General features: G+C 43.5%; 1 protein-coding gene across 2 annotated transcripts; it reads right to left on the bottom strand.

The window, feature by feature from the left end:
- Nucleotides 1-18,849: 18,849 nt before the first annotated feature.
- JCAD (junctional cadherin 5 associated) lies at nucleotides 18,850-64,824 on the bottom strand. Of its 2 annotated transcripts, XM_081060526.1 has the most exons (7): nucleotides 64,688-64,772; nucleotides 63,321-63,376; nucleotides 62,902-62,996; nucleotides 61,716-61,782; nucleotides 49,831-50,160; nucleotides 29,971-33,734; nucleotides 18,850-23,713 (listed from the first exon to the last, which is right to left on the bottom strand). In XM_081060526.1, the coding sequence occupies exons 5-7, from the start codon at nucleotides 50,100-50,102 to the stop codon at nucleotides 23,679-23,681; spliced, it is 4,071 nt and encodes a 1,356-aa protein (XP_080916652.1). In that variant the 5' UTR covers nucleotides 50,103-50,160; nucleotides 61,716-61,782; nucleotides 62,902-62,996; nucleotides 63,321-63,376; nucleotides 64,688-64,772; the 3' UTR covers nucleotides 18,850-23,678. The 2 variants fall into 2 exon arrangements, with proteins under 2 accessions (XP_080916652.1, XP_080916651.1); XM_081060525.1 differs by lacking the exons at nucleotides 62,902-62,996; nucleotides 63,321-63,376 and having other exon boundaries at nucleotides 64,688-64,824.
- Between the last annotated feature and the right edge of the window lie 7,265 nt (nucleotides 64,825-72,089).

Raw genomic sequence — 72,089 nt, 5'->3', positions numbered from 1 at the left:
TGGATTGTCCTCTGTTTTTTTCTAATCACAGACCAGCTGGAGTTGGGGCTGGTGAACGTGGAGCTAGCGTGGAGTGTCTTCAGAAATGTGAGAGATACCCCATGGGTAAGGTAGACTGTATCCCAAAGCCAGGTAGACAACCCTTGGAGCTATTCCTTTACTTTACACAGCATGAATAATTGAGAGAAAGGCCTTTTAAAATGCACCATTAAAAATAATCACATCAATAAAACATATATATATGTATATATATATATATATATATATGTAGTGAAATATTAAATAGCTCCCCTTTAAATGTATCCACTCATAATTATGGGGATACATATCATTTTCTATTGTCTTGATTTTCATAAATGGGATCATACTGTATTTATAGCAACAGCTAACATTTTGAGGGTGTTTGTTTGGCACCGGTACTGTTGTAAATCTTTAACATGCAGTAACTCATTTTAGTCTCACAACAACCCTATGAAGCATTATTTGTATCCTCATACAGATAAGAAACTGAAGAACACAGAGGTTAAGTGATTTGTCCAAAGTCACGTCGCTGGGAAGTGCAAAGACAGAGTCGCAAAGTCAGACCATATTTCTCACTACAAAAGTAAGTTCTATAACTTATTTTTTTATTTTGTAATTCAAAAATGTCTTTCGTGGTATATATCTGTATTAGTTTATCTCATCCTTTTTAATGGCTGCATAATGCATAAAATTTCATGGTGTATATGCTCTGTATTTTATTTAATCATTTCCTGTTAACATTTAGATTGCTGATGTCTTTCCTCTTATGATTTTTAATAAGCATCCTCCATCCTTGTAAAGGGCTTGTGTGCACACACATACAGACTCCTAGAACTGTCATTGCTGGCAGAAGTTATGCAACTTAAAAGCTGTAATCAATAACCACCAAGTTGTCCTCCAATTAATGCTCTCACCAGCTGTGCACGACAATATCAATTTTCCCTCAGAAATAACTCTGGATGTGGTCAATTGTAGAATTTTTGATTAGCAGAGCAATTTTGAGTCATCACCAGCCTTTTCTCCCTTCTCTCAAGGAGGTAGTAGAGGAGGAGGTTGTGTGCATGTTTAAAGAAGACCATAGTGCTAGCTCCATACTGTCATCCCCCCACTTTACACCCCTGCACCCCACATGCCACTTGCAAAAGGAATAAATTAATGGAGCTTTTTTTTAATCCCATGAATTTCCTAATAGATTCATTCTTAAAATTGAGGGACTACATGCTTATAGTCAAGTATGTGAAGTGCCCTCTGCTTGAGCACAACTCCAAGTTTCTTACATATGTAATCGCTCTATAACCATCACCAGATCTAGACACAGGACATTGCCAGCACCCCAGAAGCCTTCCACACTTACTAGCTCTCTCCCCAAAGTAACCACCATTTTGATTTCTATCAGTGTGGATTAACTGCCTGTTTTTGAAATTTATGTAAATGGAATTGTAAAATATGTCCTCTTTGTGTCTGGCTTTTCTCACATATTATTGTTTGTGAGATTCATTTACTTGTATTTTGTCACAGGATGTAGATGCTTATTCTTTTTCATTGTTATGTATATTTCATTGCATGGATATACCTTAATTTAGCTATTCATTTGTATTGGTTTCAGTTTGGGGCTATTCTTGCTCATGTCTTTTATTGAATATATTGAGTAAAGACTAAAGATTGGAATTACTGGATCATAGGATTCAAGTATGTTCAGTTTTAATAGATACTTCAGCTAGTTTTTCAAAGTGATTGCACCAATTTCCACTACCACAGGCAGTGGAGATTGTTCCACTGCTCCCCATCTCACCAATGTTTCATATTGTCAGTTTTTTAAAAAATTTGAATCATTCTGGTATGTGTGCACATTATGGTTTTAATTTGCATTTCCTTAATGACGAATGAGATTGAACACTTTTTCATATGTTAATGGCCATTTGGATATTTTCTTCTACTACGGTTACAAGATTTTTTGTAGCATTTCTTTTGGGTTATCTGCTTTTGTTCTTATTGATTTGTAAAAATTCTTTATATATTTTAGACCTGGATCTTTTGGGGGGATTTGTATTGCAAACATCTTCTATCACATGTGGCTTGCCTTTTCATTTTCTTAGTGGTAACTTTTGATCAACAGAATTCTCAATTTTAATGTGGGCCAATTTATTTATTTTTAAGTGAGCTTTTTTTGTGTAGGATTAAGAATAATTGGCCTACCCAAATTCATGAAGATATTCTACTATATTAGCTCATAGAAGTTTATAAATTTCTATTACAATTATACCTAAAATCCAACTGGAATTAATTTTGTTAACAGTACAAAGGAGGGATAAAAGTTCACCTCTCACTCACATGAATTTCCAATACTCTCAGGCACCACTGATTGTAAAGAACATCTTTTCCCACTGCACCATCATAAATCAAGTAACAATTTATGCAGTGATCTGTTTCTGAATTTCCCATTCTTTTTCCTCTGGCCTATTTTTTGCCCTTGGGCCAATACCACATTTTCTTAATTACCTAGCATAGGTACCTATAAACCTTGATATTTTGTGCTGTATACCTCCCAGCTTTTTTATTCTTCAGGACTGTCTTTACTATTCTTGACCCTTTGCACTTCCATATAAAATTTACAATCAGCTAATTTCCACAAAAATGCCTGATGGTTTTTAAGGAATTCATTGAATCTACAGATTCAATATCGGGAGAATTTGTGGGAGAATTGAAATGTTTATGATATTTAATCTTCCAAAACATGAGCAGGAGCTACACCTCCATTTATTTAGGTTTTCTTGAATTTCTCTCAATATTTTGTAGTTGTCAAGGTAGAGATACTGAGCACTTTTAATTCTTAGATATGTGACTGCTTAATGCTATTCTAAATGGCATTTTAAATTTAATCTTCTAATTGTTTCTTTAAACAAAATCAAGTTTTTAAAAAACTGACCTTTGAAACCTTGAGCAATTCACTTATTTATTCTAATAGTTTAATCTCTAGGTTCAAAATCATAGCACCTGACAATAATAACAGCATCACTTCTTATCAATTTTATTATTTATTTATCAACTTATTTTTCTTCCCTTATTGCACAGGTTAGGACCACTAGTACCATAATAAATACAGGTTTATTTCTTCCTCATTTCAGAGGGAAAGGCTTCAATATTTGATCATTGAGTGGGATGTTTTCTGGAGGATTTTTTAGAGTTAATCCTTTAACATATTAAAAAAGTAAGCTCCTATTTCTAATTTTTATTTATCACAGATAGATGTTGAATAAAAGTACTATATATTTCACTTATTTGGTTTGTCTATTTTCTTCACTAGATCACAGCCCCTCTGAGAGCAGGAACATTTGTCTGTTTTGTTCTCTGTAGCTTCTCCAGTGCCTAGAATAGATACCTGGAGTAAGGCTCTTGAGGTTGTAGGGTTAAGTAAGATAATGTATGTAAAGCAGCAGCACAGTAACCCAAGCACAAGAGAACTTCAGGAATGGTAGCTTTTTTGTCATCATTGTTCTGACTGTGTGACGGTGGTAGGTGGCTTGTTTGTGGCTCACATTCTGTCCAGAGGCATGCCTGGTTTGTCCACCATCAAGGCACCCACAGAATTGTGAAATGAAATATCGATTTGCGCTCTCAGACACTAAAGCTCTCTGAAATCTTCCTTCTTGCCCCTATTCCATCTGCTGCCCAAAAACAGGGCCAGGAAGACGCCCCAGACAAACCAGGTGCTGTCCATTTACATCTGGCACATCTGGTTCCCAGGATGGTACAGGCTCACTGAAGAAGAACTATAGCTGACCTGCTGGTTTACAAGGTGAGGCTGGAGGGAAGATCATAAAGAACAGAAGTTGTCTCCAAGAGAGTAACTATTTAATGTGGTGTGATACTGGCGTGAGGTGGGTGTTTCTTGAAACACTCCAGGATAAAACTAAGAGAGAAACTTTGGAACTGGTTGTTGTAGGGTATCCCTGACAAAAAGCAGCAGGTCAGCAGATCTGTTTTTCAACATGAGAGTAGGCGCCTACGTCACTTAGAAAGCAAAAAATTAGGCTAGATAAAACACTGTTAATTATTATTGACGAAACTTCCTGAACCAGCCTGGGATTGACCCAAATAGGACATTTTTTGTCTCTATGACACTGGGATATAAAGGAATTTCTAAGGATCTTGCTGTCTGGCTCCAAGAAGAAGAAAGAGAGTATATTTAACTTAAACTAATATGAAAATAAACGTGTGCAAGTCAGCGAAGGAGCTGGGGAGTGTTCTGGAAGGTACATGTACAATTTGCCCTGACATTCCTCTCAATAACCCTATTCCTTAGAGCACAGTTTTTCAACCTCAGAACTATTCACATTTGGGGCTGGATGATTCTGTTGTGGGGACAGGTCTGTGTACTGTAGGAAGTTTAGTAGCTTTTCTGCCTCTCCCCATCAGATGCTAGTAGCCCCCTTTCTCAGTTTCAGCCACCACAAAAGTCTCCATATATTGCCAATGTCCCCCTGGGGGGGCACAGTCACCTCTGGTTGAGAACCAGAGCCCTAGAGTGAGCTGAACATGAGAACTTGCTCTTTGCTCTGTCCAGCTCAGAATCCAAGCCCTTCTCATGTTGTGAGCATTTTACCATACTGAACATGATTCTAAGGCATGTCTTCTATTAATACTTTGTGGCTTGTAAATGCAACCTAACCATTTTATCTGGGGTGGATGAAAAGCTGGCCATGTTGATGTACTGAGAGATGTTCTTACCATGGAGACATCCTAGAGGACTTTTCAAAGATCACTTTGACTCTGTAGGATTTTTACCTTACGTTCTAACTTTAGACCCAAAGCTCTAGGTAAAATGTTACTCCATTGTAATAAGCCTCTCCCGCTCCTGGAAATAGAAGAAAGGCTGATGGAAGTCAAAGTATTTTGAAAATAGAGTCATGCAAGTTGCCTTTCTTGAGACGATAGGAGTTAATGGTCTGAACTGAAACCATGACGTACAGGAGAAACTTATACTGTGAGCGAATGTATTTGGGGGAAGGCTAAGCTGCTGTAATAAATAGACCCCAAATCGGTGCCTTCAGAAAATTAGACATTTATTTCCCATGCATGTAACAGTCTCCACATTAGGGACTAGCTCTGCTACATCAGAGCTTTGACCCTGACTGGCCAGGACCCAGACTTCGGTCTTGTGACCCTGCCATCTCCTAGGGTGTTGCCCTTGGCTGCAAGGCTGAGGCTAGATCAAGAGACATCACTGAAAAGGAAAGAGAGAGAAAGCCCATGGCAGTAAATTCCTTCTTATGCAAGTGAGGCAGGAGGGGCACATGCCTTTCCTTTTCACTTTCCATCCAGCGAGAACTAGTTGTGTGGTCACACCCAGACACAAGGAAGGCTGTGAGGAAGACGTTAGCTGCAGGGTCTTGTACCCAGGAAGAGGGGAGGGCAGGTGGGCGGTGGGGATAAGGAGCGGGACCTAGTGTCTACCAACCGAGGAATTCAAGTTCAAGTTCTGAAGTGACTCTCCCTGCATAAAAAGACTAATGTGTTTTCTGTAACCTCTCTAGTTTCTTCTCCTCAAATTTTCCACATGTTACTTGAATTTTCATCACAGGCTGTTTAAAGACAGGTATCTACCTTTCCCAAAATGCATTCTGGACGGAAGAGACAGGAGGCCACTTGAAGGTATGCGTTGCTTGCGAGGAGTTGGGGAGCGTTTGTCCTTGTTGGTAGGCTTAAGGAACCCTGGGGACATTGCTGAAGTCACCATGGAGCTAGGGTAGCGGGAATGCTGACAATGGGCACACTGACATGTGTTCTACTTCCCTGAAGAATTTTTCTGCTGAGGGAATGGTCTCCCCAACCTATCTTCCATCTCTGACAGTTAGTCAGAGCTAACTGTGTGTAACTTGAAAATAATTTAAAAAACAAAAGGACCTTCCCTTGCCTTGGGTTTTTGCCCAGCTGGGCTGGAAAAGGGGACAGAAACAAGGCTCCCATAACTCACATGTTGGGCCACTGCAGGAAGGGGACTGTGAGGGGACAGAGAACAGATCAGAAGTGATGCAAACAGAGGGAGCAGAGTCTAGAAACGCAGAGTAACTGAAGCTACATGCCCCAGCCCTGAATCTTGTATTCCTATGGAGAGAGCTGGTCCCAGTTCAACCCACAGCCAAGACTCCCTAGCCCAGGGTAAGGTCAACCTGGGCATCATATCACAAAAACATCCCTTAGCCCCATCGCTTGCTGTTGGACGTGCCCAAGGACAGTAGAACGAAAGGTATGTTCTTCATGGGACAGACACAACCCTGGCAGAGCCAGCGCATCCCTGGGTCTGGAGATTTCGGTCTTTTGCTGTTTTTATCTGCAGAGAACCCAGTTCACGTGTGCAAATGACACGCAGAATTTCTCATGCCAACAGAGTTTGCCCAACAGAGTTTGTTCTAGGACAGGCTTTCATGTGTAGCAGCTCTGGCCACTCAGCAAAATCACCTGGGAGAGTTTGGGTAAAAATGTAATCACTAATCCAAACACCGAGAAAGTTTGGTATAATGGATCTGGATGGGAATGCAGGCAGCAGTGTTTCTAAATGTGCAACCAGGACTGAGAACCGCAGACATACAGGATCACAAGCAACCTTCTAAGTCATCCCATTGAGGAAAGTGGGACATGTTGTGGATTTAAAAAAAGTCTTGAAAGTGAGACAATTTGCTTAAGATCACCAGCAGATTAGTCATTGGATTCTTATCCAGAAACCACAATTTAATTGCCCCTTGGAGGAAAAAGAGAATGTTTTATAGAGTGGAGTCATAGATTGTTCCTGTCTGTGCGGTTTCTAGAGGTAATGCAATTTAAATTCACCGTTACAAAAGTGAATGAAGGAAAGCCATCTGAGTCCCGGGGCCCCACCTGCATTGTCCATGTTTCATACTCAGGTGAGCCTGCATGCTGGAGAGTAAGGACATTCAGTCACTGGTTTGCACGTGTTTCCAAGGTGTGAACGTTTGTACCACATGTTTTGGGGCTCTGCAGGAAGCTCAACCATTAGGCATTCACGTCACATTTCTTTCTTATCTGGCACAAGATGGGGGCCCCCCTCCACCATGGAAAATCCATCTCTCTGCCGGTGCCTTCAATCCTTTACTGTCACTTTCCCAAGAAATATCACCCCAAGGCCTGAAAACAAATATTTAGTACACAGAAGAGAACATCTGAACCACAAAATAGGCTTGAACTAGAATTTCCTACTTGAGATTTCTTGTGGCCCTCAGAATACACTGTGTTATGGAAATAATTTTGTGTTGAAGAAAGAAGGCCCAACACTGCAACAAGACCCCAATTTGTAAAAAATGGACTCTTCCCACAATTGCCTGAAGATGTTTAGACCCGACGACTGCTGGTACAGGGATGGGGAGAAAAGTAAGCTAAGAACTAAAGGACACTCGGCTATTGAATGGTAAAGCAAGAGCGTTGTGCACATGTGTCATCCCCCCTGACACACAAGCAAGACACACTCGCTCACAACACACACAATGCACATATGTAACGCACAGTGCATGCACTGGCAACACATGCTCATGTAACAGGCAGTATACATACATACACACGTGACACACGCACATGTAACACACTCATGCAACACACACACAACATGCACTCGAGTAGCTTCTGGGGGGCCTCATGGAGCACTTCCAATAAGCAGCCAGCAGACGACAGCCCTGCAGAGACTTTGGAGGATGTAGGTTTTGCTGCCAGAGGCAACAAGCAGAAAGGATGCGCTAACTTTACAACTTGCATCAAGTGCTTACTGTGTGCCAGGTGTTGTGCTGGGTGCTTCCGGGGCCAGCAACAAAGGAAACAGGAATGTCTCCTTGAAGACTCAGCTTCCTCCCAAACCTCTTACATGTGGGGCTTCATCCAGAGGCAGCGTGTGTTCCCTGACTCAGCAAGGTGTGGGGAGGGGAGTTGCCAACCCTGCCACTAACTAGGCCTGTGATGTTAGACAAGCCACTTAATCTCTGTCCCTTTTCTGGAATATGCAAGGGCTGAGAGAGTGGCATCGTGCAATAGAAGTATAATGTGAGCAGCAAATGCAAGCCACATTGGTGTCTAGATTCTCTAGTAGCACTCTTTTAAAAAAGTAAAAGAAACAGGTGAAGTTAATTTAATAAAGTGTTTTATTTAACCCAGTATATTAAAATACTATTTCAATGTGTAATGTAAAATACTGAGCTATTGTACATTCATTTTTTTCTATGAAATCTTCAAGTCTGGGGCATAGTTTACAGCATTTCTCAGTTTGGACCGGCCACATTCCAGCGGTTCGGTTGCCATATGGGCCAGCGGTCACAGAATGAGGCCTTGAGTATGTCAGAGTCAGCCGGGAGCTGTTAAAACATCACCTGTGCCTGAAACAAAAGACAAGCAACAAATACGGTACCCTGGCCCCACACTATTAATTTGAGTCTGTCGAAAGCCTAAGGTTTTCACCGTAATACCAAATGCCAGCTAGCCATTGCTTTGGCCTTTTTAGGCACCTCTATCCTTCTCTACACACACACACACACACACACACACACACACACACACACACACAAATACACACATGTACAGAAGTACACACAACTATACACGCACATACACAAATACATACACAATCACACACACACAAATGCTTGGAACCTGAAGTTAGAGTTTCCTCAGAGGTTCCTTCTACTGAAAAACACAAAACACACAGGGATGAAAGGGAGATCAGACTCACCTGCATTTCTTCATTGCTGGACTCTCACCCATGCTCTGTGGGTCCCCTGACTTTGCTAACGTCCCTCGGAAGCAGCTCCATCACGCTGTCCTCTCTGCTCCAGCAGAGGCCAAGGCCAGGGAGGGCCCCTCTGCTCCTCCTCTGCCTGCCTCTTCGCACTGCATTCCCGCCTGCGATGAGACTGCTGCACACCCGAGCAGCCTCAGCCCTGCGCTCTTGAGTAGCAGGGAGAGCTTGGCCTCTGCTCTCCCTTCCCCCACCCACAGGACTCAGGCCCTGCCAGGTGAGGTGTGATGAGGACTTCAGCGCTCCTTGCCTGCAGGTGTTTCTGTAGCAGGGAGTGTCCTGCTGATGGGCGCCAAGTAGAACTTTCCTGAGGGGACCTCTGGAGGCCACTGTTACCTGCTGGCACAGGTATCCAGCTACTTGGTGACTCGCCATGTCTAACACTGAGAAATCTAGACTCCAGGCTACTGGCAAAAGGATCTCTAACGTCACTCACGCTTCATTCATCCCCGCTATAATTACAAATTGAAACACCCAGGAACACTTAGCAATCACTGCCTCTAGAAACTTCTGAAGATTCTAATGCTGAGCACATTTGCAAACAGGTGATATGGGCGCTAAATAATTAGGCTTTGTTCCAGGTTGTCATAATGCTCCTAGGGGCTGCTCCGACCTGCCAACTTGGGTGTCAGAGGATGACCGGGGAGCTCACAGATGTCCAGGGGCAGTCAGGACCCTCAGAAGGTCTGCTGTTGGAAGCTTCCCGAGCAGGAGAATTCGGAGCTGCCTGGGAGGAAAGGATAAGCAGGACTATGGACACGGGTGATGATGGTCAGCCCACAGCCCTCACACGGGGTCTGCCTGTTGCTGCTCTGCTCTCCACAGGATCCGTACCTCAGGGCTTCTTTCTGTGCAACGAAAGAAGGTGCCCGGGCTCGAGAGGCCGTGTGGCCTGGGGACTGAGGTCTCTCTTGGTGCTTCGGCAAATGTTAATGAGGGGCTCTTGCTGTGCCCCTTTGGGGAGGGGGACGTTGTTCAGGAGCCACAGGGCCTGCACTGTCTCCACACAGGGCTCGTGCCCAGTGTAGGCCTGGTTTCCGGTCCACCAGTATGACTGCTGATTAACATTGATGTGAATGGGCATTTTGCTAAGCTCTTCATAGGCATTACCTTATTTTTAAGTGAAATCCTCAGAAGAACCATTTCTATAGTGACAGGCTTACGTTCACAGTAAGTGACAAAACTCCAATTCATCAAAGGCCCAACTTGCTCTGAGGCCCATGTATGCTTGCCTGTGAGTCACATTCACAAATAAAGTAGAGGTCCGTGAGCAGAATCCCTTAAAAGCCTTTCTTTCATGCCAATCTGTTGCAGCAAACTACCTCAACCTAGATCTTCAGATCAGCAGGTCTGTGGGTTCTGTCTGCAGGAAAAACTGCGAGCCTTGCTGCCACCAGGCAGGACCGGGTGCATTCTGGTCAACACTTTCCTTGGCATGAGCGTACACTGCCCTCTAATGTTCAAACACCAGCAGGACGCTCTTTTTCTCAGGATGCCACCCCTTCTTTTCCAGCGCAGACAGAACAGAGCCACATTTTCCCACTCTGAAGAATGGGCCACTTCCCAGGACTCTGGGCCACTCTCCCACACAGACCACAAGGGCCCTGCATGAAAATCCCCGTGTGGGGCTGCCGGCAACCTTTGGCAGGCTCCACCTTGTGAGAGGAGATTTTTTTTCTCTGACAGGGACGTTTGTACATTATTAGCTGTAGTCGTCATCCTGGAGCCATTTATCCCAATGGCTAATGGCAAGTGTTGATATTTGACTGGATTTTCCACTTGGATTTCACAAACCTCAAATATATTTCCTAGTCTCTCCTATGTCACCATCCCTTTTAGAAAACGGGCACATTTCCAAAGAAATGAATCTGTATGCTAAGGAACAAAACCACTCCTCAAATCAGGATTTTACAAAAATGTTGGAATGTGAAAAAAACTGGAGCCCTCCAATGATTCTTAGCCCTTGAAGAAGAACTGTAGAATAAAAAAATCTGAGTTCAACTTGACCCTCAGGTATAAAGCGGGGGCTGAGTGGGGAGACTCCCAGGACACCCACCAGGATCAAACTGGCACTCATGTTTTCTGGACAGAATCAGGGTCAGAGGGCAGAGAGACACTCTCCTGAGCACATACCCTTTCCAGGGGAATCTTGACATTCCTGAATGCTCTAACCTGAGGCATTTGCAAGGCATACCATTCATGGACACCTTAAGAGTGCACAATTCTCCCCCTAAGTACAATAGCAGATAAATTCTAAAAATGTAATTAGCCCGTGTCCTAGTCAACAGCTGCTATCAATGGGATGGTCTGTAAGAAGCAACCAGAAACATTTCAAGGATATAGAATTTTTTTTTTTTTTTCCTCACGTCTGTGGGTCACCCTAGGTGTTAAGCTACAGTTCTTCAGGTTGACTGAGGTGGCTCGCCTCTTAGGGTCTCGCACTTTTCCAGAATGAGGGGCTCCCTGGAGCATATTCTTTTGGTAATAGGAGAAGCACAAGAGGGAAAGCCCATCCACGTGAGCACATTTCAAGCCTTTGGTCAAATCACATCTACTAACATATCATTGGCCAACGCGAACCACATGGCCAAGCTCCAAATAGAAAAGCAGGGTGTGTGCCCTGGGGAGGAAAGAGTGGGGGGTCAGAGAATACACATTTTTCAACAGTAATCCAATCCCATCCCTCCAGCCCCCATTGTGCCTTTGACTACTCAATGGATGGGACACACAGCCATGCGGGGACAGATGCGGTGCTTACTCTTTGGTGAGCGACTTGTTGCTACACCCCAGCTTCAAACTGAAGGAGTTATGTGCATGCCTCAGAAAAAGGACCATTGCTACTTTTCATAAAAATGACTCAAGAACAGACAAGACTATGCAGGTCAGATTAGCAAAGGTTCAGGATGGTCCAGTTTCCTGGAGCTGAGAATTCTCCCAGCAGGGGGTTCCAGTGTTGTCACTGGGGGGCTGCCTGTGGGGATGGCAACTCTACGTATCCTCCTTGTGATCCCAGAGCTTGGGATCTTTGAAATGGGGGACGCAGCAGAGCTTTGACGATGCGCCACAATCATGACACACTGAAGCCCTGAGCAACCACCTTTTATTTTCGTAAGATGGTTTCTCTTTATTATGTGTAGTACCAGGATCTATGCAAAGGTTCTGTGACTTGAAACTTCTCTGGATTAAGAAAAAAGCAATACCCTTCACATCATCCATTGGAGGTACCAAAACTTAATAAAGACGAAACATTGTAAACAAAATAACAAATTCTACAAGCTTTAGCTTATTTTTCTTCATGGCACAGTCTTATGTATGTGCAATGGATCTAAACAGATATAATATATGAGTACAATTACAGCTCTAACAGGAAATCCTCTGCGAGTAATAGACCTTTATAATAGAGACAGTCATTTAAAAATAGTGGCATAAACTGCAGCATTGGCATGACTCAGACACCGTGTTCTGTCCAAGTTCATGCATGTAGGGCTCCCCAAATGTAGAAGTAACTCTCCTGGCACCTTCTGCTTGTTCTTCCAGAGTTGAAGACACAAGGCAGACCCTGTGGCAAAAGGATGAATCCTCCCAGCCCCCAGTCTTACATTTCTTACTCTTTTCCCAATAGCAATCACAGATTCCTTTTGCTTCCTAACTTCCTTTCTTAGGGTCAAGGTCAAACAGTCATTGTAAGTTTTCTATTTCTGCAAAACAAATCACCACCTTTAAAAGTAAAAAAAATATTTATCATTTCACCTCATTTCTGTCAGCATGAAGGAGCAGCTTAGCTGGAGCTAGAAGGTTCACTTCCAAGCTGGCTCACTCCCATGGCAGGCAAGCTGGTTGCTGGCTGTTGGTGAGAGACCTCAGCTCCCCACCACGTGGACCTCTCCACAGGGCTGCTTGAGAATCCTCCTGACATGGCTGTTGGCTTCCCTCAAAGGGAGGTATCCTAGAGAACAAGTTGGAAGCCACAGTGTTTTTTATGACTTAGCTTCAGAATTTACATGCTATAATTGTTGCAGTATGCTAGTTTGTTACAGAGTTTAGGCTTATTTAATATGGGAGGAGATTGCCTAGGTATGAACATATTAGCAAGGATTATTGGTCCATTTTGGAGGCTGGCCATCACACCTCCAGCTCACTTTCAGAGGACTTTTTAAAAAGAAACTCCTCTCTCCTATTAAACAGGAAATGCAGGTTCATTGAGTGGTTAGATTGCAGAGTGAATTTCAGTCAAGAGTCACATCAGATTTTATCCCTAGTTGTAGTAATAAAAGGCATTGTCCCATACTGAAAGAATGGTAGGCATGAGCCAAGAGGAATGGGGACCCCTGAATCCACTTCCTGCTGACTTACATAAGGTCCGATGTAGGGGTGAAACTGGACTGGACCTTATGAGAATGAGTAGGTTAGAAGAGGCTGTTTGTGCTTTGCGGGCTTCTTCCAGTGGTGGGGTCCTTCCTATGATCACTCCACAAGGGCCACATGTCAAGACCATGAGGGCTCAGCCCAGGCCGTGTACGGGAGGAGAGCCTCTGCAGACCCGTGATGCCAGAGGCGGTGGACCGCCCTCCTCCTGCCCATGCTTCTGGCCACCTTCCCTGAACACCGGATACTGGATTCTGTCTGCTTTGCTAAGATAACTCTGAGTCTCCCTCCCCACAAGACCCCTCTCCCAGGTAGAACCTCAATTACTTCATTTTAACGTATGCAACTCCTATCCCATCTACCACCTCAGTTCAATTCACCATCCATTTTTTCTCTCTCTTTTAATCTTCCCTTCTTCTTTTTTCTTGTCTTTGTGCGATAGCTGTTTCTCATAGAAAATACAGATAAACAGTACATACGTACCCATAATCCTAATTCCAGAGATAACAATTGTTAACAATTTGGTATAAACAGTTCCAAACTTACACATTTTTGTTGTACTATGGTGTTGATTTCCTGCTCTACCAAAGTAAAGGAGAGGACCTGATGGCCACTAATTCCTCCTTTTGTTTAACATCTGAACAGCTGTGCTCCTGCTTCAAAACAACATGTTTATTGATAACGTATGTCAGTATGTACCAGGCACTGTGTTAGGCCCAATGGATTCATAAGATAGACATAACCCTCAAGATGCTTGTTGCTTAGGAGGAGGGGACAGTGATAATCAACACTTAAAATATGCTTCATTACAGTCATTGTAGTGGCATGGAGAAGCACATCTCAGAGCTTCTTGATGTGTCTTAGTACATTTGGGTTGCTATAACAAAATACCACAGACTGAGTGGTTTATAAACCACAGAAATCGATTTCTCATAGTTCAGGAGACTGGAAGTCTGAGAGGTCAGAGTGCCAACATGGTGGGGTGAGGGCCCTTTTCTGGTTTGTAGACTTCTTGTTGTGTCCTCCCCTGGTGGAAGGGGCAAGGGAGCTCCCTGGGGTGTCTTTTATAAGGGCACTAATCTCATTCATGAATGCTCCACCTTTCTGATCTACTCACCTCCCAAAGGTGTCATCTCTTAATACCATCACCTTGAGCATTAAGTTTCAACATATGAATTTGGGGGGAAATCACATTCAGACCTCAGCTCCAGGCTCACCTGGGCAGGTGAGGGAAGCTGCTGCAGAACCTAAGGCTTAAACTGAGATGTGAACGTTGAATGGATGTTGTCAAGAAAAGAGAAAGCATAGTCCGGCCAGTGACAGACATGAGCATGGGCAGGCACTCCGAGCCAGGAAGGACTGAGAGAAACTCTGGTGTCTGGTCTATTGAACCACTTCTGAAGACTCCAGAGACTTTCTCCAAATGTCTATGGGACTCAGTGCATTAAAATCACATGATGTACTAGTTTAAGAAGATGTGTCTTAGTTCCCATGCCAGACATACTAAATCAGCCTCCTTTTCTCTTTTAACAAGTTCCAGGCATTGGGGTACACACCCAAATATGGAAGCCATCACGCTAAAATCCCACTGCCTGTGCAGATGGCTGGGAACTCCTGGATCACAGGTCCTCCAGTGTCATTCCAGAGCCAGCCAACCAGGTGTGCTGTAGAACCTGACAGACTGAGGAATAAAGGTTGGTTGCAATATGGGCGCAACTCTCTTCCATATTTTAGCATCTCTGAAATTGGATGCACTTGTAATCCAAAGCAAGAAATAATTCAATCAACAGCATTTTCTATCATTTTTAGGATGAAATAAATAGTGGTGTGTCTTCTAGGTTTGTTGAAATACGGTAGTTGTCTTTCCCCACTTTCCCCGGCCTCTCCTCCTTTGCTTAGCACAGCATGACCACCCAATCATGACAGAACTCTTCTGCTTCCTCTCAGAGAGAGACCTACCAGGGGGCATAGTCTATACCCTTCAGAATATCCAATGTCAAGCTAATTTATATTGCATGAACATTGCTGCCCACCACATTTTTTCCTGGCATCTTTAAATGTTTTCTGTTTCATTTTTGCCTTTAGTCATGAAGTCTGACCAAAAAAAAGTGTCTCTAGGCTCCATCTTCTGTATTAGAGAAACAAATAAAAATCTCAATAACCAGAGAAGAGGGTTCAGAAATTTTACTCTGCAACTATATGAACTGAAACAATTAGAAAAGCAGAATACAGTACTCATTCAGTGGTAAAACCTGCTGTCTGAACTGCTCAGAGTTAGTTCTGGTTCCCTTGGTAAACTGCAGGGTTTCCAAGGCTGAAGGGGTCCGTCTCAGACAAGAAGGCACTGGCATAGCCCTTCTTGGGTACTTTTCCAGCAAGGATGCTGCTCCATCCATCTCCAGGGCCACTGGCTCTACCCTCCTTCTGCCCCCGTCTCACCTACCAGTGGCCCTTTCCCCTTCCACCCTGGGGGCTTCTGAAGACTCTTGGGACCTTCAATGTAGACAGCCCAGAATCCACAGCCTCTGCCTCTGTAGGTGTGATGAGTGTCCACAGGGGAGTGGAGAGGCTGAACAAAGTCTGTTGTCCCCAAGATCCAGAAACTTGGCATCTAGACTCTTGCATTTGCCATCACCTCCCACTTTCCTGTTGTGAGTATCACGGGCATCGAGTTGGTAACATCATATCCTTCCCCTGAAGGTGCATCTCCCAGGAAAGCAAGGGTTTGCATTTGACAGACCCTAAGATTGGTGTGCAAAGGTGGTGGCTTAGAGCTGGCCATTTCGGCCTCATAGTGGCTCCCTCATTGGATGGAAGGCACTATTAAAAACTCTGAACATTTGGAACAACATGCTTAGACTTGGTGACACAAAATCTTCAGTGCTGCCTACAAGGTTCCCATCACAAAGCCTTCCACAGACACTTGAGAGGCACAATAATGTTTCTGTATTGCTGGCTAGTAAGCATCTATCCATCCTGGGGCTAATGCCTTGAGGTAGTTTAAGTGTGACAGAGACTACTGGTTGCTAGTCAGTAACTTTCATCACCCTCTTTATTAGTAACTGACCAGTTATTTTATTCAGACCCACAATGGTGCCAGGTTAAAAAAAGACTGCATTTCCCAGCCTCCCTTGCACTTAGTTTGACCATGTGATTAAGTTCCAGCAAATGGAATAGACGCAGAAGAATGTAGGGCCTCCTGGAAGTCTCTTTAAAGGAAACTAACTCATCTGAGTGAAGAATTCTTCCTCCTGTCAGCTACATGGAAAGTGTCCAAGATGGCTGGCACTCTAGCAGCCATTTTGGATCATGAGGTTACCTTGAGGAGGGAAGCCACCATGTGAAGTTGCTGGAACAGAAAGATACAAGGTGCCTAGCCCCCCGATTGCCATCGAGCTAACGTGCTAGCCCTAGACTTCCTGCCTCTAGATTCCTTTGAAGTGTGAGAGAAATAAGCTTTCATCTCTTTCGTGTTATTTAAGCCATGATTATTTTCTGACATAAGCAGCTGAACCTAATCCTAACAAACGCATTTAGTATTGTAATCTGTTACCTTCGATTTTCCTGATTCACCAGAGTATCATTTTCTTGTCCTTCTGGGGTACAGCAAGCTAAGATGAACGGCATGGACTTTGGGGGTGTAGAAATAAGTTTGAATCCCTGCTCTGTTGCCAGCTTCATCTGCAAGCAATTACTTATCTTTTCGATACCTATTTGTCTTTTGTAAAATGGTGTTCACTAGATTAATCGATGCATATAACACACCTGGCACATAGTAAGGACCTAACAACATTAGTTTCCTTATCTTCACTTCACCATCGTGTTGAGCATTTGTTTTAAATACTCCAAAGAAATTCTAGGTAAATGCACAATTGAGTTTATTTCTCCACAAACGGACCCTGCTATCATAACCTTAGAAATACACCAGTGGGGTGAGGGGAGGTAACACCCCCCTTCCCAAGTTAACACAGTAGGAAGCATAGGACAGAGGGAGGTAGCCAAGAGAAAAACAAACAAACAAACTATAAAGGGAGCTTCTATGTGATCCGGAACAAATCTCCTATAGCTCAAAGATTTGTGTTCTTCAGTTGAATCCAAAACAGGGGCCCACTGGGCCTGCGAGGGCTGCCGCTGTTTTCCATGGAGGTGTTGTCCCCAAAATGCTGAGCAATGGGGTGACCGACAGCATTCCCAGCCTGTGAAATACAAGCTGACCACCTGGGCGAAGATTTATGTGTGGGTAGAAGCTCAGCTGGCAAGACCCAAACATCTCCGAACCTAAGTGTGTTTAAAAGGACCCCAAGCAGCCAAATTGTGAGAAAAACAGTGCGTATAGACAGTGTGGATGAATGCCTTGGGCTGCCTGCCAGGCTCACGAACACCCGTGCCCTACTCTAACCTAAGGAAAATATGTTTGGGAGAATTCAATACTGTCAGTCTCTTGGCTGGTCCACAACTATCACGAGGGGGAGAGAAGCGTGATAAATTACTGGAATGGGGAAGTGGACCACCCTGGTGAAAGAAATAATGGCAGGGCTCCCTATCCTTGCGATAACCCAGTACTCAGCCACATACAGCCAGAGTTTTCAGATCATTTTTCTCTTGAACCCTTCTGGCAGGGCAAAAGATGTTGTGGACTTCCAATTTTGCCAAAAAAAAAAAAAGATAGAATCTTAGCGTTGGAAGAAACCAGCTAGTTTATTTCAATCTTTCTTCTCTACTTATGAAGTGTCTAGAGAGAGCAGGGAAGGAGGCCATGGTCACAGCTCATTAATGCAGAGACAGGCCCAGGACTGGATCTCCTAATTCCTAGGCGGCATATATCATCTTATAATATTAATTTGGTCAAGGGACTTCTTTTACAGTTATATTTTAATATGTGGATTCAATTATCAACCAACCAGGAATAGCTGTTACTGTGAAACCCACATCTCAACATGATCTGAAATTCTAGACTACTGAGAGGGCCCCGGAACACTGGAGCTTTGAGACCTACACATGTGGAGCCAAGGAAGGAACAAGGACAACAGTCTGCAAAAGCTAATGGGAAAGAGAAGAAGCTTAAGTTGGAAAGAAGGAGCAAACATTTTAAAACTCAGGAACCACAGCTTACATGTTTATTGGACCGCCAAAAACAAACTGAAAGCATGACTATCGAATGTGCCTCTGCTTCCAGAACTGTGACATTAGAAACAAAAGAGACAAATCTTTAAACGAAGAACAAAGCTTGGAAGTAAAACCTACAAGCTGCCTGTTCCCTGAAAGACAGAGGTCTACATTCACTTTCCAGTGTGTCAGGGGCTTTTATATATATTTGATTCTTATATTCAAGGAGTAATAGAAGCAGATGGGGAAAGAGAAGCTGGAGAAGACACATGTGGAAGACCACATGGTTAGTGATGGAGCCCAAACTCAAGCCTACTCCCCAAATTGACCCCAGGCCTCTTTCCATGTCAGCAAGGCTTTGTGGGAGATGCAGAGAGGAGCTTTAACACTCAGGAAACACTTGCTGGAGACCAAAGGTGCTGGAATTCCTTGGGCCACCGGTCCCTGTATTACCGACACCATCTGAGCTGCATGCCGTGGAGTCTGCTGCCCTCCGGGCACAAGCCTTAAGGCTTACAGGGCAGCTCTTGCACCCACAGCCAAAGACAGTTGACACAGACTTTCATGCAAAATCTTTATTTGGAACATGTGTGTTACTGAGCAGGTCAGCCATCCTGAAATTGCAGGAGTCTTTATTTACATTGTGCAGAGACATACAAGAGCTCCTTGACGACATTCATTTTTGCTTTGCTGGTATTATTTGTCTTCACCCACCTTCACCTCTCGTCACCTTAAGGTCTCTGGTACTGCCTGTTCTGGGGGCGATGACCGCAGCTGGCTACCGGCCATTACCAGTTGTCTTTTCCTGGGACCCTCTCTACCTGCCTTAAGTATTAGTGGTGCCCAAAGAAACGCTGAGCAGAAAGTTTCTGTGGGGTTACAGGGCTTTGTCTTCACCAGATTTTAGAAGTTCTTGTGTTTGTTGTTGTTGTTGTTTTGAGTTGCTTGACCTTCGCTTTCCTGTCAGGCCTGAGGGTGAGGGATCAAATTTCAGCTGACTCAGGTGGAGAGTAAGTATCTCATTGATTTTAAAATCTGTAGGTTACTGCTTTTCTCTCTGGCCAGGACATACGGTTTTCACTTTTACTTCCTGCCATATACTTCTCAACCTGAACTTGCCTTTGTCTTCCTCCCTCTTGCTCCGTGACAGTGACAGGCACATCTTGGCCCTGGGAAGCAGGAGAGACACTGCTGACCCTCGGGTACAGCTGGTAGCCCCAGCGGGCCTGACTTCCACATGGGGAAGGAGCTCACCTTCTAGGGAGAATCCTCCTCACGCCCAGTCAAGGCATTGGGATGAATGGCAGGACTTGCCTTTGGGTTCAAGTTTCAGTGAGAGGCTACAACACAAGGACCTCCCTGTCCTCCGTAGTGAATACAGCTGTGACAGGGGCTCTCAAAAGTCAAAGCAGGAATCTGCAGGCGCTCTGTCTGCCTCGCCACACTGCTGACGAACCCAAGGGCTGTTTCCACAGGCAGCTTGCTCAACTACAGCGACCTTTCCAAGAGGCCTCAATCTGAATTACAGTCTTAACCACCCCTTAATGTGCAGGCTTGGGACCATTCTGTTTTTAATGTTATTTTATCATCTCCCCCTTCTTCCCTGGTGGGTCCCAGAGTACACCAACCCACACTCGGGGGGGGGGGGGGGGCAAGGACCTCCCACCATGCTGACTCTTAAAGGTCACTTGAAATGTGTCTCTTAAATCCTGTCCTGAGGAGAACTCTCCTCCCCCACACAGATGTACAGAATCTGAAGTGAATAACAAAATAGAAAGAAAATGCAAAAATCCCCCAGGCCTGCTATAATAGCTTTTCACATGAAGGAGCACACTCCCATGCCTCACTCTATCCCTTAAGCTTCACCTCCCCTGCACTGATGGACCTGGCAGAACAATGGCCCAAACACTATAAAGTAACTGCTTATAAGAATTTAGAAAATTGGAAGTGTTCCTCTAAGCTCACATACTTAGACAGAGAATTCTGCTACACTGGTCACTTTCTAAGAGATGCTAACCTGTGTATTACTTAACCGTTTTAAACAAAATAACAACAAAAACAGTCAAAGTGCACAAACATAACCTTTGGGGGGGTCACACGTGAAATGGCAGGTTAATCTTAGCTTCAATCAGTCCTTTACGTTCAGAACTGGGAAGTAGCTATGTCAACAGCAGATGAGCTCCTCACTTTTCCTCAGAAGCCCTAAACCAAGCTGCTGTCAGAGTAAGTCATTTTGCTGCTGCAAAAAGTGGTCAGAGTCTAGATTCAGAGTGATCGGCATTTAAGCACTTGTACTTCCATTAACGACAACACTTCACTAACTGTCAAGTGGAATAAGAAAAGTTCCACTTAGAATTTCCACATGATTCAAAACCTCAACTTGTAATTCTAGTATGGACACTGGGATCTCAGAGAGTAGATACAGTTTTAAGGGACTTTTCAGAAAGAAATCCAAATTGTTACAAACAACAAGGCCAAAAAATTCTGAAGATGCAGTCAGGGGCTGTGCATCTTAGGGAGGAGTTTTCTGTCTTTTGTAGAAATGTAAGGTTTAAAATCATAATAAAGATATTTGGTTTTCAATCATTCAGAAATTTTCTTCAAAGAGGTCATTAGAGCTATATTACCAACACTTCCCTCTTCTTTTGCAAATTAAGAAATACAAATACATTTAATATATAATTGCTCATATAATTTTCGGTCCAAATAGTCAAAATTAGAACTTTTAATTTTATAAGCCCCAAATGATTAAATACCAAAAGTAAGTCATACACATGAGAAAAACAATGACAAACACAAAATATGAAAAGTTTTTTCCAGCCACAAAATAATAACGAAGAGCTTTGTATGTATGAGAAATAGGAATAATAAAAGAATAATTAATATTAAGTTCAAAACCTCTGGGAAAGCTATTTGTGATTAGAGGCCGTTATTTACCTCAGAATATGCAAATTTAAAAGTCCAATTTTCAAAGTTCCCCGTCCCCCAAACGCTTCCTATACAGGCTGAAATCTAGAAATTAAGGTTAAAATATTGATAAGTTCAACTAAATTCAGAATCATTTCAGAAAGCTATGATGCAACAATTTAGAATAAAACAAAACAGAAGACTATCATATTTTGTTTTGTGATATACACAAGGTATAATACAATATTTCTTTTCCCTTTAGGATCCTTCTATTTCTCTTGAAGAATAAACTAAAATTTGATTCTTTTGATGAAAAGAGTCTTTAGATGGGATCAACAAAATTTCAAAGAAAGTCAGAACAGAGTTAAAATATATCTATGTATATATGTGTGTCTACCTTATATGTGTATATATGTATCTGCATATGTATATATACACATGTACACTTTCTTTCATTTGCAGTTAAACAGGGAAGCAGGACCCCCACAACGCCTCCAGGTAACCACCCTCATTTAGTTCTACCAGATGACTTAAGTGATTCACCCACTATAACAGAGTACTTGACCTCTTTCCCACTAAATTTTTCCTGGGAAAAACAGTTTCAGCCATTTCTAACAGAAACTTGGCCCATCTCATTGTGTGTTGTGAAAGCGAGTGCCTATTATAACTTTTCATGAGCCAAAATCTGGAAAGAAGTGACTATGAGTTATAGGTAAGAAACAAGACTGTAGATAAGTGTATCTGAAAAGATTTTTCAGAATTACTTAGATTCTATGTTGTTTATTACAGTCCAAATACATTAAGTTCTTATGAAATAAAATCATATGGCACAGATAAAAATAGGCCATAAAAGCCCGGTCAGAGTCGTTTTGGGGCCAAATTCTAGACCACCCAACAGTTCACATTTTAGGAATTTGAAATGTCTAAAAATAGCTAAGGTGGTTTCTCAAAAAACTTTTAAACAAAGAAAAGAAAAAGAAAAAAAAGAGGAAGATAATGAAAGAAATAGGGAAGGAAGGAAAGGAAAGAAAGGGAGGGAAGAAGGGAAAGTGGAAGGAGACAAGAACAACTCAGGAAATATGTTAGCTAATAAGAATACCTTACTTAGAAAGGAGGGACAAATGCATAAAAAATGCATAAACTTTGTGCAGGTTAATGCAATAGTAAACACAGTAGAATACATAGGCCTCATAATGCTTTTGTACTGGCATATATATAATGTCTCTAGCATTTTTAAAAATATGCAGAGACCAATTAAGGATCATTCTAGACAAAAATACATATTTCTTAAAGGGGCAGGGGGTTAGGGTGGGAGGAAAGGATGATCTCAGGGCAGATCCCCACAGATACACAAAGATGAAACTATACTTTTTGGTAAATCTTATGGATATGGCAGTAAAAATTGCTATAAAGACGTTGGCTGGTTTTCAGAGGGTTATTTTCACAAATAACTTTACAGTTACATTTGTAAAAAAATTATTTCTGACAGTTTGATTAACCCTGTAAAATGTCTACATTAACATCTCTTTCTAAGATAAAATAGAAGGAGCAGAGGTGTGAATGGGTAAGGGATAGATGCTTTAAAGCAGACGTGAACTCTATCTGGGTCCCTCTCATACAAAGGGATACAGACTCTTAAATAAAATAATACTTCCTTAAAAATCTGCCGCCTAACAACTGTTTACATCATAGAAAAATAGCATTTTTGTAAAAAGAAATATAGTTACTTTGTTAAAATGGTCTATTTTAAACCAGTAATTATTTTTCATATAAAGAATTTCTAGACATCCATACAGGAAATAAAAATAGATAATACTGAGTGCAAAGCAGACAATGGTATGTTTGCAAACGATCAAAGCATTTCATTACCAGATAAATAGTACTCTTAGTACATCATAGTACAATTTTTAATCTTTTCGGAACTTAAAAGATATTGCTTTTATTCTCTGATAGCAAGTTACTTGTAAGTAAAGTTCCTTCCAGGTGCAGAAGGCCAAATTGATTAGAAATGGATCAGATATAGTCATTCACATTTCCCTAAACTCAAAGTGCAGAAACACTAGGCAACAGCCTATGTCCCAAGCTCCTTAAAATGAGCACGGACAGCAGGCCCTGGAAATGCAAAGGGGAATTTATGACATTCACAGTACTTTCAAAATCATTCACTGTATCGTCCATGTCCAAATTGTCAACTGAACCATGATGGCTAACTCCATCATTCAGGAGACTCCCAGTGACTCTTTTCTAAATACAGGTATTAACTCTTCATGCTATAAAAACAGATGGTTTCAATGAACTGCTGCTTTATTTCCACAAAGCTATTCTGTAGGGATGAGGAGTTTCCTGGTGGTAGTGGTAATGGAAGTCATAGTGTACTGGAAGCCGACGTTTCCAGCTGATACCCCAGCAAACTGGCTGACAGATAAAATCAGAGAACACTCAATTAGCAAATACTTCAATTAGCCCACACTTCACTGGCATCTCATCACACCCTCTCCACTCTGCTAGGGTCATATGAATCTGTAACAAAGAAAAGACAGAAAAGAAAATTAGTGGGATATTCAACTGGTCTTTCTGTTTAATTCTTAGACCATAAATAAATATGTTTAGGGAGCAAAATCCACAAGTGCATAAAAGCTACATAATTTTTAGACATTTCAACAATCTTGATTTCACTAAGGAGTAAAAAAAACTATCATCAAAATGCTGTTTTAAAGTGACAGATGGAAAAATGTGAGTTGCTTAATATGTTGATGGTCCCTTCCTGCTGTTCATAGTGAAACATAATTGACTTTAAATGCAGTGCTTGTTAACCAGCAGTGGCTGATGCTAAGAACTGTTTAATTATTTTTTTTATAAATTTCAACTCTAATGAAAGCTGCTTTACAATGTGCATCTTTGTGAGCAAACGCTGTCCCTGGAAGGCTTGAGGACACTGAAATCCTGACTGCTTGGCCTTAATAAGAGCCCCCTGTATCCCACCTTCACCAGTCAGCAGGCAGGGCTGATCCATTCTATAGCCCACACTGGAAAATAACAAACTGGGCCCAGATGTCCTGCGTTTTCCAAATGGGACTCTATACAAAGAACAACAGTCCCAGACTGCCATTAATGCTGCAGCCTGGTGATGCTAAGTCTGGGATTCACAGATCGTTGGGTCCTGGCCAACCTGAAGCTCATACGTGTGCCACCTGTGGTCAGAATTGCCTGCCACAGCAGCTCCGGACTTTTTAAACAACACACGTAAGAAATCTGGAATGGTACAATTTGATAGTTATAAAAACTGTCACAAACAATCTCTTCTCAAGTCATCTGGGCACGTGCATGAAGGCCACACAGATTCCAATTTCTCTAGCAGTGTGTCCCCCTCACACCTTCTCAACTTAGGCACGAGTATTTACGATCCAATACTACCAAGAAGGGATTTATAGCACTCTGAGTCATTCATTACAAACCAGATAGGATAGTCTCCGCATTTGGGAAAATGAGCCTGCTGCTCCTAAAATGTGATTTGCTACCCAAGTGCCCATCTGGCTATAAAGCAAGCGGAGTTCACGTGAGTTGGCACCTTCTGATATCTTACAAGCAACACCACTCAATGGGACAACACAGGATGTTAACAGCTGAGCGCCACATTTTTCTGTTCAATCAGCCTCACCATGAGCTGCTTCTGAGAGGGACTGCCTGTGAGCAAAGATGTCTTTTTCCCCACTGAGAATGAGATGGGTGGTCGCTAATGGATGACACTGCGGAAAGGACACACTTTCGGCTAGTGAGAGGCCTGGAAAAGGTCTATCTTCTATTAAGCTTCAAGTTACATAGACACTAGGCATTGACGAGCTCCCTCAGGGCCAAGGACATGGGGACACCTCCACACTGTCTGCACCCCAGAGCCCCACTGTTGAAGCTGAAGGCCCAGAGAGAGAGAGAGGGAAAGGAATCGCGTAGGACAATGGGTCTTCTTTAGATCATGGAGGCGGGGGGTCTAGGTCCAATAAAAATATAATATGAGCCTCATAATATTACTTTAAACTTTCTAGTAGCCATATTAAAGCAAATAAAAGGAAACAGGTGAAATTAATTTTAATGATGTATTTTATTTCACCAAATACATGCAAAATATTATCCTTTCAACAGGTAATCAATATCAAAATTACTGAGAAATTTTGGATTTTATTTTTTTGTACTAAGCCTTTGAACTCGGGTGTGTAGTTTACACTTACAGCTATCTCGATTTGGATGAGCCACATTTCAAGTGCTCAGGAGCCATGAAGTGAAGTGACAGGGGGCGATTACACTGACCAGCCCGGGTCTAGGGAACAGAGAAGTAACCTGCGTATTTGGAATCCTGGCTCCTGTGGGCAATATTTCAGGTGAAGACAAATCACTAAGGCCTGCTCTGGTGGATAGTTCGTGTATGAATACCCCCGAAAGCTACTGCCCTTGAAGATGTGCTAATGTCTAGCCTTCTAATGGCATTATGTGGCATCGTGAAACCTTCCCAGAATCCCCCCACTGCGGCCCTGAGGCTGTGATCACTCCTTGTTCTCCTCCTGCACTCACATTGAGAGAGTGGACAATGGAAGATGACGGCACCAGCAGGTTCTGAACACTAACAGTACCTGGGATTACACTCTGAACGGGAACAGAAGCCGTCCAGTGGAGATGGGATTCTGTCACCTGAATTACTTTTGAGCTAATGATTTGCTAGCCAGAACCTGAAAAGATGTTAGCTTGACTGCCCATCTTTAAGCTGAAATACATTTTATGATATGATGCTACCAAACAACAAAGATAATAAAGTTATGGAAGGGTGTGGGGGAGTGGTTATAGATAAACACGGTATATTCTTGTCTTAAAATTCCAGCACAAAATCTGAATTTAAGTGGGCTGTGCATTCAGGGGCAGTAAAGTGGTTCTGGCACTTTGGGGGAACAAAAGCAGGAGTGATCATGGTGGGGATGGAGATGAAGATTGTTGTGTTTAAAATGACAAAATATATCAAAAGAAAACCAAAGTCCAAAAGTGTCTCAGCAACAAAGCTACAAGGCTTTATTCTAATTTGTGAAGCAACAGTGGGTAGAAAATTTAACATATGTTAGAAGTTTTACTACCTCAGGCATATGACCTCGCTAAAGGACTCGTTTGAATATTAAGGGCTGGTGGGTCACATGAAGGCCAGTGGAGGTTCATCTGGGCCACTGCATGTGTAAGAAATCTTCCCTCACAGGCATTTACTTAAGAATGCCCGAGGGAGCCCTCTGTCATCATGACTAACTCTCTGCCTTCAGCTTTTTGATCACTGTATTGAGCATTAACAAACACAGTAGAAGGAAAGGAGAAAAAAAAATTCTCCCTGTAAGTATGGTTTTAAAAAATAAAAATAATAATAAGGTCATGGAGGAGGTGTTTTAATGGCTAAAATTAATTATGTAAGTGTTTTCAGATACCTATCCCACCCCATTCACAAGCCAAATGTCAGGCTAATAATTGAGGGACTGCTTTATTGAACTAGAAATTCTATCCTATAAAATACTGCATAAAATATGTGGCCATGGAGTGAGACACAGAACTCTTTACAAACTGGTGTTTTATTTTAACAGGATTTGTCTTATTTTAAAGTCCTTATAATTCTCAGGATGAGGTAAGACTGATAAAATCATCTTGATTTTATAGATAAAGAAGCTCACTTTAAAAGCCTATGATATCTTTTTAACTAGCAGGGCGTATTTGGGGGAGGGGGTGGACAGGGGAAGAGGAAGCACGCTGAAGCCTAATATATCTTCTCCACAGCTCCAAAAATGGGCGCTGTAACACTCTTTCACCATAATGGCAAAGTTTCCATATTCTTAATATAGCAAAGGTTCCATATTCTTAGTATGCTCATCGTCAGCAAAACCACATTTGTCAAATGAGATGATCTCCAAGAGGGCTCTGACAAATTGGTTATTTCAATAACGTAGTATTTTGCATAAGGAACAGAGCAACATTGGCTAACATTCCTAAGAATCATACTGCATTTTCAGGAAAATTTAAAAAGTGCTAAGTATATTTTTTTGTTTAACAAAAATTTCTGAATTCTTCTAACTGAAACAAGCAATCTTTTCCATCTACTTTTAAATCCTTGAATTTCATCCTCACTTATATAGTCAATTAATCTACGACAAAGGAGGTAGGAATATACAATGGGGTAAGGGCAGTCTCTTCCAGTGGTGTTAGGAAAACTGGACAGATAACATGCAAAAAATGAAACTGGGTCACCTTCTTACACCATGTACAAAAATAAACTCAAAATGAATTAAAGATTTAAATGTAAAACCTGAAACCATAAAACTCCTAGAAGAAAACATACACAGTAAACTCTTTGACATTATAGTTTTAGAAGTATCTTTTTGGATATGACTCCTCGAGCAAGGGCAACAAAAGAAAAGGGGACTTTCAATTTGATGGGACTACATCAAACTAAAACTTTTTTTGCACAGCCAAGGAAACTATCAACAAGAGGAAAAGACAACCTAATGAATGGGAGCAGATATTCACAAATGATACATTCAATAAGGGGTGAATATCACAATATATAAGAAACTCATATATTTAACTTAAATATAAACTCATATATAACCTTAACACCAAAAAAATATATCAAACAATCTAATTAAAAAATGGGCAGAGGACCTGAATAGACATTTCTCCCAAGACAAGATACAAATGGGCAACAGACATATGAAAAGATGCTCAATGTCACTAATCATCAGAGAAATGCAAATTAAAACCACAATGAGCTATATCACCTCATACCTGTCAGGATGGTTATCATCAATAAATCAACAAACAACAAGTGTGGGTGAGGATGTGGAGAAAAGCGAACCCTTTGCACTGTTGGTGGGATTGCAGATTGGTGCAGGCACTGTGGAAAACAGTATGGAGGTTCCTCAAAAAATTAAAAACAGAACTACCTTATGACCCAGCAATTCCACTTCTGGGTATTTATCTAAATAAAAGCAATTCCACTTCTGGGTATTTATCTAAATAAAACAAAAACACTAATTCAAAAAGATACATGCACCCCTATCTTCAGTAGAGAATTATTTACAATAGCTGATATAGATGCAATGTAGGTGTCCATTGATAGATGAATAAAGAACACATGATATACATATATATATATATATATATATATATATATATATATATACACCACAGAATATTATTCAGCAATAAAAAAGAATGAAATCTTGTCACTTGTGACAACATGAATGAACTGCGAGGGTATTCTGCAAAGTGAAACGAGTCTGACAGAGAAAAACAAATATCATATGATCTCACTTATATGTGGAAGCTGAAAAAAAACAACAACAGAAGAATACACAGAACAAAACAGAAACAGAGCCATAGATATAAAGAATAAACAGAAGGTGGCCAAAGGGGGGGGGTATGGGAACGGGTGAAATAAATAAATAAACAAGAATAACCACAAAGTTCAAAACTTATTTGGAAACAAGTTAGAGGAAGCTGAAAGAAATATTGACATTCTGAACTCTGAAAATGGAGATGTTTAGATGACTTTCGTCCTCATGGAAAAAGTAAATAGGTAAATAAATAAATCCATCCTTGGATTTCAAAATAGGAGACAGAGCAGCAGGGCTGGGGGCCCACCCTGTTGGGACAGCACAGGAAGATGGAAGAGCCGGCCTGGCTCAGGTCAGACTGGGGTCTGAGGGCAGCGCGCTAACACCTCGTGAGGGCACAGTTTTCCCCTCACTATAAAAAGGTCTGAATTAATGATTTAAGGTCTCTTCTAGTTTGTGATTTACGAGGTGTACCTTTTGGTAACTACTTCAACTCTCCTTTTAACCATTTCTATGATACATATAATTGATAATCCCCAGCCCCTGAAGAAAGTGGCTAAAACAGAAATGCCGAGAGTTCTCCTGGCTGGTTTGTATCAGAGCCAAGATAGTGAAATTGCATTTGGGGAAACTCACTGTTACTGTCATTGGGAACCTGCCTTGTAGCTTTATGACTCAGAAAAGGCTCTCGAAGACGTGTTAAGGTGGGAGGATGGAGAGGGTTCAGAGGCCTGCAGGATGCAGTTGGCAAAACCACCTCACCTGGGATTTTGAAGTCCGAACTTAAGAGAACTTTAACAGAATTAATAAGTGACCTTTTTAGGGATAGGGTGTCAAAAAAGTTAATTTTGTATACTAAAGTTTTATAAATGGTATGGTAGTGAAAACAGATAAAAATGGGGTGGGGAACAAAGGATTTTGGAAGGTGAAAAGGTAAGAGATAGCATCATGGGGCAGGTGGTTTATTTAATCAACCCAGTATATGTTTTCTTACTAGGTTAATAAGAAGCAATGAGGTTTATTTGGATGAATGCCTGTTAGTTTAGGAGAGAGTATAGAGCACAAGTGCTATGGTCTCCTACAAGACTTATCAAGGTGCCTGCACCAAAGATGGAATGCTTTATTGATTCACCTCTTCACAGTAAGGGAGCCAACAAGTTGCTTATATGGGTATTTTTACATAGTTGTTTACATAGATCATTTCTATAAAGATATAATCATTTAAAATACATTACAAGATCTTGATTTTTAAGGAAAGCTTCTAGAAAATTCCTCGTAAAATGATGAATCGTCTGGTACAATAATTCACAAGGTGAACCTGATCTATTCTGAATATGCAGATTTTTATTATCCATCAACCTGGTATTTTTTATGTCCCAAGGACACCAAATTAATAGTGAACATCTGCCCGCTTGCCTGATTCCTCACCTGGGCACCAGAAGTCCTGATCCAGGGTACTCTTCTCCCTGCCCGCTGCCAGGTGCCTGTTTTCTTCCCATGAGAGGGCGCGCTTGGAGACAGAGAGCCCATTCTCCTCCTTGCAGGCCAGGTCGTCGGTGGTCAGAGACACCAGGCCTCCGGGTGGCACCCCGGGGCCCCTCTCAGCCTTGGCTTCCTCCATGGAGTCGGTGCTCCGAGAGCTCAGGAGCCTCATCCGAGACACAGAGCTCACCTCTTTCATCCTTATCAAGCGGTCAGCGTCGGCTCTCCGAGGCGGGGAAGCCAGTTTCTCTTGTAAACTCTCAATCACTTTGGAAGTGCTTCTCAGCTTCTGTGAGCCTGTCACACTTGGAGTCCTTTCTATAAAATGGAACAGAGTGGACCTGAAGGGTGGTTTTGTCCCCACATCCTTGTGATTGAAAGGCATGGACTCCGGGGCGCTAGTGGGAGGCTCGGGGTTGGGGGCCTTGCTGGGGATGGCTCCGTCCACACCTGAGCGCTCAGAAGTCCAGGGAGCCCGTCGGGCACTGTCCCTTTCCCCTACAAAGAGAGGGCTTTCAGTCCAGCCACACTTTCTCCTGCCATAAAAGGCATCAGTGCACACTGTGGGGTTATCTGGCTGTATTGGATTGGACACTGGCTCCTCCCTGGGGGACGCTGGCCTGCGGGCACTGCCATCAGGGTCGGGGTGATGGTTCTGTCCTTTTCTCCTGGTGCCTGGCAGCAAGGACTCCACGGCCACATCGATGCCCAGGATCCTCACAGCCCTCGCTTGAAGGGACTCATTTGGGGGGATTTCTATTGCACTCGCGTCACCTGAAGACCCATCTAACTTATTGGCACTTTGCTCTTGTGCCAGGATCAGCCCCACAGACCTCAAGTCGGGTGCCGAGAGTCCTCGGGGTTTGCTGGCAAGAGAGAGACGGACCACCGTGCCCCTCTCCTGCCCACCACCGGCCTTCAGAGAGTTTCCCGCTTTGCTCAGCTCCACAGAACTTGAAACACTGGGGAGTTCCTGCCTTTGCTGGGGCTCCCTCAGTTCAGCTGGATCAGACACTGGTTTTGTGTCACCTGACCTAGAAGACGGCATTCTTTTCACCGAACCTGGGCTGACCGCGAGCTCCTTTATTCTTTTCTTGATCTCCTGGTTTCTCTTCTCTGTAACCCAGCTTCCATGTGCTGACAGCAACGCTTCACCTCTGCTGTCTTCTGCCTGTGGAGGGCCCGGGGATTGAGGACGGGCACCCGGCTGGTGGATGGCAGGCTTCTGCTCCTCACTCCAGCTCTCAGACTTACTCTGAACTCTTCCCGACCCCAACATGAGCTCCTCCTGCACCGGCCGCCATGGCGGTTCCTCCGTTCTCCTTTCACGGCTGGCGTCACTGCAGCCCATATTATTGGCTGTGGAGTCAGCAGGGTCTTGCCGCTGCCATTCTGTCTCACTGTCCTCACTGCGAGTGCTGCTATGACTGCTCTCTTCCTCTTCCTGAAGCTCCTTGTTAAAACTTTCTAACTGACTTATCAAATCCCAGGGACGTCGGCTAACTGGTTTTAAAAGAAACTGACCAAACAGCTGTTGACTATTGCATGGGCCTGTGGTCGCACCCTTCACCACCTCACCCCTGGGCACGGGGCTGCCTCCCTGTCCGTGGCCATCCACGCAGACCTGACTCTGGCCTGCCTTTGGCACAGGGGCCTGGTTCACGGAAGAGGAAGTCCTTGAAAAAGCACTATAGCTGGAAGGGGTGAGGGACAGTTGACCTTTTAGGTGATGAGCATTTGGCCTCTGGTTTTGGTCACCGGCAGCTAATGCCATAGGCATCTGAGCGTCTGAGGCAGGAGGGTCTAGAAACTGTGAAGTCAGCACCACATTAGGCGACCGTCCCGACGTCTCATCAAGGAGGGGCTGCAGGCTTTTGGATTCCTCAGTGAAAGTGGTTTGTGTTTGCTGGTCTCTGTAGTGGTGCCCTGGCCACGAGCCAGAATACTTGAGTTCTCTGTGTTTCATAGGGTGAATGAATCTGAGGTCATCTGTTTGTTTCCCTTCTTCTGGTTCCCCCAGACCTTGTTTTTGGAACTCTGTTCTCCCAGCCATGCTTCCTGTGAGAGCTTGCAGCTCCAGGTCGGTGGAAGACATGCTCAGCAGACTCTGCTCCTGCAGAGCGGCACTCTTATCAACCCCAGGCTTTTTATCAGCACTCTGTTTTAAGGCATTGTTGTTGGTATCTATATCTGGCAGATGTGATTCTGACTTAACTGGGATGGAAACCAAACAAAATATTGTCTCGTTCATTTTTTTCTTTGAACTTTTCTTGGTCTGAATCCCAGTTTCAAACTTTTTGAGCCTGGTTCGGGTTTCGCAGGTACTCTCGCCCTGGGGGTTTGGGGAGGAGACTTGGCTTTCTGCTTGTCCATGCTGGCTGCCGCTCACCTCAGGCCACTGTCCTCTCGTAACACAGTGGTCTCTTTGGTCAGAAAAGCCACGATTTTCTCCATCCCTGGGGAGCTGGCCCCATGGCCACAGGGGGCTGGGATTGGCAAGGACAGGGCCTTTCTCACTCCCTGATGGGGGTATCATGCTCTGTGGGTTCAAAACGGCACCATCATGGTACATGTATCCATGAACTGGCTCTGGGGCACAGACCAAACCAGAGCTGTACAATTTCTCATCCGTCTTTATTTCTTCACAGAAACCCTGGGGTTGGGCCAGTTTAATATGCCGTATCCGTGGGTCGTCAAAGGGAATATACAGAATGGAGCCGTCGTAAGCAGTGGTGGGACGGGGCTGTTGAGGGAAACTTCGGGGAGAGCGTGGGCTCGCACCATACTCACTCCCACTCCCCAGGGAGCCAGAAGGAAGCTGACCGCTCGCCGTGGCCTCCTCCGCCAGATGTCCACGGTCACCACACACAGGCCTGGGCTCCAAATCCTCCAAGTAGGGGTTTGGGATGTGCTGGGGTGGCGACCTGTACGATGGCGGTGGCACGTACACTGGAGGTTCCAAGCCAGAGTCGGGCAGGCAGAGCTCCTGCCTGGGGTCGTGCGCTTTGGTCAAGCAGGCGATACTCAGGTCTGTCTGCTGGCTGTCCAGGTAGCCGCTGTTTTCCACTCCTCCCCTGGGATGTTGGTGGGAGTCATAGGAGGGAGGCTTGAGAGGTCTCCCAAACTTTGGCCGGGAAAAAGGGACCGAGGAGCCACCCTTATCAGGGTTTCTTGTGGATTCCAAACTTGGTGCACCATTTGAAGGGTAAAATGGCATTTTAGGGACACCTGGTAAATGCCCATCACTTAACGGAATTTCCATGCAACTGAGACTCTCGGGAGAGAGAACTCTAGGCAACGACCGGGATTTCCCTTTGCTTTGGGAATTCAGCACATGTTCTCCTCGCAGGAATGGGTACAGATCTTGAAACAATTTTTCCCTGTCACCATCAGACATCTGTCTCCCTAATTTCTTTGGCTGGTTCCAGCTTTCCAGGCTCACATTCTGCCACTTGGCAGGACCCTCCATTTTTAGTTCTTCTTCCCAAACTGCCTTCTTCATCACATTCTCTGTCCTTCCTCCAACTTCCCATGGACCCTCCCTTGCGTAGACTGGCAGACTGTGGGCTTGGGCCATTCCTCTGACCTCCAGGTCGTCTCGGTCCCTTGGACCCAGCAAGCCACTGACCTCCTGTCCTCTTCTCCAATAGGCGTGACTGTGACCGCTCTGGGGCTGAGAGGACCACGCTAGCATGGGTTGATGATAAAACCTACAAAACAAAGAGGCACGGAAATTACACCGAGGGAGGAAGCATACAGAAGAAACATGCAGTTCTCTGCTTCTGTGACTGGTGTTCCAAGTCAAACGTAGGTCAGTACTTTTGAAAATTAGATTCTCAACCAGAGTACTTGTCGACTTTAAAGAAAGCACATCCCACGAATTATGGCTGGAAGGCAGCCACTGTTTTGCCATCCAAGGGCCTAGGAGTGGCAGCAACAGGCTGCCCACAAGAACATTAGGACACGGTTATGCTTGAGAGATGCCAAGGCCCTTAGAACTTTGAATGCCCGAGGGAGCAAGGGTAAACCAGAGAGCACTGCTTCTCAAGTGTAGTCCTGGGACACTGCGCATCCAGCCCCAGCTCGGTCCAGACCACTGAGCTCTCAAGGAGTGAGTGTGGGAACCTGCTCTTCATGACCCTGCCCAATAGCAGTGATTCCTTAACTTTAGTGCATGAGGGAATCACGAGAGGGGACCCATCCCCAGTTCTGAGTCAGCAGGACTGGGAGGGGGCTCCATAAGGTGCATTTTCCGTTATTATATAAGTTTCAGGTATACAACATTATAATTTGACATCTGTTTCTACTACAAAGTGATCACCCCCACAAGTCTAATTATTATCTATCACCAAACAATTCATTTCTTTCCCCGCTTTGGCTCTTCCCCAACCCCCGTCCTCTCTGGTAATCACCAATCTGTTCCCTATATCTCTGAGTTTGCTTTCATTTTGTTTTGTTTTGTTTGTACATTTAAACAGTGGACTACGACTCAGCCATTAAAAAGAATGAAATCTTGCCATTTGTGACAACATGAATGCAACTTGAGGGTGTTGTGCTAAGGGAAATAAGTCAGACAGAGAAAGACAAATACCACATGATTTCGCTCACGGGTGGAATATAAGGTGCATTTCTAACCGGTCCCCAGGTGACGCTGATGCCACTGGTTCCTGCACCCACTCTGAGAACCATCACTGCTGCTGGTTGGCAACCATGACTGCACAGGAGCACCCAGAGGGACCGACAGCTCCCGACGCCCAGCCAGTATCCTCGCTCCACCATGTTAGAATCGTGGCGGCAGGGGTGGACCCGGCATCAGAGTTTTTCCAGGTACCCAGGAATTCCCAGTGTGTGGCTGAGACAGAACCACAGCCTCGCAGAGTTCCCACACTTCCCTGATGGTAAGAATCACCAGTGGGTCACTAAAGACAAGTATTAGCAAGTCTCTTCCCCTGGAAGTCAGCTTCAGTAGGTGTGGGTTAGGGTCCAGGTGGCTGTATTTTTAACAAGCACTCCAGGGGAATCTTATCTACAGACGACGTGGAACAGACTTCCAGGGCTGAATGCAACTGACCAGAGGAATAGAGAGCACTGTCCATGGGCAGAACTCTCTGCTGGGCAGGAGGTAGCAGGAGATAAATGCCAGCCTTGTTCCAGCTTGCTGTTCACCACCTGGCTGCATCTTAGAAGTTCCTTGGGAGCCTTTAAAAAATACCAATGCCCAGGGGCACCCCCACCCCAAATATTTGAATCTAATCCATCTAGTGAGGAGCCCAACACCAGTGGATTTCAATCTCCTCAAATGAGTCTAGCTGCACCCAGAGTTTAGAAACACTGTTCTAATGCTGCTAAAGAAGGAATCTAATCAACACTTATACTGTGCAGAAATGTTAAGCGACTGCCTACAAATGACCAGAGATGAGGACTTTATCACAGAAAAACCATTAACTGGAAAGAGGCTTGGAGCACTCAACTATTCTGCTTAACCATGCGCCAAGCAGAAAAAGTTTCAACTCTAAAACAATTGTTTGTTTTTTAAATTATAAAAGTATTATGTATTCGGTATTGAAAATTTAGAAAAATATAGGAAAGTACAGAAACCAAAAATCACTTATAATTTTTCTAACCAGAGATAGTCATTTTGATATACATCTTCTTGTCTCTGTGAGAGTATATGTGTGCGTGTGTGTGTGTATTTTCAAATAGCCTTAGTATTCTGCTAGGAGTGTGGATTTATATGAACATTTCCCAACACTTGTAGTACAAACAGCTGACACTTACATAGTGGTTACCATGTGCTAGGTCCACACTAAGTGCTTTTAATACAGGAACTCATTTAAGCTTCACCAGCACCTCTCTGAGGTACGAACTACTGTCATTTCCATTTTACAAAGCAGAAAACTGAGGCACAGAAGTTAAGTAACTTGCTTAACACTAACATTTACTGGGCGCTATGCTGTGTCAGGTACTGTGCAAAGCATGCTAAATGAATTCTTTCGTTAACTTTACAACCACCATTATTTCTCACTTTTACAGATAAGGAAAAAAGAGGCACAGAGAGGTTAAACAACTCTCTCAAGCCACACAGCTTGTAAGGAGTGGTGGGAAAAGAATTCAAACCCAAGTGGTGGGACCATAAAGCCCATTTAGTTAGGCACTCTGTTTTACTTCTTCCAGTGGAATGAAAATTTCCTCAAGTGCATAATTTTAATGGATGAATAGTTTTCTATCATATGTACATGATTTATTTAACCATTTATACCACTGTTTGGACATCTATGTAGATTATATTCTAAAACACTTTGAGGAACACTATTGTTCACAAACATTAAGCATGTCTCAGACTGTTTAGAATAAATCCTTAAAAAAGGAATTAGTAGATCGGAGCATTATGTTATCCATATTAGCAAACCTGACTTTAGATCAGCCATTCCAATTTATACTCCCAGCTGCAGTGCAGAAGAGAGCTGGTCTTGCTAAACCTTTCCCATCTCTGCTTATTACAATCAGGTTTTTTTTTTAATTTGCATTTCTTTGATCACTCATAAGGTCAATCTTTTTCATGTGCCTACATGTCATTTGTGGTTTCAAACGATTTCTACAATACAGTCCACGTTTCAGCTGATAGCACGGTAGAGTGAAGACGGCAGAGAACGGAGAGGGGCTCCTACGCCCCTATTTCTGTGCAACCATGGCATGTGAAGCCCTGGGAACGGAGCAACTGCTGGGATTGGGCTGCAGGAACACCATTCCCCACACACTGGCAGAAGGCTGCTGTTCTGCAGGGGCCTAGATGGTAATTAAATAGTAAAAATCTATTACTACATTACTATTATTACTATTATGGTTTGGGAATTACTTCTTTGCCTTAAAAAAAGTGAGGGTAGCTCTTCAAATCCTGCCTCCACCCCCATCTCCAAGAACTTAAAACAGCCACTTAAAACAAAGCTGAGTTACGGGTTGAAAAAGTAGAAAATATTTAAAATCAATTTGAGGTAAACCATTTGCCATTGAGCAGCCTAATTTCTTCTGCATTGACTACTCACACACAGTGCCAGAGGTCTATTTCTTTGTTGCTTTTGTGGTCATCAAAATCAGGTTTTCAACATTTAGGCTCTGAATTCTTAGCAGAGCACTTCTTGCGTCAGGTTCTATTAGGTTGGTGCAAAAGGTCGGAGGGATAGTGGATGGGGGGAGGGGGGTTCACAGTATGAGGGATATAAATGATGAACGTCTAAGTATTACCTTGTTTTGTACACCTGAAACTAATAAATAAATTAATTAATAAAAAAAAAAAATAATTGCAAAAAACGCAATTTTTGCACCAACCTAATACTGTGTTACCCCGAAAATAAGACCGGGTCTTATATTAATTTTTGCTCCAAAAAATGCATTAGGGCTTATGTTGAGGGGATGTCACCCTGAAAAATCATGCTAGGGCTTATTTTCCCGTTAGGTCTTATTTTCAGGGAAACACGGTTTAAGGATTAGTCGTTATGGAAGCCACCTCCGCTCCCACACCACCCACCCAGGTGAGCCAGCCAATCACAGTCCACGGCTCTGGAAGCCTCAGTCCCTTCCCTTAGGAAATCCTCTGTGACTCCCCACCCATAGCCTGCAAAACACTGTAGAAGTCCTCAGCACCTTGCGGCTACAGGATCCTAGACTCTATGCAAAGTCTAAGGGCGAGACTTAAAAAGCGCAACTTAATAAGAAGTTTCAATGGTCACAGATCCGATTATGAGAAAGTAAAATAAATCATTAGGAAATTTGTGGTTGATGCCCTGCATCAAAGTCTACTTCCCTGCCTGTTCCTGAGCTCATGGCGAGTGGGCCTTATACACCACACGGCTTTAATAAGGACCATTCTTAGTCCTTATAAACAGGTGCCTGGGCTGCCCGACTTTACGGAAGAAACCACACTGTGTGGCTTCTAGCTCGTTTTCCCAATGCATATTCTGCTTTCTCGGTAAACATGCGGTGTGCTTAAATGCCAAGAGTGACTGAAACTCCAAGGTGATACGTGGATTCCAAGGTGATGTGTGTGCCACAAGCATAATCAGAAGACAAATAAAGAATGACATAAATAGGCTAAGAATATAAACAGACTGCAACTACCTGCAAGTAATGTGGTCAGTTTTCTTCCCACCCAAAACGTTACATTATTATCTTACTCTCTTTGGCAAAACTGTGGGATGTAACTAACCAAAATGGCTAAGCATTCTGGGTTAAACTTTTTTCTATTTGCCCAATGCACTAAAATCCCAATTTAACGAAAACACAGATCATCTGGGAAATTTTAAATAGTCTATTTAAAAATCAGTCCACATGACACAGAAAACTAAAGCATTTATTTAATATACATCTATTTTGTGCCTAGTATGAGCCTGGCTCTGACAAGCACAAGTGGACCCCACATGGTGATAGTTCTGGCAAATTTCTCCTTCAGACAAGTTATCAAGTGTGGACAGTTACTGGCTTTGATATATGACGTCCATTACCAGCTAAAATATGTGCTACCTCAGATGGCTTCAAAGCCAAGAATATATTTTTGAACACCGTTGAGAAATAAGATGAAATCATTGCTTCTTTTTTAAAAAATGAGACTAATAATTTACATTTTAAAAAAGTTAACAATGAGACATTTTACAAAACATGCTGAACACATTAATACAGGGTGGGAAAAAGATAAGGAAAGCAAAGTGGAATGCGATAGCCAAAATAAATTGTGGTGACAAATTCAATGAGACAAGCAGAGTCTTTATACAGAATTCCTGGGAGAACAGAACAGAGATGAGACAGAAGTTACACTTGCTAACAGCTCCATGCCTTATCACAGAAAAGAGACATGATGCCAACAAAACAACTGATAGAAGCTGTTTGGAAAATATTTGAAATACGAACATGTGAAAAACAACATGTCTAAAGGAAAACAGGCAAAGCTAGTCACCGAACATATAAAAGCTAATGATGAAAAAATTAGGAAACATTTCTGTTAGTAGTTCACATGGCTCATTTTCAACCACAATACTGCCCTTCTTTTAAAAAGTAAAAGCCTACTTAGAATGGCAGTACTTGAATGACTTTTAAGCACGGTTTCACACGCTCCAGGATTACCCTCTCAGTGGACTCCCAGGTCTTTAGTTGCTGAACCAACTTGCTATCATCTGGGCATGCTACAGCCCAGCTTTGTGCCTGATACCCAGTGGTCATGGGAGAGATGCCCTCCCTCCTCCATGAACAAAATCTGAACCTGATCCCTGTGGGCAGCCCCCAAAGTCTAGTTAGCCATGCTTCCCCGTGAGGTTGGGATGGCGAGTGGGAGGCCCCACTAAAGTGATCCCTGGCCCACCGATTTCCTCCGGTTGCAGGTCTGCCAGCCTAGCACCTACCAGAGCTACACACTGCCTTTAAACCTTGATGTAGAGTCACATTTTGGAACGGGGACAGCTGCAGCACTTTCCAATCTTTCCGAAGCCACACCCTCTTCCAGATGGGTCAGTCTTACCAAGATGCATGGTCTGAGCACAAAGGTAGCACATGTCCCTTAAAGAACCTCACACTCTTCGAAGGTGAAGCTCTCTTCCTTTTGATGGGCAGAGGCATTAAGGCATCTCTCAAGTGACTCCTATTCACCAGCCCCAGTGTTAGATGTTTGACATGTTTCTGTGATGGGGTCAGCCATCTGTTGTTACAGGACCTGCTCTTAAGGCTCTTTGAGCCTAGATGCCCGTAATTTTATTTCTCAGCATGTCTTGGTATATTCAACATATGACACTGTGTAAATAACCTCTGATACAGGGTAACAAAGAGACTACTTTTAGAAAGGGGAAATATAAGGTCAAGAGAAGATTAAGACGAAGGTATAGAGGTCAGCATCAAGTAAAGATCAGTCAGAAAAGATAAAGCTGCTAGACCCATAATGAATGGATACTACTCTTCAGCCAAGTTCAATCTGAACAAGAATTAATTGCAAGTGCATTGGCACAGTTGTAACTAGAAAATACACAAATGCCTGGTCAGATTGTTAATGTACTTTTATGCCTGCTTTTCAGAATGGCACAATAAATGAGTATAAACGATAAATAATATAGATTCAGTTAAAATCAAGTTCCAGGTAGACTATTTCGGGGGTAACTTTTGTGTTATTTCTTTTTAAATATACACACTTTATAATGGGTCTGAAAGAGGAGGCATAATAAATTGTTGGACATATAAATGATGCTTAATTTAGACATGAACAAGGGAAGACAGGAAAAACCTTCAAAGCACTCAGGGTATAGGTGTGCAGTGGTAACTAAGTAGATTCACCTGGAAAACCACCTGCTGACATAGCAGATGGAAGCCCGAGTCTCCTGACTTTGAATGCCTGACCTTGGGTCTGGGTTCCACAAAGATTAACTCAGCATGGAAAAAGCCACTTTGGAAGCCATCCCTGCTGCCGTTGCCAATTGCTCTGCCATAGGACCATGACAACATGTTTCCCCGAAAATAAGACCTAACCGGAAAATGAGCCCTAGCATGATTTTTCAGGAGGACACCCACTAAACATATAAGCCCTAATGCATCTTTTGGACCCAAAATTAATATAAGACCTGGTCTTATTTTTGAAGAAACACAGTATTTAAAGAATTAGATAGCTAGAAATGGACATCTAATTTGTGGTTGCCAGCAATTTCCTGAATTCTCTTTGGGGTAGGACTTCAATGGACTTTCGTTCTGCAAATCTAGTAAAGACCTTTTTACATGCCATGTAAGTCAGAGATCCTGCTCCGGGAGTGGTGCTTGCTTTTTACAAGTTAGTAAGTGCACAGTGGGTGCCGGTGTGAAAGACTGAGCCATCTTAGAAAGTGTGGTGAGAATTCTCGTTTATAACAAATTCAGGGACTAGGCAAACCACTCAATGAGGGGGATTTTTCTGAGGTTCACTCTCCACGTGGACCACTGACAAATGCACCCATAGAGAAGGAAAAGATGAGCGAAGTAGGAGGGAGAAAAGGAATACAACTGAAGGAAGAAGGGCAGGAGGCCTGCATGGAAGGAGAAAAAGAACGTGTACGACAGGAGGGTGGGAAATGCTGGCAGGCCACCCAGGGCAGGGCGGCCCCTGCTGTGTGCACTGAGTTACCCTCAGTGGAGAGAGCTAGAATCTCATAGTGAATGCCATCTTCGAACAGCAGCCTTCCTACAACTGAGCTTACAAGAGAAGAAAGCCTGGTTGACAAATTCCCATCTCTGACTTCCATTAGTTTCTCATTTAAATGAGATCACCTGCCTTCCTCATTAAAATGGCCAGGGGACACGGATGACTCGGAATGGAAAGGCAGGAAGACACCTGGGAGACCTCTTCATTCCAGCAGCAGCCTCCCCAGCAGGGCATGCGTCAACATTCCTAGGCACACGAGGATCTCCGTGATAGATGACCTGCTCCCTCTATAGAGACAGCATCTTGTGTACCATCGCGGATACAGGCGCCTACTCGAGGCTCCAGAGAAGCTGACCCTCAGGGAGGGTCGTGTCAAGGGGCAGGAAGCAGTGGAGACGACACGGATGTACAGTTCGCTGCAGGTAAAGCCCAGGTAAATAAAGTCGGGGCAGGTGGCTAAGCTCCCTCCCTCCAAGATGTGGGCCTCCCCATCTGACTGCTTGGTGGCTGCACCTGCATTTACTACAGGTCAGTAATCACCTTCTGACAAATCCCCTAGCTTTGGGGAGGAAAGGCTCAAATGGATAAGAGTGGAAGGAAAAGACCATCCCTGTGGTCAGGCATGGGAAAGCCCAGTGAACCTGCAGCCAGCCCCCAAAGAAGGCTACTTGCAGTCAACACAGTGGTCAGAGCTTGTGGCGCCTGCAAAGGGCTAAACAGACCATGCGTGGCTTCGGGTTTCTCACTGCACCAACAGGGAGCAGTGTGGCAACGCTGCCAGGTGAGGGCGGGCATCTGCCCTGGGCACCCGTCAGATGGTGTGGTTTGAATGCCAACACCATGACTTTCTAACTGTATGCCTTTGCAACATGCTTCACCCCTCTGTGCCTCTAATTCATCATTTATACTGAGGGGATGGTAGTAATTCCTTTCTTTTTAAGTTTTTTTGGGAGGGACTAATGAGATAATACATTTAAACTGTTTAGCAGAGTGTCTAACACATAATAACCCTTGTTTGTAGCTATTCTTACTATTATGAACCCAATTAAAATACATTCTCAGTGGAGTACATAATTTTGAAACTCTTTTCCTCATGTCATCCGAGGAAGGTGGTGAGGGCACGGAGGACAGGAGAAGAACTAAGTGTTTGCCTCGGCATGACGATTACTTTAGATCTGTTGTCTTTTTCTGAGTCGTCCTCTATAGGCCTTCACAATCACCGGAAATGGTGATAGAGCTGATTGTCATAACAAGACTCTGCCCCGCGGTACTGGCTGGTCTCTAAGGAAGAAGCTACACCCGTTTCCATAATGATGATGTAGAACAAACCAATATTTAGTTTATGAAAACAAAGCAGGAAGAGCAAGCTGCAATCCATCTACTCTGACAGAAACCCAATAGGTAAGGCAGATTAGTTCTGTATTTTCCTATTTAATAAGGATATATTACTTTTTTACCAAGTTAAAATGGCTTCACTAGTGTAGTCCATACATTGCCACCATCATGGACAATGGGAAAAAAAAACAACTCCAGCTTTCACATTTCTATCACCACCCCACTTTTATGCAGTCATTCACTTATTCAACGAACATTTATGGAGTGCTCTCTGTGCCTCGAACCCTCTGCTCTTTGGAAGGTAAGCTTAGAGCAGTGAGGAGTAGGGCAGGCAGCCACCAGGGACGAGCAAACGAGAGAGCCCAAGGAGCTGTGAAGCACCAGTCCACTCTCTCCAGATAGACAAGGGCTCTGCACCCTTGGAAAGCTAACTAAGGCCCTCAGGTTCCACAGCTGGTACCTGGCGGTGCCTCAGCTAGATTCTGTCTAGGCTCTTTGTACTTCATCAAGAATTCAGTTGACCTTGAACAACACAGAGGTTGGGGTGCCAACCTCTGTGTAGTCAAAACTCTGACTTTCACTTTTGACTCCCCACTTGCCCCTTAGGGTTCCGCAGCGGACTGGTGCTAGGACCCCCCACAGATACCAAAATCCACAGAGACACAAGTCCCCTATGTAAAATGGCAGAACAATGCATACAGTCAGCCCTCTGCATCTGCATATTCCCAGCCGCAGATCCAATATACTGCTTTCCGTCCACATTTGGCTGAACCCGCAGATTCAAACCAATGTTGCTCAAGGGTCAACTGTAGTCACCCTTGAAATAAAGTGCCTGGAACTGAGGACCCACTCAGGTCTTTCTTAGACCTCTGTTTCATATTCTTACCATCCAGTGTCTCTCCCCTGGGTATTTCCTAGCTTACTTACTAACGAATCCAATTCTCTAGCTAAAGAAGAAACTCAACACTAGCAATTCTCCTCTTGGTGATGACAAGGCTGTGGTGCTGAAGTCTTCCCATTAATTCTAAAAGTACCATTAATTCTAAAAGTACTTCCTTATCACTGTTCTTCCAGAAGACTCATGTTCAAAGGGTCCAACCTGGCTCTTGTTGGGAGAAGTTGGTGAAAGTAAAACAACATGAGAGGGTGTAAAGGAGAGAAGACCGGAATCCAGGCACTTCTGGAAGGTTACACTACTTTTGAACAAGAACAAAGCACCTCAGAAGAAGGGTTTATAGAAAGACAGTGGGATATATAAAAGGTCTGAATCTTCATGGGTGTTCATGAGCACACCAACTCAAACAATTCAGACTTTTCTCTGTGAAGAGGTCAAAATAACAACACCTAACACTTAGGATATGAAGCAAGCAGCGAATAGACAAATGTTATTTGTGGAAGTATGGTTTTGTAAAGAGAAAGAGCTACATAGAAACAGATGTTAAAGTTGAAGCATTCCTTTTTTGGAAAACCATTATAAGCAGGATATGATTTGAGAGAAGCTTAAAAAGCCTCTGAAAATTAACTGTTTATCATATCCAGTAGCACCATCTAGCATGGATGCTGACTGATCAAATATAAGCCTCCCAGGACGAGTTCCCAGGTCACTGCCACATCAGAGACTTGCTTAGATTGTTAAGTCTTTAATTAGTTACAACTGCCGCTGATGACAAGAGATAATTACAAGTTATTCTCATGGTTAACTAACAAAAATTTTTACCAGAATTCCTGGGGCTAAGCAGAGAAGAACCTATTATGTGGTGCCTTTCAGATTCAAAGCCCTGCTCTGTTACTTTATTTTACAGTTTCCTCTGATTATAATATTGCAAAGGAAACACATGAAGGAAACCGTGAATGCCTGATAACAGTCTTTTACATAGTTTAATGGTAGCTAAGTATTATTTAGTTATGGCTACTTGCATTTTAAGCAGCAGTTTCCTCCACGTATAGATAACAGCTAGCTTTTCTCCTTTGTCTCCTGGGATCCCCCTTTAATCTTTGTGTGTGTGTGTGTGTGTGTGTCTGTGTGTGTGTGTGTTGGCAAGGAAGCTTTGGAACAAGACAGTATATGCATAAACAGTTAAATGTAGCGCAAACTGATGAACTGATAAAAGAATACTTCCCATTATAATCTTTCAACGCGGATGTAAATAGAAGCTTTCAGAAACATCCTTTTCATATTATCAGAGAGAGGACAGAAATGCCATACATAAGACACACTCAGTAAGTATCTGTTTTGGTTATATGGCAACAATTAGGACAAAATAAAAATTTAGCATTAAATCATTTGACATACAGAATGCTGACTGTGTGCCGTTTCATAGACAGTCGTGGTTTTCCAGCTATGAACTTATGATTACTGTAGTGACATCGGACATGGCCTGTGAAGTTTCTTCTGTACCATGTGAGGGACTTTCATGTCAAGCCTGCAGCGTTTCCCCATCACAATCTGTTAACTGAGACCACTTAAGAGTGGGTTAGCATCTAGATGAGCTCTCTGTGAAGTCAATGACTTCAGGGGGAAATGCCAAGTCTGGAGTTACCAAGTGAATGGTCCATGAAGAGAACGTGTTTGAGAGCGCGTGGCCAACACCCCTCCAGCCTGGCAGCACCCTCGTCCATAGCCCCTTTCCCCACACTGGGTACAGCGAGGCCTCCGTGCGGTCCTTCCCTCCCGTCCAACCTCCCTCCCACCCCCACTCATTTCTCTGTCCCCACTGATTGGAAGAGGGTCGTCCTCAGCATTCACTGGCTGCCCAACACTATCCGTTCTTTCTCTCAAAAATCTAAGAGACACAGGCCGTGGTCATTGGCGGGCTCTGGAGTTAAAGCATCACGTAGAGGCAAGAGGAGAATAAAAGTCACCATGAGCCCAAGTTCCTGGGAAGAGTTAACTGTCCGTGAAGGGAAGAAGCTGGTAGGCAGAGGAGGGAACAGAAGTGCAGGGAAAGGCAGAGACAATGACAACATGGGATAGAGACCCAAAGAGTCCCCCAGGGAACCCCCAACCCAGAGAGACATCAACTGACGGGCCAATCCTGACTCCCAGGTTCCTCACCCCCTTTCGAGGGAGGCCCACGAGTCTTCTTTTCCTCCCTGTGGAGCGTCCTCACAACAACCTGCCCCTGTGCACGTAGGTGGGCTCAGTTTCCTGTCCCCACAGAAGCCACAGAGGAGGGAGTAGATGGCCTGCTGGGAGTTTTTCTCAGTCTCTGACTGTTATTTCCTCCGCCCTCCCTCCCTGCTAGGCCCCCATGAGGTAGCATGCATGGAGGAAGCTATCAGCACTGCTACTTTAAGTGCCTCACAGGAAAGCCAACACCCCTTCCTCACAGTGGAACCTCCCCAAACTAGCCTCACACAGGTCCTCTCACTGGCGAACCCTTCTCCACCTCTTATCCCACATAAGCTCAGTGATCTGAAACACTCAGCACTTACACAGCTGCCTTGCCAAAGAAGTACTAGGGTTGATCCAATGAATTTACTTTAAAAAAAAAAAAAAGTTTGCGTGTTTAATAAATGCAAAATTCTTTAACAGGAATTAGCAAAATCCGAGAGGAATGAGAAATGTTGTCAGCCTTCAGGAAGCTGACAATCCTGGGGACTAGGAGAAAGTGCTGGGAAAACACAGGAGAGAGACTAACAGGAGGAAGCTGAAGAAGTTGAGCAGATAAGGTGGGTTTCCAGCGGGAGGTGGGGGGGGAGAGGGTTCTGGGGCTTCCAGGCAGGGCTAGGGCGTGGGGAGCCCTGCGTGGCTGGCAGCCTGGAAACAGGAGAGGGCACAGGAAAGGCAGGTTGGGCTTGGAGAAGGCCTGCAGGGCCCACAAAAGAACAGGGGGTTGACAGCACAGGCAGTGGGGGTCCAGGAAGGCCCCTGAGCAGGGAGCCACAAAGTCAGGGTTCAGAGTCCATCATCTGTGCTTTAAGGTACCAGCCCTGAGACGGCCAGTGCCTCGCACTGAATGTAGCTCTGGAAAACAAGTGCTCACTAATCAATTTGGATAAACTGTGTCAAATTAGAATTGACTCTAGGGCCCAGGTCTGTAGCTTGAGTATAAGAGCGTTTTACCAAATTCAACCTTTCACCTCTCCTCACATCAGAGCTGTCATTCTCATCCTATGGTGGGTGCTCAGTACCTCTTGGTCTAATGATAGTAAAAGCTCAACGCACAACCTCTCCAGCAAGTTATGAAACACTATCCTGAATGTCTGGAAGTCTAGTCAAGACTCTATGTGTGTATCCTTTTCTTTTTAAGTTTTACTGGCTATAACCAGGCCTTACATAAGAAACTTGATTCTAAGACGATGTTAACTATCAGAGGGAAAGAGTCCTGACCACTCTCACCACGCCCCACGCAGCACCACCTTCATTCACGGAGCCTAAGCCATGTACACAGAGAAGCAGCACGACAAACACGTCCCTAATTTAAGTATGACAGGATGCATTCCTTTTGCAGCTCCCAGACAGGAAAGGGACGCAGCTGGGCTCGGAGAGCAGTTCCACATCCACACGGGCCATTGGGAGGGCAGAGGACAAGGAAGTGAGACAGGACAGCCCAGCACAGAGCAACCATAAATGGCGCTCTGAGGCCCCTTGCAAACTGGGCCATGGGAGAGCTCCGCCAGGCCCAGCACTGCTATAGGTCAGTGGCCACCAGTCCGCCTGGCAGCCCAGGGCCTGTAGCCCAAGCCAGGTTTCCAGCGGCCCTCGCCAAACTGCCGACTTTCTCCTCAGTGATAAAATAATGGCATTGCCAACGTGCCTCCAGATCTGCCATTCCGCAAGAATAAAACAGCCTGTTAGGCCCCTGTGGCCTTCCAAGTGACTGATGGCCATCATCCCCAGAAACTAAGTGGCTCCATGGCAGAGGGACACACTGTAGGGCAGACCTCACCCCACCCAAGAAACTGCAGGAAAAGGGGGCCCTCGTGAGGCTTCCCAGTCACTGGGGGCTTGGAGCTGCACAGAATCGTCCTGGGCCTTGCCCTTCCCCGGACCCAGAGGCCAGCCCAGCAGGGTCACTGTGGGCCAGGCCAGGCTGCAGGACCAGGCTGCACTCAGGGACAGACTGAAGGCTGAGACCTGGCACAGGACCACATATTCACCCAGATTTAGAAGTTACATAAGCCAAAGCATTCTTGGTTTTCCTTTTCCTTTTTAAAAAATTTTAAGCTGTTAACTATTAGCACCTATTTATTTTCCCCCACAGCACTTTTGTTTTCCCTAATGAGGAAAAATAATCCTCCTCCTGCCCACCTTTCTGTTCACCTCCTGTTTTCAGTTCACTATTAGCTACTGAAGAAAGATGTCATTTCATTACATCCCGGGAAGCCCTGCAGCGGGTCTCTGAGGCGTTGGGCACTGGCATAGATTTTTGCAAACATGTATGCATTTTCTCTTTCCACCTGACGAGGCCACCTTCAATCCAAAAGCTACTATACACCTCCCAAGTCATCAGCCAACCTCAGAAACGGGGAAAGAGGCCAGATCTTTTGAGATCTCTGTCATCTAATACGGAGACATCCAGTGCAGCACAAAGCCGCTTATCTGAGCGCTTTACTCATGGTGGAAAGAACAACTGCTGGCAGATCAGATTATGCCCACCCACCTAGAGGTCAGGCTGATGGGCCGTGTGGTCCGCAGGAACCTGTTATCACGCAGGGGTGAGAATGTCTTCAGCAAGTTGTGGAAGAGGTTGGGAGCCACGATGCCCATATGGAATTCTATGGACCCAACTCTCATCTCTGAACCAGACCATCAACACCGAGGGAGACCCCACACAGCCTACAGGGTACGTTCGCATGAATTCTACAGCCACTGCTTGGAAACAGCCTCCTGCTTCTCAACAGCTGCAACAAGGGAGGGAAGAATGAACCGAGTCCATAAATGTACAGTAAACACCCTCTGTGCCCAGCACGGTAACAATCTCTAGGAAATACAAAAGAAAGAGGAACCCAGGTACAGTCTCAGGACCCTGAAATCCAAGATGGAAAGTACAGATATATGCGGCATAAAACTAGAAGCAACAGAAGTCAGGATAAAATCAAGCTCAAGTTTGTGTTGCAGTAACTAAGGTGTCCTAAATATTAGCCAACTTGTCCATAAGCACCTTCTTTCAAAGTTTACGGTGGGCGTTTCTCAGGAAATATGGCTAAAAAGGCATAGAAGCCCAAGACAGCAATGGACCCAAGTCCATTCTGTGTTCTCCCCTGAACCTGGCTCCGTCAATGAATGACTCTTGCCCCTCTCCAAAGAAGTGGTTCTGACTTGGCAACACAAACCTGCTTTTACTACACTGGGCATGAAGAGGGGTGATCACCTCTGCTTTTACTCAATAACCAATGTATTGGATACTCTGAATTACAAGAACAAAATCCCTCCCACTTTTTGCCTGAAAGCTGTCAACCAAACAAGAAGACCCTTCCTGTGAAAAGGTGACTTCTAACTACGAACAGCTAGTTCATTCGCTTTAGACTTAATTCACTCCCATTTTTGTTTGCTTGTTTGTTTCCTTTAAAAACAGATCCATTTCTTGCAGGTTACACACAGTTTCATAACATGTTCCATAGAAGCAGAGCCTTCCTTCCCCAGTCTGAGCCTGGTCCCAACACAGCATTAAAGACAAACACAATTTTATGAAGTGATGACAAAGGTTTCCTCTAGGTCAAAACTGCTTGGACGAGAGTTACAGGGCTCCTCTCCCATGCTGGCTCTATGGCAAGCTGCCGAAATTCTCTCTTTTTTAACCCTCCTGTTCCCCCAGCCAACCCTCCCTGTTGTAAGAAAACACCCACAGATGCAGCTGTATGCAGATGGGGACCCCCATTAGGGCCAGTGTGTGTACAAGGGAAACACGAGTTGGGAGCCAGTGGAATTATATGAATATACAAGAAGAAAGGTGTCGTTCACCAATGGAGGGAAATACAGACCTCTTTCAACTCTGTAATGTACCAAATATCGACGTATATTAAGAAAGCCAAATGTACTAGGAATGTGTGCCTGACATAAACTAGCTTTCGCAGAGTTTTTAAATGATTCCTAGCTGAGGCAGTATCAAGACATTACAAGGGAACACCGAAGCCAAGTACTAAAACGCCGTGTTTAGCATGAGAATTTGTTTACTCACCACAATTTACTAAAGGCCTACTAAGGCCTGTGCTCAGTGCTCTTGGAACATGCTAACAGCTCCATGGAAAGCAATGCTCTTGGCCCTCCCTCTCCTCTGTCTCCCTGGCCCTCGCCAATTACAAGGAACTGAAGGATTTTCATTACAGACCCACTGCCAAGCCCCCAAGTCAGAAGAAAATGGTGGGTTCCCATGGAAGCTTACCCCGCCTCAGACGTTCTGGCAGCAGAGGTTCTCTGGGGCTCTCCGTGGCCTCTCAGTGTGCGGCGGTCATTTTCGGAGTCATTCCCGTGTCCTGTCCCCAGGGATGCCTTACCGCGTGGGAAGGCGGCAGGGCCATCCTCACAGCCGTTCAGCAGGCCCGCTCTGGCTCTCGTCCGCACGGGCTGGCGCCCCTCAGAGTGATCGTGTGGTGCCGGGAGCTCTCTTGACAGTGTGTATCCATGAGAAATCAGGAGGTCTTCTACACTGTACATAATGCACTGGCCTCATCAAAGCTCCGCCGCTGGGATCGTCGTGCTGGCAGGACCCACACTGAGGGGACAACAGAGAGTGTTCATGAGGACTCACCCGTGTTCCCCACAACTTTACCTGATACTGCCTCGTCCCTTCACCCTGACCAAGCCAAACCCTGCTTACGAGCACAGCACGGTGCCTGCACAGAAAATGAAGAAATGGGGATTGGTCTGCCTGAAGTTACTCTGTGTTATGCAAGTCGAGAGCATGCACGCAGCAGGAACTCTGCAGGATGTGGTGGTAATTCTGGGGACCCCACCTTCTGATGGCTGCCTCTTGGAGAAGAGTCCAGAACAGAGTGTAAGCAATGAAATGATTGACAGTTCCACCAACCCTTTGCCCCAGTCATCTGAAAATAAACCGCATAAGGAGACGGGAGGAAATAAATACAGGCTCAAAAGTTGCAATTACTACCTCATGTTTCTAAAAAGAGAAAGTACCAGTGTCTGGCTTCATCTTATTATACTTCCTTGCTTTCATCTTGTAGACATACCTTTTGCTGTAAAAGGCCAGAGCGAGATCTTTAATCAACACCTAGCCATGACGTGCTTCGCCACGACACACCGTAGCAAGGGCAGCTAGAGCAGGAAAGAATCTTCTTTCCTCCACCAGGGAGGTTAACTAGCTGCTGAAAATAGCTCTTAAGTTTTCAGGCGCATAATGAGACAGCACATGACACACTGATCAAGCATACATGTCCAACCCACTACACGATCCCAAACTTCTCTTTTCCATATGAAACTTTTAAGAATCACATTTCTTCCCAATAAATCTTGGGGAAAAGTTTTACTTCTTTGGGCCAAGGGTGTCCACATCCAAATCCTGCCACAGTACATTAATTTACCGGCAGCTACTTCCCCGAGTAAACTGTCCTATGGCCATTGTACCAGCAAAAAAAGAATTAAAACGGACAGGAACCTATTAGAGAGCACATGTGTGAAAATAGGTGGGGCTGCCATGTTTATTTTTACACAAGAGAATCTTCTTTCCTCTGTCTTCCCATTGTTAATAGAGGGGAAGGCAGTTTGGTCGGATGGATCTGGCTCCCCAGAGGTTATGACGCTCGGCTGGGCAAGAAGTACACCAAAGCCAGGCCTATAAAAGCTCGGCCAGCTCCAGCCCCACTTCACTGGTGAACGGAAATTGTGTAGTGGCAGCCCCGTCGAACAATGGCCAGGAAATGCCTGCTGGCCCGTATGCAGGTGAAAGGGAGACTCATGTGCTTCCTGTCGGTGGGAATTCTTACTGGGGCCCATCACACAATTCTGCTGACTGTGCATGTCCTCCCTCTTCGTCACATGCTAGGTTACAGCAGCAGCAAAGTCTCAGTTGTCAGCATGGAGATCATCAAACTTTGGAAGGCTATCATTTCCCAGGAGGTACCTACATTTTATGGGAGGTTGACAAGTTCTGGTAGTTACTGCACTAGTAGAAAACTCTCCATAGCAGTTCCGCCATTCCTGACACTCGTGCTGTGTATCTTTGAGGGTGCTGTACAACTGGGTCATTCGCTTAGACAGAAATGGAAGGATCAGAGAGGCAAGCATTGGTCCTTTGATTCAATTGAGCAAGTCACTGGACTGGAGACTGCAGAGGAAAGCGATTCCATTACAAACACGGGGCCAAGGGAACATAGAGGCAAGAAGAGGAAGGCAGGGTCTTTGTTTTAGTTGACACTCTACCCCCAGCACTAGCACATAGTGTGCACTCAATAAATACCTCTTGTGTGAATGAACCAACGAGAGAAAGGAACATTTGAGCTAAGTTTTGAAGGATGATTAGGAGTTCACTAGATAAACTGCATGTGCATGTGTATGAGAGAGGGAATTAACATTTAAAATAGATTTGGGGTATAATTATCCCAGAAGTAAAAAAATTAAATAACAGAATCCTGGTGGCCTAGACCAGGGTCCCCAGACTCACTGGCTCAATTTCACACATCCAGTCAGCACCCCACTTAAAGCTAGAGTTAAGGTCTTGTGATACTCAGTTTCTCTCTCTGACTATGTCAGGCTCTTTAAAAGAAAAGTGCACTGCACTCCAACTGTCCATCCATACACAGAGGGACAGGTCAGTGTCTGCCACAGAGGTGGCTGTGCTGTAGTCCCCTGGTGGTGTGTTAAGAAATGACACTCACAAATATGTGTGTGGCTCATGTCTCTCCTGGGGTTCGGTAAGCTGGTCCATGATGGCTATGTCTGTATGGTCATTATATTTAGCAAACCCTTAAGTGGCAACACAACCCAGGCCAAGCTATTAACATCTTTCCAGAAAAATTCAGACCTCTACGAGCCATTACTTGACTTGTAGGTCTGAGGTCAAAAGCGTATTAATTACTGGAAATTCCTAACCTTTTGAGGCCAGAGCTTGTGGCAAGCGGGAGTATGAAATGTGCCAGCTTCGGCACACAGGACTTGGGGCCAGGTGGGAAAGGCGAAGTAGGGAGGGGATGACCCACCGGCCCGTAAGCCAAGCGAGTGTTCAATCCACGCAGGCCCTCTCTCCCTTAGGCACACTCGTCACTTTCTCGATCCCAACTCAGACTCTGGCCTTTACCTCATCTCCACACCCACACTGACCATCAGCTCTTCCTTATACACACGACTAAACAGTCACGTGGTTTCTCTAATCTCTGGCACATTCAGCTTACTTTCTTCAGCATCCTTATCTACTTAAGATGGAAAGGGATGTCTCACTAACACATCAATTATAGAGGCCACCAGGAAGGGACCCTGAGGGGACTAGGAGGACCCAGGCATCTAATGAGTTGCTGGATTAAAAGCTGTCCCTTCTAAAGTTTCTTTCCAATCCTGACATGTCAGCATTCTACGTCAACAGCATTTAATTAAACTCAAAACGTTGTTGGAAAGACAAATACACACCAAAACTAATAAATGTCAGTTATTATAACAGTAGATTTCACAACTTAGCAGATATGTATACAGTTCAAATAGTTCAAACAGTATTAGGTGTGATCCTTTTAATCCCAGTGTTCGTGCTGATATCCAGCCCCAGCTCTGGTCCTAGAGCAAGTCATTGACTGCATCAAACCTCAGTTTTCTGATCTGCAAAACAGCCATGCCACTATCTTCCTGTCTCACCAGACTGTTCTGAGGGCCAAATGAGAATATGTAAAAGTGGAAACCACCACACAAATATAAGATGGTGGATTGTTTATGCTGCAATGTCTCTAGTTTGTCAGTGAAGGCAGAGTTATTTGCCTTATGGAAATAGTTCAATTAGTTATTAATTTTCATCATGCAGTTTAGACCATTTCCTAATTCCTTTGGTATCATTTGGGACGTCACTCTTGGTTTCCAAAGTCGTGCCACTTTATAGCACCCACATCTCTTGTGCTTTGTGAATGGCTGCTCCAATCTCCATCCAAGTCACTTTTGTAGAACAGTCAACGTTATTTTACAAACGTTATAAACATGAACACAATTTACGAGTGCCTATAATGCACCAGGCACTAAAACTATAATAATGAATAAGACACGTTCTTTGCCCTTGAGAATCTGACTGTCTTACTGTACAAACAGCTGGAAAACTAGCCATCAAAACATGGCATATGCATGCATTAGTGACAGGAGCTAGCCACCTCTCCATAGTGCCATAGCACTGTGACAGGGAAAAGCGCATGGTGATACGGAAAAAGACCCTTACCCCATCTCAAGGGGCCAGGAAGGCTTCTGGCAGACTGCTTCTAAGCCAAACAAATCCTCTACTTTAGGGTAGATCTGCACGGTAAGATCTCCCTGTAAGGGTGATTTTCCAGCCAGGTCATTTAAGAAGTTTTTTCCTTTACTACTTTTGTTTGTTGCCTTGCCTCAAATACTCATTGTGGATCTTGTAGGAGGAGTGTTCAAGGCAGTACATGTGCCTAGATACAGTCTCGGGTCAGGAAGGGCCTTCTGGCATTGGCTGAGCCAGGATGCAATAACGAGACAAATGAGCCCACTAGAAATATTGTATTCTTTCTATGAATGTCTGAATACCTTTCATACAGAGGGAACATTTAACATAAGAACAAACATGTTAACCGAACAGTCCATCAAGGCACCGCTGCCTCTGAAAGTCGGGAGTTCCTAGTGGGGAGGTTCTTAAGCACAACTTATTTGGAAACTTTTTTCTTTTTATAGCCAGCTACCAAAGGTGTGCGCACACACATCAATCAAATATTTAAAGGAAAAATATGCACCCTCACATCCGGACATGTACTGTAATCGCGCTATTGTATTTCACTTTTTTAAAAATGCAGGTCACACCGCCCACTAAATTTCATGGCGCCTTAGTATATCACAACCTACAATTTGAAATCATTCCTGCACTGACGGATCAGGGAGCTGGACTAAATGCCCTCTGAGATTTCGGCAAGCTCAAAGACCTTACCAATCTATGAGAAATCCCTCTGTGTAACAAATTCATTGCTCTGTTCTCAACAGCAAATACAACTCTTCTCTCCTATCAAAAGTGTTCTTTCCAAGAAAAGGCATACCGTGTTTCCCCCAAAATAATACCGGGTCTTATATTAAGATTTACTCCAAAAGACGCATTAGGGCTTACGTCCAGAGGATGTCATACTGAAAAATCAGGCTAAGGCTTATTTTCCGGTTAGGTCTTCTTTTCAGGGAAACATGGTAGCTACTAAGTGAAACTACTTTCCTATTCTGAAGGGCAGTAAATGAAAAAGAAACACATCTCCTTAAGGGAAAGTACTGTCTTCTGCTTCCTTCCTCATTCTGCCTATGACCTATGAGGGCCTTGGCATCTGAGGTCTGCGTACACTGTCACCGGGGACAGAGAAACCAGCACTGCAGAGGCAAAGAGGGAGGCCGCAGGTCCCTGGAAATGAGGCAGCTCTGTAGTACTGCCACTTTCATTCTCTCTCTCTGGTATGAGAAAGCCAAGACACAGCGTTTTGTTTCTTTTGATTTCACTATTGTTCTTCTCACTTTTTCCTACTATTTTCTGGCCCAGGTATTCCTAGAGTAAGTCCATCACTTCAAAAATAAAATCTACAAAGCCGTTTAAAAATTCTACCACTACAGTAAAATAGCTTAGTCAAAGGGACACGCATCCTAATAATGTATCTAGTTTTCTTGGTAGCACGAGTTCAGCTATTTCTTCTCATCTCGGGTAGAAGGTGCTTGCAGACTTTCTCCTGCACAAGTGTAGAGAGGGTGGCAGAGCATACTAAGAAGCACACGCTTTGACATCAGAATGACTTCGGTTTCCATCCTGGCTTCCCTTGGTAGGCGGCCTTTCTCAGGTTATGTAACTTCTGAGCCTCAGTTTTCTCATGTGTAAAATAGATGGGTCTGTCACTTTATCCCAAGGTTATGGGGCTCCTAGGAGCTTTAGGATATTAGGATAGTAATTTCTATGGACTTTGTGGCATTGCTCGATTTAACTAAAGAGAAATCAGAGCTAGCCCCAGCCACCCGCTCAGAGAACTTCTCACCTAGTTGTACAACTAGGGTTGAGTGAACGAAGACATCTGATTAACACAAACTTTGTAGGATAGTACAGTTGACCCGTGAACAACATGGATTTGAACTTCACAGTCCCCCTTACACACATATTATTTTCAATCAACACTGTATTTTCTCTTCCTTATGATTTTCTTAATCACATTTTCTTTTTCTATAGCTTACTTTACTGTAAGAATATAGCGTATAATACCTATAACATACAAACCATGTCTTCATTCACTGTTTATGTTATCAGTAAGGCTTCCAGTCAACAGCAGGCTATTAGTAGTTAAATTCTGAGAGAGGAAAAAGTTATATGTGGATTTTCAACTGCATGAGGGATTGGCACCTGTAACCTCCATGCTGTTCAAGGGTCAATTATATATAGAAAGAAAAAAAATGGATTTGTAAAAATTCTCTTTTTATAGAATAAAGATTTTGTGCTGAGTGTACAACACGAAAAAGGATAAGATAAATATAAACTTATGCTTCTTATCTCTGCTATTAAAATGCTACTTACAAGCTTTGAATCGTAATTGAAGCAACAATGAAGGAAATAAAAATCTAGTAACACTGAGCTGGGTGGGAAGATACTCAATCCACAGTTCTCTTGTTCATCTCTATGAGACTGGTTTAAATTCAATTAAATTCAAGAGATGAGACCCTAAAAGAAATGCTTATTGCATGCAGTCTCTAATTTAGGCGGTTTAGAGGGGATGGGGTGCGGGAATAACAGTGCTGAACAGCCAAGCTTGCCTGCACTGGGTTTTTGGATGGATTCATGAAACCAATAGGTTTATATTCTGTTACTTCACCCCCCTTGAGGATGCTTGTGACAGGCGGTGAAATGCTCAAGGTACTCTTTAGTAGATGCATAACAAATTCATCAAGAATACTCTCCAATCTGTGGTTAATTTATTCCCCTCTGCCCCAACAGTCTTTCTATATACAAAGTAGAAGGAAGAGCCTGCTCCATAAGCTCCAGAGAGCAGGCAGCACATCAACCATCCACTGAGGCTCTACAACGTGCCAGATACTCTGTTAGTCGCTTGGCACACTTTGTTTTATGTCACATTGACAGCACACTTCCTGCTGTAGACATTGATGTCTCCATTTCACAGACAAGAAAACTGAGATTGAGTCCAAGATTACACAGCTGCTAAGTCCAGATACAAGGTTCAAACAAACATAGGCTAGCTTCAAAGTCTGTGCTACTGTTTTAGGCTCATCCATCTATAGTTCCTTTTTGAATAGCAACCAAAGTTTGCTAATTTACAAAATAATGCATAAACAAGAAAAGATAGAAGGCATGGTGACATTAAAATAAAAAAACTATATATTTAAAAGGAAAAAAATTCTCTTTATTCTCTGAGATTAGGATGGCTCTTCTAAATGCTTCTTTCTCTATACACGCCACACACACACACACACACACACACACACACACACACATTATTCACACATGCATGTGTGTGCACACATGCCCACACACAGGGTTGATGCCTCATTTAACTATAATGTCTTGATGGCAATACTAATGTGAATTTCTAAACACTCAGTAATATGATTCATTCACAAATACACCATGCAATCACTTTGTGATCTTCAGCAGACCTCTTCAATCATTTTGGGTTTCAGGCTCTTTGTCAGTAACACAGAGCTATCATAAAACCCGTTGTGTGAAACTGAAAAGTAGACAAACTATGTCTATGAAAAATGGGAAAGGAGTAACTTTCAGAAAAAAGTAAATTCTAAAAAAAAGTTATCTACATAGAAATACTCACTCTTATCTGCAACATGAATAGAATTTGGACTTCATTTGAGCAGACAATGGGAAACCACAGAGTTTCAGCAAGGGAAGGAACTAAAGTGGCCTGAGCAAGGACAAATGTGGGGACAAATAGTTATAAGTCCCTCCTGTTGTAACATGCAGGAGTGATAGCAGAGGAGATGAGACAAAAAGGCATAATAAGAGTAATTTTCAAGGGAAGAAATACAATGGATTTCAGTCTTAGTGACTAAGATAATGGTCTTTTCCCTAAGAGAAATACAGAAATTGGAAACAACTAGTGGAGAAGATGACAGGCAATTTGACTTTGGTTTAACCAGCCTATTTGCACAATATTTTCTTTTTCCAAAAGTCATTTTCAAATAGATTCTCATCAGATTATTTGTTCCTTCCAAAGAACCTGAATGAGGCCACTTAATCTTATTGTGTGGTAGATTTCTAAGTCCTTTAAATATTAGCCATATCGTTTATATTCACACGGAAGGGACGATACAATTAGGAAAGTGTTGTCAACAACCCATTAGCATTTAACCATGGAGTCCACTTGTCCACATCCTCACTATAGGGATGAATTTCTATCTCTCTATGTTGCTCTTGTGTTGAACTGACCCTGAAACACTGAGCAAGAGAAAAGGAGAGATCCTCTTCAGGTTTCAGTCTTCTCCTAAAGAAGTGAAATAAGAAGGTTGAACTAAAGGTTCTTCGGGGTCCTTCTGGCTCTAGAAACCTGCCCCTCTCTCTAGCATGCTCTTCCTTGTCATAAACTGCATGCATTTCTAAGTCAGCTGCCACAGGGAAAAGAACACGGCTTGTGGCCGTGACACAGAAGCTATGAAGGCAGAGCCTCTGACCTTGGCCTCATAGCACCCATACAGATGCCGACCAAGAGAGCAGAGCTCCATGGCCACACACTGAGCAGAGGAGCAGCTGAGGGGAGGCCAGGGACCACACCATCCAGTCATTCTCTATCCCAGGAGCCGCACACTTATTCCAAGTTAAACTGGTGAAGACACTTATTCTGCACTGAATGTGCAAGGCACTGGGCTCTGTGCCAGAGAACATAAAGACACATACGACCCATCAGCACCCTCCCTGTGGGTGGCATAGTCTAAATGGTGTTATTTCAATTATGGGTATTCTCATCATTAGAGGCTGAGACTCGCAAATGAATGTTACTGAACAGGTACCATTGCATTCTCCCCAAATGTGACATATAGATGATGTATCACAGAATTGTACACTTGAAACCTATGCAACTTCACTAACCATTGTCACCCCAGTAAACTTTAATTTAAAAAAAACATTTATTCTCCTATTTACAGTTATAAGGCTCCCAAGACAGTTAAATGAAAGCAAGTATTAAGCTCATTAAATCAACCAGAACTTGTCTTCCTTTTCAAAAGTTGCCTAGAATATGAACTGAAAATTAATAAAGGAAAGACACAAATACCCCATTTAAAAATATGAAACAAATGTTCATTCACCTATAATTAAAGATATGTAAATTAACCAAAATGCCATTATTCACTTATCAAATTAATGAAGCTTTTAGAAAGCACTATTTGTTCTTGGTTAGGGCATAATGAGCTATGGAAGTTCTCCTATTTGTGGGTGTATGAATGTGTGTTGGGGGGGTATCTGTGTGTAAATGGGTATTTCCTTTCCTAAGTTAATTTCCTTTCCTTAATATGTTATAAAATCTTTAAAAGTATAAAACCGTATGGACTAATCATCTCACTTCTTAGGAGTCATCCTAATGAAATAATCAGAGATACACACAAAATTTTATACAAGGATATTTCTCGAAATTTTAGTCATGAAAATAAAAAATTAGACTAAATGTCAATTTAAGGGATGGTTAGAAAAATTCTGGTGCAGCCACATGGCAGACAATAATATGTATAACATGCATAAAATGATGTTTTCAAATATCACACAGGGAAATGCTCATGGTACCGTGTTAAATAAAGACAGGACACCAAACCATAGATTCAGGGTAATACCAATTTCGTTTATATGCACATGCATGGATTGAGGGGAGGGGAGGACGGTTTGGGAGGACACCAAAAAGAAACACCAAAATACCAACAGTGGTATCGGAGTCTCAGGTTTGGTTTGTTTTTAATGTCCTTATTTATGCTTTACTGTATTTTATGAGGTTCTGTCATGAAAGTTATTAGGTGGAACCATATGAAGTTGCCATTTTGCAGGTAAAAAAAATGGTCTGATGTTGGCACTTTCATATGCTTTAACTTAATATTATTTCATCATCATAAAAAACAGTTTTAAAAACAAGGAATTGCATAGGTAGGATTAGGAAAATGCATCTTTGAAAATATATTACACATTTGCAAGACTCAGAGAATAAAAGAAACACTTAAGAATAAATGAATAGTAAATCACAAAAGGTTCTAAGGGTCTAGTATATAGTGCATGTGTCTTATCTGCTACAGAGATTCTTAACTTACTTGCAGTAAGCCTAAAATTACATGTTCTGCTGATAGAATCTAATACAAGATTACAAATGGCATTCTAAAGGTCTTGATTAGACATTCTTACTCCTCTAGAAAACCTAAAACTTAGCTGTATTCACAAACATTCCATACTTAAGATGTAATTAGTCCCTCAAATTGTTGGCAGTTCACTGTAAATATTTCTTCAACTGACAATTTTTCTGTCTAATGTTATGATTAATATATAACAAAATACTTTCTTTAAACAAGAGGTAAACAGTTAAGACATAAAACAAACCAGAATGGAGCATGTTGCTAATTGATACATGGACTTCTAATGCATTCTATAGCTTTTTTTTTTGTAGAGAGCTATGTATTTTATTATGAGCAATAGGATTATCATTTCCCTTCTCAGCCTTAATAATTAAATAAAGAACGCCAACAGTTCCAGTCTAAGTTCTGGAACAGTAAGTTCTCACACAACGTCACGATCCTACCACGTAGTATGATGGCTAGCTCTGCCAGGGCCCTCAACTTGTTAAAATCTCCTAAGTCATAAAAAGTATATTTAATCTGTGAAGCAATAATTTTAGTAGGGTAACCATCACTGAGTTGTTTTTATAAGGTGACCAAACACAGAGAGAGAGAGAGAGAGAGAGAGAGAGAGAGAGAGAGAGAGAGAGAAAACTTGAGTCTAAGATCAAAAAGATCCTGGAACTCTAATCTTGCTGGGTTGGGTCGGTGTTAAGGCATTGATCCAAAAGGAGAGAGAAAAGAGAAGAAAATATTATGCACTGTATTTTTTTCTTAAATATATCTCTTCTAACTGCTCTTTTTTGTCTTTTCCCTCTCAACTTGAGTAAACATTCCCCCCACCCTCTCTCTCAAGCTCTCTCTCATCTTTCACCTTTAAAGTATGTCACACCATTATGCTTTGGAGACCTCACCTCATTTTCATGAGACCCTAAGTATCTCATCAACATTTCTGAAAGATTAGCAGTCATTAAGAAAAGGACTAAAGTTAGATAAGATTTTTTTAATCTTCTGGAATTTTTTTGGCTATTTGCAAAAATAATTGTGAAACTTGTAATAGGTTAGAATTTAATTCCACTATCATCATGTATGTTAAACTCCACATATAAAGATTTCTAAAATAGTCTATTAGGTTTAAGACATGGTAGTTTTGTTTTTTAAATGTCTTTAGAATAAAAGAGCCAAGGTTTTATTAAAATGTTAAATTATTTCATTATTTCATGTAACTCTTACATTTTTACTTATTTTCTAATTATAAAAGTCATAGAAAGTTATTCTAGAAGTAAACACTACAAAATTCAGTGTTTAAGCAAACAGTAAAAGTTCCCAATAACCCCACTGAGAGACAACCAGCAGTAACTCTTCTTTCTATATATATGAGTACAGTTTCTCTCTCTCTCTTTCCCTCTCTCTCTCTCTCTCTCTCTCTCTCTCTCTCCCTCCCTCCCTCTCTCTGTCTCTTCTCTCTCCTTGAAATATATCTTGGTTTCTCTTCATAATATCTAACTTCTTTCATTTACATATAGAAGAAACAAGCTTCATAAGTAAGCTATAGAGAGATAAGCAGTAAACTATAAGGATATTTAGTGGTCTGAATCGTTTTTGCCAGTTTGGTAAGGCTTTTCGCAACTATATTATCTATAGAAAGTTTTTGGAAAACATATTTAATTAAAGAAAGTAAAGGTGATAATCCAAATTTTAAACAAGGGACCACAAATTCAAATCAAGATAATCGACAAAGTCTGAGTATTGGGGTAGTTCCTGTCATTCCTTTTTTAATGACATTCAGTGTTTAAAGCAGATATCAAAGTACTGGAGACTGACCTCGCCCTCCTTGGGCTGCTGGCCTTGGCAAGTGAGTGTCCCTCAGCATTCCTTAAGTCGGCAGGCCCTTGAAACAAAGCACAATAGCAAGGTTTTAATGAGTGAGATAACCCTTCCCATTCAAAAGGTAAAAAACAACATCTGTTAAAAAAGCAAAAAAACTGCAGGAATGGGTTCAGCAATAGGCCCAGAGGATTTCAGAGATACCGTCCTTGCTTATCAAAATAAAAACCACAACAGAACAATTGTTTCAATCCTACTTCTGTGTTCTACACTCTCTCCAGAATAATTGGCGTGGAGTCTCGCCAAGCTCGTTAAGAGAGAAACTTCTGGACTCCTAAGCATGGTTGGTGTTTGCTGTCCTCCCAAACTAGCAGGCTCTCCCAGTGAGGACACCGAACACTTGGCGGAACCGCAGGCTCCTGGGCTTTCTTTCCTGATAGTTTTTCTCGGATTTATTTTTAAATTGTATTTTAAAAATCAGACTCCTAGGATCTTTTCATATTTGCTTCCTTTTAACTGAAAAATGGTCCTTATTTATTCTCCCTGTGGTACCTCCCATGTCCAGTTATATTTTATAGCTACTGAACAATATACCATCGACCCCTGGAATCTGTGACCACTCAGATGGGTTATTAGATAATTCTGATGAGCTTGTCAAGCTCTCCAGAGCATGTGGACACTCAGGCATTTTAGGTTACGTTCCAAGGAGGGGGAAAGACAATTTTTTTTTTTTTTGGCCTAGGCTTCCCTCCACCCACCCAATCCCCCTAAATCTCTCAGGCCTGCCAAGGACCTGATCTTCCAGTCTCTGCAGCAGAGGGTGAAGTTTGGCGGGAGAAAGGCCCAGCAGATTAAGGCCTGTTCAACAAATATTTGCTCATCCACTCCATTAGGAGTGAAACAGTTCACTACATGCTGCCTGCCCCAGTAATATTTAGGGATCTTCAGGAAGCTTGTTCAGTGGGTGGCTAAATATTAGACACTTCATATCAAGGTAAATAAATATAAAGTCCAAACCCAGAGAATATCATGGAAAACCACATGAATTTACCAAACTTCCAATTTCACATGAAAACCAACACAAGTCCCATAAAATAGAATCTGAATGTGATTTCCAAAAAAAACTTTACACACTCGTGTCGTTGGACGATCGTAAACTGGTCATGGTAAATTCAAAAACTACCTGACAGAAGGCACCATTTTCCCGAAGTTTTAACTTCACAGCCTGTGACCACTCCGTTTAGACTATTGAGTCTGCCTTTTTGGTCAAGAAAATTTCTGGATTAAAATATACAAATTGGTAGTTACAAAATAATCATGGGGATGTAGGGTACAGCATAAAGAATATAGTCAATAATGTTGCAACAATTATGTATAGTGCCAGGTGGGTACTAGACTAATCAGGGGATCACTGCATAAATTATATAAATGTCTAACCACTATGCTGTACACCTGAAATTAATATAAAATAATATTGAATGTCAATTGTAACTAAAATAAATAAGCAAATAAATGTTTTAAAAAAGAACGTTTCTGGCTGCCCAAATCCCATGTCCTGCTCCACTCCCTCCCACGAACCCCCTCCCACCTTCCAACCCTCACCTCAAATCATTGGGATATCTGCAAAGCAGAAGAGACAAAAAGCCAGAGAAAGGAAGCTGTGGGAAAAAAAACATCTGAGTTGTGTGGTCAGAACTCTTTCACCCTCCTCCCCAAAACAGGCCAGGCAACTAGACCAGTGGAGGGAGAATCAGGCATGGGGGGGAGGGGAGGGGATGTATGGGATGAGAGATGCAGGAGTGGGTGACAGGATGTGTGTGTGTGTTGGGGGGGTAGTGGTGATCTAAGCTGATTCCCCAAAGTCCTCTGCTCCTAGAGAGGGTGGATGAGCAGGACTAGGGCATCACCAGGTTGCGCGGGCATAAAGTCCCGTTTTTATTTTATTTTTTAGTAGTGAAATCTTAGCTTCGTTTTCAAACCCCAGAAGAATCCGAGGAGCCTGGCTGCTACGGTACTGCCAGTGACAAGGGGCAAGAGCGGCGCCTTCAGCTGTAGGTCCGGGCATCTAGGAAAACCCTGGCATTCTGGGGAGACGACCGCAGTCTGGGCTGGGGGAACGGAGGGTGCTCGCAGAGACGTGAGAGCGAGGACCCCCGGCGAGAAGGCAGCTCCAGATCCCATAAACCAGCGAATTGACGAGATTTACAGCACTCTCAGGCGGGGCTCTTTCCTTTCTCTCACCCCCATCCCCCTTTTCTTTTCTTTTTTGCTTGACCACCAGCCGCTGGGGGCCAGGTTACCCGGGCACTTTCTGGGAGCAGCGGCGATTAGCCTTCTAATCCCCAGTCCTGACCCGTGGAGCGGGGGCCGCCAGGCAGGGCGGGGACCTGAGCAGGGATCGGGGGCGCGGCCGCCAGCTCCCCACGTCCCGCGGGCAGGTCCGGCCGCCGGGGACACCGTGGGAAACCCGGACCTTGGAGGACTCCGTGCAGCGGCTGTCAGCTCCCGGGGTGGAGACGTCCAAGTTGGGGCGCATGGGCAAGGGAGGTGGGTGGCTGGACTCGGACGGTGGCGGGGACGACGCCGAGAGGGGCACAGCGACCCCTGTCCTCCCCGGCTCTCCCCCGCGCCGAGGGGCTCCGCGAACGCTAACGCCAGCCGCGGCCTTGGGCGACACCAGGGAGCCCCGTGCCCCGCTCCGGGGCAGGGGACCTAAGGCGTGGGGACTCGCCCTCCCGGAGGAGCGGGCCGCCCCTCCCCCCAGACTCCGCGGGGATGGTCGCCGCCGGGGTGCTCCGCGCCGGGTGCGGACGTCCCCCAGGCTGGGTGAGGCTCGGACCCGAGCAACGTCCGGCTGGAGAAGTTGGGGTTAGAGCGCGGGAGGCTGGGGGAGAGGCCCGCGAAGCGCCGTGGGAGCGGGCCAAATGCACAGTGGAAGTCAGGAGTGGGGAAGAGTCGCCGAGACTTACCTATCGGCTCCCTCATGCTACCCGGCGCCGCCACCGCCGCCGCTCCGGCCGGCCGGGGACCAGCGACACCAGCCCGCTTGCACCCGCCGCGGCCGAGCATGCCCGGAGCCGTCGCCGCCGCCGCCCGCCCCGCCCCCCGCCCGGCCTCGCCCCGCCCCCCGCCCGGCCTCGCCCCGCCCCCCGCCCCCCTGGACGCCTCCAGGCTGTGGCTTCTCTCAGAGAGGGCTGCATCTAGGCCAACGAACCGCAGCTTGAGTGGCTCGTGCGGAAGGCACAGGTGGGCTGACCACACTTCCCTGTCACTTGGTTTTGGGCAGCTTCACCCTGCGCGAAGATACACATACATACGAGTAGATATACACAAAACACAGAAATACTCATGTAGTCACACATGGACTCACACAAACACACTCATATACAAACCCACATATACTCACATACAAAGACAGAAAACAGACACACACGAACACCTGTGCACACACACTCACACAGAAACACACACAGATATTGAAAACATGAACAGAAAACAGCAATGGCGACAACACCTTAGTGCTTGGGAGTTCCTTCTTTTAAAAGAAGACAACTAAGAGTCTTAGCTATAGGTTGGAGGAGACCTCAGAAGTCAGCCGGTTTGTCTTCTTTTGTGACAGATGAGAAAACTGAAGCCAGGAGTAGGATTTACCTAAAGCCAAGAGTCGGAGACTGGTGGGGAGTTCAGATCAGAATGAGCATTTACTGTCTCCCATCCCACTCCCATTTCCTCTTGCAGCAGAGATGAGACTGCTGCCAGGTTTGCTCCTGTGCAAAAGTCCTTGTACCTTGGAGGGCAGAGCATAGACAAAAAACGTCCAACTTTGTTGATGGGTTGAGGAGGGAGAGGATGTTGGCTAAGTCAAGTCCACAGAGGCAAAAATTGATAAAAGAGTAGTCCGGAGTCCTTAGAAAACAAATTTTGAGAAAACCATTTAGCCATACATGGACATAGGGTGTACTCACTGCCATAACACCAATAATACCTAAGGTTTTCTGCACTGTCACCATGCGTGGCCCCAGTCTGAGTACTTTTTATGCATTATTTTCTTTTAACCCTCACCACAGTCCAATGAGCTGGGTGCCGCTGGAAACTGGAGCTCGGAGAGGCACACAGTTAGCAAATTGCAGAATCTGGCCCCAGACTCTTGTTCTGAACCCTAACCATAGGAATGTACAATCTAAGAGGACAAAAAAGCCAAACACACTAGAGCTGCGAAAGGATAACTAGAATCAGGTGCTGTGTTGTGCATTATCTATAGTTCATTTGAGGACACCAGGCGAGGAGATGGGATTGGGGGCCCTAATCAGGTGCTCAAAAGGCAAACGGCTTGGGTCTGATCTTGCAGGCTGCTGCTGCTTTCTAGATGTATTACTTCACTTCTGTTAGCCTCCATTTCCTCTCTAACAAAATGGGAATAATGACGATGCTCACCTTATAGGAAAGCCATGAGAAGTAAGTGACGTAATGCCTTTCTGTCACGCAGCACAATGCTGGCACACTGTGAGAATGAAGAAAACGTTAGCTCCTACCACTGATACTCTTGCTATTAGCACTCTGTGGGCAGGAGTCACCAGAGAAGGCTTGGAGTGGAGCACCTTGACGGTGCTTGACGGACAGGTGGGTTGTGGCTGGGCAAATACAAAGGGTGTCATCTCCAAGCTGGAGGAGTACGATGAAGAAAAAGAAACACAGCCGCTTTTCTGGAAAATGCAGTAATTAACAGCAGTGACATTATTCTTGTCATAAAAGCATCATTTGAAGATAGATTGCTTCAATGACATACAATTCCTGTTTATCCCCCATTTGTCAACTCAATGAAATAACTTTTTGTTGTTGTGGAATACCTACAAGTGCTGAGCATGATGTGGACGCACAGGGAACCAAATGTTTCCGCAAGATCATTAATCAGCCAGGGAACCCGGATTAAGATGCACATTGTTATATTGTTGGGTTTCTGGGTCAACCTCACAGAAGTTTCATAATGTAACTGAAATGCTATATAATCGCAGTAGAAAACAACATTGAAGCAATGCTAGGAATCAGCTAAACCAACCCCAAAAAAGCTTAATAAGAAGTTGTTCTAGCAGAAAGGCCGGTAAGGGCAGATTTAATTAAGACGAAGATAACAAGATTGAGATACCAGATTCTAACAAGAACAACTTCACAATTTTAAACCTATTTTGTGGTTTGTTGACACTGGCTCTTTATCATGACGACCTGATTTCAAAATGTTTGGCTTCTTTCTCTCTTTAGCACTCATACATCACTAGCCCTGCTCTAGTGCTTTCCAGCCATGGCTAAGGCCGTTTCAAGTGAACAAGCAGAATGCAAACTGAGGATAGAAGAAGGTGGTAGGGCTGGTGAGCAAGAAGAAAGGTGGGAGATTTTCTGAAGACTTGGAAATAGAATTATGAAGAGGAAGGAGGGCAAAATTGAAAAGCTACATGAGTATGAGTGGGTGATTGAATTATAATGTAAGAAGACAGAGGCAAGGGGCAGTGTGGTGCTTCCCCAAATGAAGATAAAAGTTGATTTGGAAATCCATGGGGCCAATTTCCCACATGATTCACCAGTACATAGACATGGGTTGGTGGACATGAGGTCTGAGAAACCAGCTATATATAATCTTATGTATTTTTTTCTCTATACACACATATTCAAATATACATATATTCTTATTATGTTTTCAGATAAAAAGACATTATTTCTTAAGTCAGGTCTGTGTAACTCAGAAAGCACGTGCGTAAATTTTATCGTGACCTTTAGAAGAATCACATTCCCTGTCCTAATCACCACCGACTCCCACTTTTGTGCAGCTTCAGTCCCTTTCTCCCACCTTCTTGATTTGGGGAGATTTAAACGCAGGAAAAAATATCACTGCTTATGTGATATAAAATATAAAATGTGCTTTAAAACAACTTTGAGCATGATGCTGTTAGAAATCTAGTGTTGTCTGGGAGCATGTGCCAGGATCCAGCCCCGGATATCCAAATGTCCCCTCCTTTCTCTGAGTCCTGGAAAAGGGATTTCATAGACTCAGGAAGGAACTTGGACTATTGAGTCATCAGGGCAGATGTGCAATGACCAGAGAAAGAATGCTCAACAGCCTTCTTAAAAAAATAAAAGACAAAACCCTTGTTTCTTCAACTTGCTGCCTTTTCAAGGACCTGGCATGAGCCTTCTCCCGACCTGCTATAGGGCCCCTCTGTGATGACCTCCTAGAAGGTATCCTTTAGCTGACATAGTCTTTGATGTTTTTCTCAGTCTGAAAAACACTACCAGTTCTCATTTTTTTTAAAAAAAGATTAATATTCCTGATAAAAGATTGAGGTCCTTCTTATTGGCTTGTTCTAGAAAGTCAGACAATAATGATTATATTTGTATATAATACAGAGAGTTTTATGTCAACGGGTACTAACAAAATTTGTGGTCAGAGGTCAACATGCTGAATATTAATTCAGAGGTGATGCCACATGATTATTTTTAACCATGAACTCTGTTTCTCAAAGTGTGCTCCATGGACCACTTACCTCAGGACCAACTGGAGGTGGAGGGAGGGCAGTTGACTGAAAGCCAGATCCCTGGGCCTCAGCAAAAATGGGCCCGATCAGAATTTAACTTCTAATTCCTACAGTTGAGACCCTGGACTGTGTGAACTTGAAGTAAATGCTCAAATGATTCTTACACATGGTAAAGTTTGAGAAACAAGGATACAACATTAGAAATAGAAATATTGTGTCAAGAGCTTAACAGAAGGATTGGTGCATAACAAACATTAAAAAACAAAACAAGAAAACTAGTAGCCATGAACATCACTCTGTGAAGATGAATGGCATAGCCATGTCCCTAGGGAATAAAGTGCATTAGGTGTTTCTTAACTGTTGCTTGGAGGATTTGACACTTATCGAACAGAAAAATTTACACCCCTGGGGATTAAGGAAAGAATAACAAACATCTTCCAGTCCTATACCTTCACTCTAAAGAGAAGGAATCTGCATGTTTTTTGCCTCAGAAAAATCATTTGTAATTATTTGCTATCTCTTTGTCAGCTTTTTCCTCCATAAAGCTACACATTAATGGAAAACAGCCTCTCTGCCTGTCTCCCAAGCCCTGTCACCACTCACCCGAGAAAAGGGTTGCTGTTTACTAGTGGTTGACAGAACATTCCAAACATCCCCCTGCCTGCAATCTACAATTCTTTGCCAAATTCATAAGGAAAACCCTGTTTTCCTGTCCCCCAGGGAATGACAGTGGCTGGCTGGTATCCCACTGGTACAAAGGTGATACAAATGCCGCTTCAGGAAGACAGTGATGTGGCCAGACATCGGCATCCCTGGGCTGCCTCGCCCACCATCACACACCGGCTAATCAAGAAAATAACAAAATTAAGGTCTTTTCTTTAACCCTGTGTGACTTTTTGTTTAAATAATGGGAAATATGTGAACAACTATGAAACAAATTAGTTGCCAGCATAAATTGTAAAAAAAAAAAAAAAAGTTTTCATTTTGGGAGAGAATGACGTATCCGAGTTTTATTAAGTCAGTGATGGCGTAGCAACACAAAAATGACACCAGGTTGGGAGGGAGAGGTGAAAACTACCTTTCCTTTACATTTGACGTTTCTTATGTGCCAACGTTTCTTATGTGTGAGGTTTCTTGGCTAGACCTTGACTTATGTTCTTCCATGTACAAAAGGGTAGCAGTTCGCACCAGGGCTGCATGATTTTGAAGTAACGCTTTTGGTTGAATGTTGATGAGAATGCAAAATCTCCCATATGAGAAAGCTCTCCATATCTTTGCTTGTTGACCTGTGTAAAAGTCCGATAGCATTTTGTTTAAGATGCTAGCATAGCATTGATCATGGTATGCCTTGGATCTACTTTATCAGCCTACATATGAGGTGTGATCAGAAAATACGGTGAATGTCTAAATAAATAAAAAAATTTATTACAGTAAAAGACACATTGCCAGTAATCCGCCTCAAAATACTCCCTCTATCTTCCCTCTTATCCCATCGTTCTTGCCACTTTCTGAAGCAGTTCTGGAAGTCGTCTTTCGTGAGTGTCTTTAGTTGCACTGTCATGATACCTCCATGTTCTGAATCATTTTGACTTTGGGGAAGAGCCAGAAATCCACCCAGTGCCAGATCTGGTGAATAAGATTAATGAGGACACACCGTAATATTTTTATTTGACAGAATTGCCATATACCAGAAGTGATGTGTGACATGGAGCATTGTCATGATGGAGGATGATTTATGGCACACTTTAAAATACACCTTCTCTCAACCATAGCTCACACCAGACTGACTGCACCGAACAAGGTTAAACTTGTCACACACTGTTACTAAAGTTCAAAGCGCCGTTTCCAGTATTGAAAATCCCTGCCTTTTTGTTGGGTGACACGCGGCAGCAGGATTCACCATATTTTGTGATCACAACGGAAAGACTCCGTGTCATACATTGCTTCTGGTATACGGCAATTTCTGTCAAATAAAAACATTATGGTGTGTCCTCATCCACCTTATTCAGCGGATCTGGCACTGTGTGACTTCTGGCTCTTCCACAAAGTCAAAATGAACATGAAAGGTAAACGTTTTGAATTGATTCAGGATATCAAGGCAGCCATGACAGGACAACTAAAGACACTCACGAAGAGGACTTCCAGAACTGCTTCAGAAAGTGGCAAGAAAAATGGGATAAATGTGTTTGAAGTGAGGGGGAGTATTTTAAGGGGGATTGCTGGCAATGCGTCTTTTAGTATGATAAATTTTTATTATTTAAACATTCACCATATTGTTTGATCACACCTTATATTTAGTTCAGCTACTAGATTCTGAGTTCCTCATGGAAGGGGCGGTTCATCCTGCCCTAACTGTGTTTCCTTAGGTTCTATATTTGTTTACTTGACACCCATTAATTACAGGGCCACTACGGGCCACAGCTGTTTGCAACTCTACTGTGATCTAGAGCTTATAACTCTGAACCACCTTTTTATCTAACTGCCACACCAAGCCAATATTTTCCTTGCCCTAAGATCCAGGCAACTAGGAACAGCCCCTATGCTGCAAGCCCACTAGAGTTATTCAAACTTGCCAGTCCTAAGCTGTTTTCCCAGCCCAGCCCTGCCCTGCCTTTTTCACAGAGATTCCAACAAAGGTTGTGGTCTATGCTTTCCCCTTATTCCTTTCTACCTCCTGATGGACACTGGTGTTTCCCTGTGGCCCTGTGTATGGTATGCCATGCCTCTTGTTCCTAGGGAAACTGTAACCTCAAAGTTTTCTTTCAATGACATTGACCTCTCCATCTTGTCACTCAGTCACCTTTATAAATTAAGACCCAGGTACAAATCAATCCCTCTATTTACCACAACCTAGCACCATACCTGTGGACAGATAGATGAAAAGCTGTCTGTTGAATTGATGAATATCTCAAAAGTAAAAAAATGTTCATTTAAATTCACATTGTACAAATCCTGAGTTATAAATCCTTATTATATATGAACAGGGTCAAAATGTTAGCTGAGGGGTGAGGGTTACCAAAGGAAAAATGGCCTGCGCTTTTAGAACATGTTTAGGTTTCCTTGAATTTTTAATCTCTTTGTTTTAAATTTCTTTTGAGTTTTACTTTTGCTTTTTCCGTATTCTGACCTAAATCTAGATTACTGTCCTCAAACTCTGTTTATTAGCATCTTAAGTAGCTGGGTGATTTTATATATACATATCAAACAGATTGGGTGCTATTTATTTGTTTGCTTTAATCCAACAAAAACTAAACTTTCTAAAAGCAATAATATTTTTAAAAGTACATATAAGAGAAACCAAAGAGAATTATTAGTGGTTTGTACTAAAGCAACTAACAGACATGAAACAGAAATCTGCACAGAGAAATGATTAGTGAAAGTTAGCTTTTCACTAGTAGTAGTTAAAAAATAACCAAAAAAGTCCAAATCCAGTGTCTCATTCAGCTGGAACAGTTGGTTAGTAAGTTCCTGAATAAATGCTGCTATGTTTGTCATTCCCCCACCCACCCACCATAAGTTAGTCTAGTTTTCCCAGTCATAGCTGATAAGGCCCAGCAGGACTCCCCATTTCCGCACGTGCCATCACTACCACCTCTGTCCGTGCATGGGGACACTTCCATCCTAAAAGGATGAATTGAGAGCAGTTTTCAAGTCAGCAGGAAACTTCATGTACTTTGTAGTTTTCTCAAACCAGTGAATGTATTAATTCTTTGTCTAAATATTTTTACAGTCTTCTCTATGGTTCTTGATGCCTGGAATGTGTAGTAGAACTTTTGCTGAAACCACCAAATACCTGAAAGTTACCATACCTAACGAGTCACAGATGTAGTATTAAATCCACCCCGAT

The sequence above is a fragment of the Rhinolophus hipposideros genome (assembly GCF_964194185.1).
Source record: "Rhinolophus hipposideros genome assembly, chromosome: 1".
NCBI classification, from domain to species: domain Eukaryota; kingdom Metazoa; phylum Chordata; class Mammalia; order Chiroptera; family Rhinolophidae; genus Rhinolophus; species Rhinolophus hipposideros.
This window is presented reverse-complemented; position numbering and strand designations above follow the sequence as displayed.

Coding starts and splice junctions, on each gene's coding strand:
- JCAD (XM_081060525.1), bottom strand. CDS start 50,102: ATGTACAGTGTAGAAGACCTCCTGATTTCTCATGGATACACACTGTCA. Junction 33,735..49,830: donor GCCAGAACGTCTGAGGCGGG/GTAAGCTTCCAT, acceptor TTTGTTTTGTAG/GTTTTATCATCAACCCATGC. Junction 23,714..29,970: donor TCAGGACTTCTGGTGCCCAG/GTGAGGAATCAG, acceptor TCTTTGTTACAG/ATTCATATGACCCTAGCAGA.